Here is a 72089-nt window from a genome sequence, read left to right as displayed (position 1 = left end):
CCGAGCCCCAAATGGACTCCAGATCTGCCCTCCCGGTGAAGAATAGGAGGTAGCGGCGGCTCCGTCTCGTAAAACGCGATGAATCCTTTTCTCTAGTTTTTATCTCTCTGGATGTGAATATATGGAGTTGGAGTTAGGATCAGAGGAGGTCCAGGGGGCCCAAAAGCTACCAGGGCGCACCCTAGGGGTAGCCCCCAGGCTTGTGGCCAATGGGTGGACCACCTCTGGTTGATTCTTTCGCAAGTATTTTTTATATATTCCAAAAATATTCTTCGTAAATTTTCATGTCATTTCGAGAACTTTTATTTCTGCACAAAAATAACACCAAGGCAATTCTGCTGAAAACAGCGTCAGTCCGGGTTAGTTCCATTCAAATCATGCAAATTAGAGCCCAAAACAAGGGCAAAAGAGTTTGGAGAAGTAGATACAATGGAGACGTATCAAGGACCTTAACAATGCAGTCAGTCTCAGCTTGCTTTATTTTGAAATCCCCAAATATTTAATGGTTTTTTTGAGTACTACTTCTGATTGTGTTGTTTGCTTCCTCAACATGTCAACTTCATCTCTAAGTGCAGAAGCGGAATCTCTTTCTACCAATAGTTTAGCCTCTAGAGCATCAGCAATTGGCAATTCATGATGCACAATTGGGTCGGTGCCACTGCTGTGGGATGATACAACGTCCACGGGGACCTTGCTCTTTGATCTTGGGCTAATCTGTTTTGCCATTAAAGTTCCAATTGGACTCCGAAAATTTGAAGTTAGCAAAACATCTCAACTGGGAGTTAGAACAGCAAACTAGTTAAACAAACAAGGAATTAAAGAGTTTTAATTGGATGATGAAAAGTAGTTATTAACATCATTCTAACCGGTTGCAGCAGCAAAGCAGTTAAACAAGCAAGTCTTGCAAACGGTACCTGTTGTGGCATTGGAGTTCCTCTTGGATCCTGAAAAGTTGAGTAGCCAAGTAACGTGATTAGAGCAACCGGTTGCAGTAGCAAAGCAGTTAAACAAAGAAGTTTTGCAAAAGGAATGTAACACCCGTAGTGTCATGTTACCATAATCCCCTGTTAATGGTGCCATGTCACGAAGTTACTGTTGCTAATCTTACTTGATCCAAATCACTGTTCATTTTCAAACTCAAATTTAAAGTCAAAATTCAAATTTTCCAAACATGCAAACTAAAATGTTCAAAGGGTGGAAAATAATCCTTGGATATTTTTCATGTTGGAACCAACTTCTTTTGAATTCCCAAGGTGCCCCTGGAAATTATTTAGTGGTCCAACAGCTTTTAAAATTGGTCTTTGTAATTTTAAAATTGGTTAGACAACTTCCTTTGGCCTCAAACTTTTTGCCACTGAAAGAATTAATGTGCTTGTTTTATGAGGTAAGTCTCATATCTAACAAGGCTTGTTTAGATTTGCAGTTTAATAGAAACACTAGCAAAATTTAAACAGAAAATAAAATGCAAAAGAGACCCCCCGGACAACTGAGCCAACAGGCCCAGCTGGCCAACCATGCGGCCCAACCGACCCACCCCTGCTGCCCCCTTCGCCTATTAGGCCACCCCACTCCCCATCCTCCACTCACTCCCCGCACGCCTCTCTCCCCTTTCCCCGCCTGGATCGGGGCAGAGGGCCCCGACCCCTTCGCCACTCCACCGCCGCTCGGCGCCTCCGGCCACCCCCTCGTCAGCGCCTACCTCCCATCTCCCCCCCCCCCGCATGGCACCCGCCCCACGACCCCGCTGCGCCCCGACGACCGCGCCTCGCCTCCCGGTGCTGCTCAACGCCATTGTCCTGGACGGCGCCATCGCTAGACCCCGCCGGACCGCCTCCTCGACCCCACCCCGCCTCTCCATCGATGGCCTGCATCGAGCCTCGCCGACCCCCTTCCCTACAACGGGGGTGAGCAAGCCCCTTGCCTTCCCTTCCGAATCCCCCGCCGTAGACGTCGCCACCCGTACGTGCTCGCCCCCGCTTGGCCGCGACCCTGCCTCGCCTGGCCACACCCGGCCGTGACCCACGCCGTCCGTGTGCGCGCCCCGCCATGCTCGTGGCTCGCCTGCTCCCGTCGCCGCTGCTGCTTCCTATTGCTGTTGCCGCCGTTTTCTCACAGCCGCTCGCCATTGTCGCTCTCCCCTGCCTCAGCTCCCTGCTGCGGCAACCTTCTAAGACACCCGCCTAGCTGCTGCTCGCCACTCCGCCACCCCTGTTCTCCCCCTTCCTCGCGCCCGTCCTGGCCTTCGCTCGCCGACAGCCGAGGCTGGCCTGAGCCAGTACCGGTCGACGACCGGCGCCTGCGCATTTGTCCGCCCACCCCGTTTGGCCTATGGGCCAATGACAGATGGGGCCCAGCCCCTAAAACAGAAATAGAAATGTTTAAGAAATAGTCATGTAAATAAATAAACAATTTAATTAATTAATTAGTGAATTAATTAACTTAATTATTTTGGTTTAATTAAACTATTTAAAACTTAATCGCCCTAATTACTTTTAGACTAATCTAACTGTTAGTTTAGCTCTTCTGAGAATGACATGCGGGCCCTTCTTACACTGTTCACCTTTTGACCAGTCAACGGTTGAGTCAAGCCTTGACTGGAATAGTTGACCAGGGCCCCACTAGTCAGCCTCTGTGCTGCTCTGTTGGGTACCTTTTTGGGTACACCTAGCTTTTTTCTTTTAAAATGCTTCGAATTAATTAATTAAAACAATTTTGAAGATATTAATAAAACTTTAGAAATTCATAGTAAATAAACCGTAGCTCGGATCGAAAAACTTTACACATGAAAGTTGCTCAGAATGACGAGACGAATCCAAATACGCCCTCTGTTCGTCTATCACACATCCCTAGCATATCAAACATTGAACTTTTCCCCTCCGGTTCATCTGTCTGACAGGCGTTCGGAACCGGGAAAAGTTTCCCGGATATTATCCTCCTTCGTCAGTATCGCCTAGCGCTACGTTAGAACACCTCTAGCACCGCTTATTGTCTTGGTATGCTTATGTTTGCGTGTATTTACTGTTTCTTCCCCCTCTTCTTCTTCGGTAGACCTCGAGACCACTTCTGATGCCTGTGTGTTCGACTACGTCGACAACGACCCCTCCTTGCCAGAGCAACCAGGCAAGCAAACCCCCCTTGAGCATTCTGATATCACCCATTTCTTTCCCTCTCATGCTTGCATTAGAACTTCTACTGCTTTCTGTATGATCCTACTCTGATGCATAGCCTGTTGTTGTTACCTGCTTTCATACCTTACCTGCTTATCCTAAACTGCCTAGTATAGGTTGGTTAGAGATCCATCAGTGACCCCAGCTTGTCCCAGTTGCCCCTCTTTATGTTCGATGACTCGATCAATGTGATCGACGTCCAGGTCCCGACACCGTACATCACCCCCCCAGTTGTACGACTCTGCAGGGTTACTATCAAGTGCCGAGGGTGGAACCTCTTACATCACTCCTGATGAGATCTCTATAGTGTAGCTATACGGTCGAGGTCATCGAGGGTGATTTCCTCCTTAACCACTTCCGTTACGGCTCTGTTGTGTAACTCATCAAATGTGAACCTCGAGGGTGGATCCTCTTACGTTCACCTTGATGATAACATCGAGTGGAATTCACCGGGGGTGATTCCTCGGGTTTTCCCCTTGGTGTTAGACACACAGTTACTATGGTTACTATGACTTTGCATTGAGCCATGTTACTAAAGACGGGTCGGCCCTAAGAGGTAGCCGCGCGAGCTTAATAGCGAGTGATGTGGAGTCGGGTTGACCTGGAAGGTGCCCGCGAGATACTTACGAGGCGTGGCTGGGCATTCTTAGCCATTGTCGCAAGTACTTGAGATGGGGCAACGGGGTCACATCGATCATGAGTCTCTGCTCGTTATCGCGTGCTCCTAATCCACTACGGTTTGGATATTTGATCCAAGGGGCATCTGGCCTGATAGCACTAACCATCACGTGGGCATAGTATGGGCGTTCTGCATCGTATACATCAGCCGAAGTTTAATAGATGTCAACGACTGAGCGGTGCGCGCCGGGTTGTACTGCGTAAGCTCCTGCCTTGTTGAAGGAGGTAGCTAGGTCTGCTCACCGGCTACGTACGCAACATGCAGGAGTTCCCGGGGAGATGGCCCATGACCCCTAGGGGCATAGGTTTAGACCGGTGTGCTGGCCTCTCTATTAAGCCTAGGTTGGGTTGCGGCATATTGTTTGGCCGAGGCCGGGCATGACCCAGGAAAGTGTGTCCGGCAGGAGTTAATTGAGCGTGGTGGCTAAGTTGGTGCACCCCTGCAGGGAAGAAAACATCTATCGATAGCCTGTCCTATAGTAACGGACACTTGGAGTTGTATCCCGATTGATACAACTAGAACTGGATTGTGATGATAAATGGGTAGTATGGCTCTGTGATTGCTTTCTCGCAGGGAGTCGAGAAAGGATCTCTGGCCGAGGTTGATAACACTTCTACTATTTTACTTTATGCTACTCTACCCCCTCCTGTTGCTGCAAGATGGAGGTTTCCAGAAGATGCTAGTCTTCGATAGGCTAGGCTTTCCCCTTCCCTTCTGGCATTCTACAGTTTAATCCACTAATACAACCCATTCCTTTGATACAGATGCATACTTAGTTAGATCTGATGTAAGTCTTGCGAGTACTTTGGATGAGTACTCATGGTTGCTTTGCTACTTCTTTTCCCCCCATACCCGATTGTTGCGACCAGATGACGGATCCCAGGAGCCAGACGATGCCACTGATGACTACTACTACCCGGAGGATGCCTACTACTATGTGAAGACCGCATAGGACTAGGAGTAGTTAGGAGGCTCCCAGGCAGGAGGCCTTGCCTTTTCGATCATTGTTGCTTTTGTGCTAGCCTTCTTAAGGCAAACATGTCTAACTCATGTCTATACTCCGATATTGTTGCTTTCGCTGACTCTTGTGTATTGGAGCTTATGTATTCGAGCTCTCGAGGCCCCTGGCTTGTAATATAAAGCTTATATTATTTTAATTTGTGTCTAGAGTTGTGTTGTGATATCTTCCCGTGAGTCCTTGATCTTGATCGTACACATTTGCGTGTATGATTAGTGTATGATGGAATCGAGGGCGTCACAAGGAACCTATTTTGGTATTGGAGTTTCTCTTGGATCTTGAAAAGTTGAGTAGTCAGTAACTTGATTAGAGCAACAAGTTATAGCCGCAAACCTGTTACACAAATATATTTTTGAAAATGTACGTGTTGTGCAATTGGACTTCCAATTGGATCCTGAAAACTTGAAGTTGGTAAGATGATTACAGCAACAAGTTACAGCAACAAACCGGATAAACAAGGAAATTTTTGAAAACATATCTATTGTGCCAACGGAGTTCCAGTTGGATCCTGCAAACTTGAATGTTAGCAATCATAAATAAAGTGTTGCAGGAGACATAAGAAACTAACATCAAACTAGAGAAACTAACCAGTTTTGATAACGTATTTAATTAAACATGAACTAGTAAAACTAACAAGTTCTTGGCAACGTATTAAAGTAACAAGTCGGTACCATTTACCAGCAATACAAACATATGTAAATTTCTTTGATATAAGCAAAATGATTCTGACACATGTGTATATAAGTTAAAAAGATGTTGTCCCTCATATAAACCTAACAATTGTCTGTCTATGAACATGCAAACATTACTAGTTCTACAAGTGATAATAGCAAACCATTTAAACAAATAGGGTATCAGAACGTAAAATACACATGAATTTTGATGCACCATAGAAGTACATATGACCAGCTATTTATGTGCTTTAATAGCTATTTAAGTTCAGGCAAACAGGTAATTCTTAACAGCAAGTATCAAACACATAGATAGGCGCAACCTATAATAGGATTAACAGGTTATGGCATTATGTAATCAGTAGCAAACTAAATTAAGCCAAGCAACATAATTGAACAATTTTGCAATCAGTGGCTAACTAAAATTCTGAGAAGTAGGTAAATGAACTTACACTAGATCTTTGTACAGGCACACTGCAACTTCATTTTTGCTTACAAGGTTCTACGGAGGAGTCCATGGCATCAATTGCTTGGATACACAGTCCTTGTACTTATTTCTTCCCACACTGCATTGGTAAGTCGAATAGTTAATCTAATAAGATGGTGTGTCCTTTATATGTTATATGAGGACAGGTTCTTAGACTAGTTGTAGCAACACACATCACACTCGATTTTACTATATATTTCATGTGATTACATTTGGAATATCGAGATCTAAGCAATCTACAATAGGATGAAAAGACAGGCATCCTTCACATTATTGGCGAACTCAGTTCATAGAAACAAGCAATTCAACCATTCTATGGGTAAATCAAAAGCGCCACTAGAATATTTTTCACTACCCCAATCATACATGCAAAAAGGGTCGACGCCACCGTAGGGGCTGGTTGTAACACCCCGGATGTAACTTTCCCTATTTGTACTCCAACTCTTGCCGTTTCCGGTGTTAAGTTATATTTATTTCCTCGGGTTCGGTTTCTTTGTCTCCGTGTGTTGTTATCATTGTCATGCATCTCATATCATGTCATCATGTGCATTGCATTTGCATACGTGTTCATCTCATGCATTCGAGCATTTTCCCCGTTGTCCGTTTTGCATTCCGGCGCTTCGTTCTCCCCCAGTGGTCATTTCTAGCTTTCTTTCATGTGTGGGGATTAAACATTTCCGGATTGGACCGAGACTTGCCAAGCGGCCTCGGTTTACTACCGGTAGACCGCCTGTCAAGTTTCGTATCATTTGGATTTCGTTTGATACTCCAACGGTTAACCGAGGGACCGAAAAGGCCTCGTGTGTGTTGCAGCCCAACACCCCTCCAATTTGGCCCAAAGCCACCTAACTCAGATCCATCATCTAGAGCGTTCGATCACGATCGCGTGGCCGAAAACCGCACCTTATTTGGACTCTCCTAGCTCCCTCTATGCCTATTTAAAGGCCCCCCGATTTTTTGGATCTCCTCCTACCTCTGAAACCCTAAAAATCATCTCCGCGCGCCGGACATTGTCTGCACCGCGCTGGACGTCGCTGCTGCCCACTCCCGTCGCGCCACGTGGCAACGCCACCGCCTCCACCGCCGCGGCCCGCCAGGCCCAGGGAGGGCCCCCGCGAGCCCGCGCCGGCCGCCGCCCTCCTCCCACGTCGCGCCCGCGCCCGGCTCCTCTTCCCCGAGCGCCGCCCTTCGCCAGCCGGCGACGCCGCGCCCCATCGCCGGCGCCGTCCTCCGCGCTGCCGCCCGAGCGGGCCGCCCGCTGCCGCGCGCCGGTCGCCGCCCCGCCGCCTCGGCTTCCGCACTGCCGCCTCCGCCCCGGCCCCGACCAGATTTGGCCGCCACCTCCTCGCGCCGGCCGCTGCCTCTTCATCCCGGCGAACTCCGGCGTGAACAGTACCTCGCCGGCCATCCTCGATCCACGTGCAAATCTCAGATCTGGAAATTCGGAGGTTGTCTTTTCTCAAAAACCCTAGCTCATGTTGCATACTTTGACCTGCCGTAACTTTGCATCTGTAGCTCCGATTCATGCATATAGCATATCAAAATGTTCATCTCAGAGAGTACATCATTTCATTCCATTGCGTCATTTTCATTTGAGTTCACCTTGATGTCCGAAAAGTTGTTAGAAGAGGGCTACTTGAGTTATTTGTCAGATCTGCTACTCCGTTTAGCACTTTTGTCATTTTTGCCATGATTAATGTGTGCATGATATGCCCTGATGCTCTACATGTGTTTTGTTAAGGGTTTTGTCATCTCTCCAGAGGTGCAACCCATGTATTTTTAGGATGTGTGTGGTGACTTGTGCAAGCGTGCAAAGTGGTGCACTTGCTAATTCTGTTTTCAGGGACTTAGTAATTTCACCAAGTCCTGGAGCTGTTTATCTCATGATGCCATATGTTCATGTTGTTTCCTAGTGATCCGTACCTCTTTTGAGGATGATCAGTAAGGGAGTTTTGTTAATATTGTACTGCTCTATCCATCCATGCCTTGGTTTGCATTTATGGAGCACCCTAGTTTGAGTCAATCGAGCTCTACTTTTGCTACTTTGTGAATCTGGGCAGATTGTCAACTTGTTTGCAATTTTGCCGGTGATGTTGTAGTTGATCCGTGCATGCTATGCCATTGTTATTGCCATATCTAGCTTGAATTTTGTGCCTTCTTGATGGAGGTATGCTTGTCTTGCCATGACTTGCACCGTAGTGAGTGCATCGAGCTCGTAAACATGCCTACTTGAGTTATATTTCAGCTTGTGCCAGTTTTCACTAAGTCTGAAAACTGATTATGTTTTTGCTATGTTCACTTGCTTGCAATTGTATTTTCTGATCCCTTTTGGCTCAAGGTCACTAAGGGACTTTTGTTAAGCTCTTTGAGTAGCTCCATGCCATGCTTTACTTTGTCATGTTCAGGTCCTGTAGCATGTAGTTTTGTTGCTCCGAAGAGGGCTACCTGATCTGAAATTCCAGACAAGTGTTAATTTCACTAAGTCTGAGATCTGTTTGCCATTTGCATTTTTGCCATGCTTGTTTGAACCTGTTAATGGATGAATTGGCCGTAGCTCAGTGCTAGACTTTTGTTAAGCATCTTGTAAGAATCCCTGCCATGTATTTTTTTGTCATGTTTGGGTGCTGTAGCATGTTCATCTCATTGCATTTAGTTGGCTACTTGCTGTAAATCGCAGACCGGTGTCATTTTTGAATCGCTTGCCATTTCCAAACCGTAACTCCGATTCCGGCGTTCTTTATATCGTTTTCAAGCGATTTCATCTCATCTTTCCATTGGCACACTTGGATTTCCAAGTTGAGGCCAGGTTCATGCATTTCCTGTCATATCTTGCATTTTGCATCCCGCATCGCATCCCGCATAGCATATCATCTTTGCATTGTGTTGTTTGAGTTTGCACGTGGTTGATTGTATCCTTGTTGCTTGTTTGTCTTATTTGGGTAGATCCGGGAGACGAGTTCGCTAACGAGGAGCCCGTTGAGTTTGCTTTTGAGGATCCAGTCAACTCTGACAACTGTGCAGGCAAGATGATCATACCCTCGAAATCACTACTATCTTTGCTATGCTAGTTTGCTCGCTCTTTTGTTATGCCATTGCTATGATGCCTACCATTTTCTTGCAAGCCTCCCAAACTGCCATGTCAAACCTCTAATCCACCATTGTCCTAGCAAACCGTTGATTGGCTATGTTACCGCTTTGCTCAGCCCCTCTTATAGCGTTGCTAGTTGCAGGTGAAGATTGAAGGCCGTTCCTTGTTGGAACATTTATTTACTTGTTGGGATATCATTATATTATCTTGTTATCTTAATGCATCTATATACTTGGTAAAGGGTGGAAGGCTCGGCCTCTCGCCTAGTGTTTTGTTCCACTCTTGCCGCCCTAGTTTCCGTCATATCGGTGTTATGTTCCCGGATTTTGCGTTCCTTACGCGGTTGGGTTATAATGGGAACCCCTTGATAGTTCGCCTTGATTAAAGCTTTTCCAGCAATGCCCAACCTTGGTTTTACCATTCGCCACCTAGACTCTTTTTCCCTTGGGTTACCGGAGCCCAAGGGTCATCTTATTTTAACCCCCCGGGCCAGTGCTCCCTCTGAGTGTTGGTCCGAACCGGGCAGCCTGCGGGGCCACCTCGGGGAAACTTGAGGGTTGGTTTTACTCGTAGCTTGACCTATCTGAGTGTGCCCTGAGAACGAGATATGTGCAGCTCCTATCGGGATTTGTCGGCACATTCGGGCGGTGTTGTTGGTCTTGTTTTAACCTGTCGAAGTGTCTTGAATTACCGAGATACCGAGTCTGATCGGAACATCTTCGGAGGAGGTCTATTCCTTTGTTGACCGTGAGAGCTTGTCATGGGCTAAGTTGGGACTCCCCTGCAGGGATTGAACTTTCGAAAGCCGTGCCCACGGTTATGGGCAGATGGGAATTTGTTAATGTCCGGTTGTAGATAACTTGAACCTTAATTAATTAAAATGAATCAACTGAGTGTGTTACCGTGATGGCCTCTTCTCGGCGGAGTCCGGGAAGTGGACACGGTGTTGGAGTAATGTTTGCGCAGGTTGCTCTCTAGTTTCTCGCTCGTGCTTTGCCTCCTCTTCTCGCTCTCTTTGCGAATAAGTTAGCCACCATATTGCTAGTCGCTTGCTGCAGCTCCACTATATTTACCTTGCCTTACCTATAAGCTTAAATAGTCTTGATCGCGAGGGTGCGAGATTGCTGAGTCCCTGTGGCTCACAGATTACTATTACACCAGATGCAGGGCCTGATGATTCCGCTCCAGGAGACGCGTATGAGCTCAAGTGGGAGTTCGACGAAGACTCTCAACGTTACTATGTTTCCTTTCCCGATGATCAGTAGTGGTGCCCAGTTGGGGGTGAACGGGACCGTGTCGCATGTTGGGTTCTCTTTTATTTTGGCGCCGTAGTCGGGCCATGAGTGTTTGGATGATGTAATGTTATTTATGTACTTGATTGACGTGGCGAGTGTAAGCCAACTATGTTATCTCCCCTTTATTATTTATATTACATGGGATGTTGTGAAGATTGCCTAACTTGCGACATATGCCTTCAATGCGATTATGCCTCTAAGTCGTGCCTCGACACGTGGGAGATATAGTCGCATCGAGGGTGTTACAAGTTGGTATCAGAGCCTTCCCCGACCTTAGGAGCCCCATTGCTTGATCGTTTTTAGCGGCCGAGTTGTGTCTAGAAAAATGTTTTGAGTCATTTAGGAATTATATATCGGAGAGTTTAGGAATTCTTTTTACTTCCCAGTCTCCTCATCGCTCTGGTAAGGCATCCTGACGTAGAGTTTTGACTCTTCTCTTCTCAAATTTCACTAAAAAAATTTTAGGATCACGCGGGTATCTTGGAATCGTTCCGATGGTTTTATGATGAGAACATTGTCTTGGTGCCTCCTGTCAGGGGTTTAGTGGAAGTGTCCCGGGGAGTTGAGCTCTGAGGTGTTGTCATCATAATTTTATCGTTGCAGTTCTGGAATACCTGAGTTTAGTACGCCGACATCGAAAATCTCTTTTATGCAGTTCGTTGGTGAGATAACCTCGACGCCACCCAGTATTGGGGCGGGAGTTCGGGAGTATCGCCATAACTTGTATAACGGATGCTTTTCGAAGGTTGAGGTAGATGGTTTCCGAAGTTTTCTTGGTTATGTGTTGAAGGATGGATACAGCTGGATGTAGGATTTGCTAGTTTGGGTGAGATATTATGCTTCCCCTGTATCCCCAACACCTGATTGCATAACCGGAAAGGTTCGGGAGTTTCATAGGTGGGAATTCTAGTAGCTCTAGTTCTTCTTCCACGGATATTGGTTTGAGATTGGGATTTCTTACCGATTATTCGTTCTTGATCCGTACCTTGTTGATTTATTTCTCTACCTTAATTCTACGTGGCTTCTCAATTTATGGATAGGTGACCATTTCAAGAGGAATGCATTCGTTCATTTTGTTCGGATGTGAATACTATATGTTGCAATTTTCATTCCGTTGGATTCGGCTTCAATATTTATCTGTCAATGTGCTAATGGTGGTCAACCTCTTCAGGATGGCTCCTCCAACACGCACGACTCCGAATCCTGATCCGCCACCACCTCCACCTCCTCCGGAGGCATGGCAAGCTGTGATGGCCGCAACCAATGCAAACACACAGCTGATCATGCAAATTCTTCAAGAGTGCAATCAAGGCAACCAAGGGAATCAAGGCAGCAATCAGAGTCACTTTGCTACACTCAACCATTTCCTTGCTAACGGGCCAAAGACTTTCAGCAATTGTGTTGAGGCAACCGATGCTGACGATTGGCTTGTGGATCTGTGCAAGCATTTCGAGTGTAGTAACGTCAGACCTGAGGACTTTGTTAAGTTCGCTTCCTTCCTACTCAAAGATCAAGCTGCAGAATGGTTCCAGCAGTACAAGGACTCCAGGGGTGGACGTGTTATCACTTGGGATGATTTCCGTCGAGATTTCCGAGCTCATCATATTCCCCAGAGCGTGGTTGAAAGCAAGCGTGAGGAATTCCGCAATCTGAAGCGAGGCTCTTTGTCTGTCTATGACTACAACAAGTTGTTCCAGAAGCTCGCCTGCTTTGCCAACCAGGACGTCCCTGATGAGAAGAGCATGATATATCAGTTTAGGGGTGGTCTCGGAGAAGAAATTCAGCTAGCTCTTGTTCTCTTTGAGCCCTTGAGATACGATGAGTTCTACAACATGGCACTGAAGCAAGAGGCTGCTCAGTTGAGGTGTGATGCTTCCAAGAAGCGAGTCAGAGATGTTACTCCTTCTTCCTCTACTCAAGTGGCCAAGCAGCAGAAGTATTGGCTTCCTCCCCCTCCGTTCCATCAGCCGTATCAGCAGAAGAGCAAAGGTGGCAGTGGTTTTTTCCACCCACCCAACCCTGGCTTTTAGAACAAGACTTCGTCTCAAGCTCCAAGATCGAGTGCTCCGTACCACCGTCCGCTTTCAGAGGTCACGTGCAACAAGTGCCAACAGAAGGGTCACTATGCCAACAAGTGTTTCAACCAGAGGCGTCTTCCTCCTCCTCCTCCTGTCAGATCGGCAAGTACAGCTGTGGTCAACCATAACCCCAAGTTCGCCAAGGTCAATTTGATGAATGCAGCTCAGGCAGAGGACTCGTCAGATGTGATCATGGGTAACCTTCCTGTTAATGATATTCCAGCTAAAGTTCTTTTTGACACGGGTGCATCGCATTGTTTCATGTCAAAGCCATTTTTTACCAAGCATGAGTTCGTTTCTTCTCATTTGGGTAAACAAATGGATATCGTTTCTCCTGGCAAACGTTTGAGTGCTAGTCTGGAGGTGCCAGATGTTACTATCACCTTGGGCGACTACAAGTTCCTTTCTTCCCCAATGGTTCTTGGTAACTCGGATATTGATCTTATTCTCGGAATGGATTGGCTTTCTAAGCACAAGGCTCAACTTGATTGTGCAGCCAGGCAGATTCAATTGACTCATTCGTCTGAGGATGTAATTGTCTTTGCCGCTCGGGATAATACCATCCATCTATTTTCTCTCAATGAGAGGGGTGAATTGGATGCCATCTCTCAAATTCCAGTCGTTTGCGAATATCAAGACGTCTTCCCAGAAGAGCTTCCAGGAATGCCTCTGCACCGGCCAGTTGAATTCGTTATTGATCTTGAGCCTGGCATGGAACCTGTGTGCAAGCGTCCTTACAAGCTCGGACCTGAAGAGTTGAAGGAGCTGAAGAAGCAACTCGATATTCAAGAGAAAATGGGTCTCATCCGGCCTAGTTCTTCTCCGTGGGGTTGTGGTGTTCTTTTTGTGAAGAAGAAGGATGGAACGGACCGACTTTGTGTTGATTACCGTCCAGTGAACAAGAAGACCATCAAGAACAAATACCCACTTCCCAACATCAATGAGCTGTTCGAACAACTCAAAGGTGCCCAAGTATTTTCCAAGCTTGATCTTCGTATGGGTTATCACCAGATTCACATTCGTGAGCAAGAAATTCCCAAGACGGCTTTCAGGACAAGCTTTGGTTCATATGAATACACTGTCATGTCTTTTGGTCTCGCCAACGCTCCTCCGACGTTCTCTCACATGATGAACTTCATCTTCAACGCCTACACCAATGACTTCGTTTTGGTCTACCTCGACGACATTCTGGTTTTCTCGAAGAACAAGGAAGATCATGCCAAACACTTGCGTTTGGTGCTCAATAAGCTCAGGGAACATCAGTTCTACGCCAAGTTCTTAAAGTGTGAATTTTGGCTTGATGAGGTTCTTTATCTTGGTCATATCATCTCTGCCAAGGGCATTGCCATGAATCCTGAGAAGGTGTCCGCAATTGTGAATTGGGAACCTCCTCAGAACGTGAAGCAAGTCCGCAGTTTTCTCGGTCTCGCAAGCTATTGCCGAAGATTCGTTGAAAACTTTTCTAAGATCGCGAAGCCTCTCTCAAATCTTCTTCAAAAGCACGTCAAGTACGTTTGGTCTCGTGCTTTCAACACTTTGAAAGAGAAATTGATCACTGCTCCAGTTCTGACTCCGCCTGATGAATCCAAGCCGTACGAGGTCTTTTGTGATGCCTCTCTCCAAGGTCTTGGCGCAATATTGATGCAAGAGAAGAAAGTTGTTTCTTATACCTCTCGCCAATTGAAGCCAAATGAGAAGAACTACCCCACTCATGATCTCGAGTTGGCGGCAGTTGTGCATGCTCTTTTGACTTGGAGACATCTTCTATTGGGAAGAAAAGTGGACATTTTCACTAATCACAAGAGTCTCAAGTACATCTTCACTTAGCCTAATCTCAACCTCAGGCAAACTCGATGGGTCGAAATGATTCAAGAGTATAATCCGAGTATTGAGTATACTCCAGGCAAGGCCAATGTGATTGCTGACGCTTTGAGCAGGAAAGCCTACTGCAACAGTCTGATTCTTAAGCCTTATCAACCCGAGCTTTGTGAAGCTTTCCGCAAACTTAATCTGCAAGTTGTTCCCCAAGGTTTCCTTGCCAACCTTCAAGTCTCTCCTACCTTAGAAGACCAGATTCGCCAAGCCCAGCTTCTTGATGCTATGGTGAAAAAGGTGAAGATTGGGATTGCCAAGAGCCAGTCCAAGTACAAGTGCTACCGCCTTGATGACAAGGACACTCTTTTCTTCGAGGATCGTATTGTTGTACCCAAAGGTGACCTCCATAAAGTGATCTTGAACGAGGCTCACAATTCTCTCCTCTCCATCCACCCTGGGAGCACGGAGATGTATCAGGACCTCAAGCAAGCTTATTGGTGGACTCGAATGAAGCGCGAGATTGCTCAATTCGTGAAAGAATGTGATGTCTGCAGAAGAGTGAAGGCAGAACACCAAAGGCCAGCAGGTCTCCTCAAACCTCTTGCCATTCCAGAATGGAAGTTTGACCACATTGAAATGGACTTCGTGACTGGGTTTTCAAAGTCCAAGCGTGGCAATGATGCTATATTCGTTGTCATCGACAAACTCACCAAAGTGGCTCATTTTCTGCCTATCAAAGAGTCGATCACTGCAGCTCAATTGGCGGAACTCTATACCTCTCGTATTGTCTCTCTGCACGGTATTCCACAAGTGATCTCTTCAGACCGTGGCAGCATTTTTACCTCGAAGTTTTGGGATTCTTTTCAGAAGGCCATGGGCACCAACATCCGCTTCAGCATAGCTTTCCATCCTCAAACTAGCGGTCAAGTCGAGCGTGTCAACCAGATTCTTGAAGATATGCTCAGGGCTTGTGTGATCTCCTTCGGCATGAAGTGGGAGGATTGTCTTACTTATGCTGAATTCTCCTACAACAACAGTTTTCAAGCAAGTTCGGGCAAGGCCCCATTTGAAATTCTGTATGGCAGGAAGTGCCGTACCCCTCTCAACTGGTCTGAATCGGTGAACGTCAGCTTTTGGGTAATGACTTAATCACAGAAGCAGAAGAAATATGCAAAGTCATTCGTGATAACCTCAAAGCAGCCCAATCCCGCCAGAAAAGCTACTATGATAGTAAGCACCGTGATTTGGCTTTCGAGATCGGAGATCATGTTTACCTCCATGTCTCTCCTATGAAAGGTACTCGTCGCTTCGGTATCAAAGGGAAGCTTGCCCCTAGATACGTGGGACCTTTCAAGAATGTCAGCAAGAGAGGCGACCTCGCCTATCAACTCGAGCTTCCTTCAAACTTTGCAAATGTTCATGACGTGTTCCATGTCTCTCAACTTCGAAAGTGCTTCAAGACTCCTGACCGCACCGTCAACTTCGAGGACATTGAGCTCCAAGAAGATCTCTCCTATCGTGAGCACCCAGTTGCTATTCTTGAAGAGACTGAACGCATGACTCGCAACAAGTCGATCAAATTTCTCAAAGTCAAGTGGTCACACCATTCCGATCGTGAAGCTACCTGGGAACGCGAGGATCACCTGCGCTAAGTACCCAGCGTTCTTTCAGTCCTAGATCTCGGGACGAGATACTTTCGTAGTGGTGGAGTGTTGTAACACGCTGGATGTAACTTTCCCTATTTGTACTCCAACTCTTGCCGTTTCCGGCGTTAAGTTATATTTATTTCCTCGGGTTCGGTTTCTTTGTCTCCGTGTGTTGTTATCGTTGTCATGCATCTCATATCATGTCATCATGTGCATTGCATTTGCATACATGTTCATCTCATGCATTCGAGCATTTTCCCCATTGTTTGTTTTCATTCCGGCGCTTCGTTCTCCCCCGGTGGTCATTTCTAGCTTTCTTTCATGTGTGGGGATTAAACATTTCCGGATTGGACCGAGACTTGCCAAGCGGCCTTGGTTTACTACCGGTAGACCGCCTGTCAAGTTTCGTATCATTTGGACTTCGTTTGATACTCCAACGGTTAACCGAGGGACCGAAAAGGCCTCGTGTGTGTTGCAGCCCAACACCCCTCCAATTTGGCCCAAAACCCACCTAACTCTGCTCCATCATCTAGTGCATTCGATCACGATCGCGTGGCCGAAAACCGCACCTCATTTGGACTCTCCTAGCTCCCTCTATGCCTATTTAAAGGCCCCCCGATTTTTCGGATCTCCTCCTACCTCCGAAACCCTAAAAATCATCTCCGCGCGCCGGACATTGTCCGCACCGCGCCGGACGTCGCTGCCGCCCACTCCGTCGCGCCATGTGGCAACGCCACCGCCTCCACCGCCGTGGCCCGCCAAGCCCAGGGAGGGCCCCCGCGAGCCCGCGCCGGCCGCCGCCCTCCTCCCACGTCGCGCCCGCGCCCGGCTCCTCTTCCCCGAGCGCCACCCTTCGCCGGCCGGCAACGCCGCGCCCCATCGCCGGCGCCGTCCTCCGGGCCGCCGCCTGAGCGGGCCGCCCGCTGCCGCGCGCCGGTCGTCACCCTGCCACCTCGGCTTCCGCACCGCCGCCTCCGCCCTGGCCCCGACCGGATCCGGCCGCCACCTCCTCTCGTCGGCCGCTGCCTCTACGTCCCGGCGAACTCCAGCGTGAACAGTACCTCGTCGGCCGTCCTCGATCCGCGTGCAAATCTCAGATCTGGAAATTCGGAGGTTGACTTTTCTCAAAAACCCTAGCTCATGTTGCATACTTTGACCTGCCGTAACTTTGCATACGTAGCTCCGATTCATGCATATAGCATATCAAAATGTTCATCTCAGAGAGTACATCATTTCATTCCATTGAATCATTTTCATTTGAGTTCATCTTGATGTCAGAAAAGCTGTTAGAAGAGGGCTACTTGAGTTATTTGTCAGATCTGCTACTCCGTTTAGCACTTTTGTCATTTTTGCCATGATTAATGTGTGCATGATATGCCCTGATGCTCTACATGTCTTTTGTTATGGGTTTTGTCATCTCTCCAGAGGTGCAACCCATGTATTTTTAGGATGTGTGTGGTGACTTGTGCAAGCTTGCAAAGTGGTGCACTTGCTAATTCTGTTTTCAGGGACTTAGTAATTTCACTAAGTCCTGGAGCTGTTTATCTCATGATGCCATATGTTCATATTGTTTCCTAGTGATCCATACCTCTTTTGAAGATGATCAGTAAGGGAGTTTTGTTAATATTGTAGTGCTCTATCCATACAAGCCTTTGTTTGCATTTATGGAGCACCCTAGTTTGAGTCAATCGAGCTCTACTTTTGCTACTTTGTGAATCTGGGCAGATTGTCAACTTGTTTGCAATTTTGTCGGTGATGTTGTAGTTGATCCGTGCATGCTATGCCATTGTTCTTGCCATATCTAGCTTGCATTTTGTGCCTTCTTGATGGAGGTATGCTTGTCTTGCCATGACTTGCACCGTAGTGAGTGCATCGAGCTCGTAAACATGCCTACTTGAGTTATATTTCAGCCTGTGCCAGTTTTCACTAAGTCTGAAAACTGATTATGTTTTTGCTATGTTCACTTGCTTGCAATTGTATTTTCTGATCCCTTTTGGCTCAAGGTCACTAAGGGACTTTCGTTAAGCTCTTTGAGTAGCTCCATGCAATGGTTTACTTTGTCATGTTCAGGTCCTGTAGCATGTAGTTTTGTTGCTCCGAAGAGGGCTACCTGATCTGAATTTCCAGACAAGTGTTAATTTCACTAAGTCTGAGATCTGTTTGCCATTTGCATTTTTGCCATGCTTGTTTGAACCTGTTAATGGATGAATTGGCCGTAGCTCAGTGCTAGACTTTTTTTAAGCATCTTGTAAGCATCCCTGCCATGTATTTTGTTGTTATGTTTGGGTGATTTAGCATGTTCATCTCATTGCATTTAGTTGGCTACTTGCTGTAAATCGCAGACCGGTGCCATTTTTGAATCGCTTGCCATTTCCAAACCGTAACTCCGATTCCGGTGTTCTTTATATCATTTTCAAGCGATTTCATCTCATCTTTCCAGTGGCACACTTGGATTTCCATGTTGAGGCCAAGTTCATGCATTTCCTGTCATATCTTGCATTTTGCATCCCGCATCGCATCCCGCATAGCATATCATCTTTGCATTGTGTTGTTTGAGTTTGCACGTGGTTGATTATATCCTTGTTGCTTGTTTGTATTGTTTGGGTAGAGCCAGGAGACGAGTTCGCTAACGAGGAGCCCGTTGAGTTTGCTTTTGAGGATCCAGTCAACTCTGACAATTGTGCAGGCAAGATGATCATACCCTCGAAATCACTACTATCTTTGCTATGCTAGTTTGCTCGCTCTTTTGCTATGCCATTGCTATGATGCCTACCATTTGCTTGCAAGCCTCCCAAATTTCCATGTCAAACCTCTAATCCACCATTGTCCTAGCAAACCATTGATGGCTATGTTACCGCTTTGCTCAGCCCCTCTTATAGCGTTGCTAGTTGCAGGTGAAGATTGAAGGCCGTTCCTTGCTGGAAAATTTATTTACTTGTTGGGATATCATTATATTATCTTGTTATCTTAATGCATCTATATACTTGGTAAAGGGTGGAAGGCTCGGCCTCTCGCCTAGTGTTTTGTTCCACTCTTGCCGCCCTAGTTTCCGTCATATCGGTGTTATGTTCCCGGATTTTGCGTTCCTTACGCGGTTGGGTTATAATGGGAACCACTTGATAGTTCGCCTTGATTAAAGCTTTTCCAGCAATGCCCAACCTTGGTTTTACCATTCGCCACCTAGCCTCTTTTTCCCTTGGGTTACCAGAGCTCAAGGGTCATCTTATTTTAACCCCCCCGGGCCAGTGCTCCCTCTGAGTATTGGTCCGAACCGGGCAGCCTGCGGGGCCACCTCGGGGAAACTTGAGGGTTGGTGTTACTCGTAGCTTGACCTATCTGAGTGTGCCCTGAGAACGAGATATGTGTTGGAAATATGCCCTAGAGGCAATAATAAAAGTATTATTATATTTCAATGTTCATGATAAATGTCTTTTATTCATGCTATAACTGTATTATCCAGAAATCGTAATACACGTGTGAATACTTAGACCACAATATGTCCCTGGTGAGCCTCTAGTTGACTAGCTCGTTGTGATCAACAGATAGTCATGGTTTCCTGACTATGGACATTGGATGTCATTGATAACGGGATCACATCATTAGGAGAATGATGTGATGGACAAGACCCAATCCTAAGCATAGCATAAAAGATCGTGTAGTTTGTTTTGCTAGAGCTTTGCCAATGTCAAGTATCTCTTCCTTAGACCATGAGATCGTGTAACTCCCGGATACCGTAGGAGTGCCTTGGGTGTATCAAACGTCACAACGTAACTGGGTGACTATAAAGGTGCATTACAGGTATCTCTGAAAGTATCTGTTGGGTTGACACGGATCGAGACTGGGATTTGTCACTCCGTATGACGGAGAGGTATCTCTGGGCCCACTCGGTAATGCATCATCATAATGAGCTCAATGTGACCAAGGTGTTGGACACGGGATCATGCATTACGGTACGAGTAAAGTGACTTGCCGGTAACGAGACTGAACAAGGTATTGGGATACCGACGATCGAGTCTCGGGCAAGTAACGTACCGATTGACAAAGGGAATTGCATACAGGGTTTGATTGAATCCTCGACATCGTGGTTCATCCGATGACAACATCGAGGAGCATGTGGGAGCCATCATGGGTATCCAGATCCCGCTGTTGGTTATTGACTGAGAGCGTCTCGGTCATGTCTGCATGTCTCCCGAACCCGTAGGGTCTACACACTTAAGGTTCGGTGACGCTAGGGTTATTAGGAAGACTAGTATGTGACTACCGAATGTTGTTCGGAGTCCCGGATGGGATCCTGGACGTCACGAGGAGCTCCGGAAGGATCCGGAGGTAAAGATTTATATATGGGAAGTTGTCAAACGGACACCGGGAAGTTTCGGGGTCATACCGGTATTGTACCGGGGCCACCGGAAGGGTTCCGGGGGTCCACCGGGAGGGGCCACCCCTCCCGGGGGGCCACATGGGCTGCGTGGGGCAGGGAGCCAGCCCCTGGTGGGCTGGCCGCACCCCCTCTCTTGGGCCCATGCGCCTAGGGTTGAGGGGGGAACCCTAGAGGGGGCGCCCCCCTTGGCTTGGGGGGCAAGCCACCCTCTCCCCCTCTCCCCTTGGCCGCCGCACCCCCCCTAGATGGGTTCTAGGGGGCCGGCCCCCTTCTCCCTTCCCCCTATAAATAGAGGGGTGAGGGGAGGGCAGCCGCACCACCCTCCAAGGCGCAGCCCTCCCCTCCCCAACACCTCTCCTCCTCCGTTGTGTGCTTGGCGAAGCCCTGTCGGAGTACTGCCTCTTCACCATCACCACGCCGTCGTGCTGCCGGTGGAGCTATCTTCCTCAACCTCTCCTTCCCCCTTGCTGGATCAAGAAGGAGGAGACGTCTCCCGTCCCGTACGTGTGTTGAACGCGGAGGTGCTGTCCGTTCAGCACTTGGTCATCGGTGATTCGAATCACGTCGAGTACGACTACATCATCACCTTGCAAGCTTCCGCACGCGATCTACAAGTGGTATGTAGATGCAAACTCTCTCCCTTGACTCGTTGCTTAGATGAACTCATAGATGGATCTTGGTGAAACCGTAGGAAAAATTTTAATTTTCTGCAACGTTCCCCAACAATATGTGCAGCTCCTATTGGGATTTGTCGGCACATTCGGGCGGTGTTGCTGGTCTTGTTTTAACCTGTCGAAGTGTCTTGAATTACCGAGATACCGAGTCTGATCGGAACATCTTGGGAGGAAGTCTATTCCTTCGTTGACCGTGAGAGCTTGTCATGGGCTAAGTTGGGACTCCCCTGCAGGGATTGAACTTTCGAAAGCCGTGCCCACGATTTTGGGCAGATGGGAATTTGTTAATGTCCGGTTGTAGATAACTTGAACCTTAATTTAATTAAAATGAATCAACTGAGTGTGTTACCGTGATGGCCTCTTCTCGGTGGAGTCCGGGAAGTGGACACGGTGTTGGAGTAATGTTTGCGCAGGTTGCTCTCTAGTTTCTCGCTCGTGCTTTGCCTCCTCTTCCCGCTCTCTTTGTGAATAAGTTAGCCACCATATTTGCTAGTCGCTTGCTGCAGCTCCACCTATATTTACCTTGCCTTACCTATAAGCTTAAATAGTCTTGATCGCGAGGGTGCAGATTGCTGAGTCCCTGTGGCTCACAGATTACTATTACACCAGATGCAGGGCCTGATGATTCCGCTCCAGGAGACGCGTATGATCTCAAGTGGGAGTTCGACGAAGACTCTCAATGTTACTATGTTTCCTTTCCCGATGATCAGTAGCGGTGCCCAGTTGGGGGTGAACAGGACCGTGTCGCATGTTGGGTTCTATTTTATTTTGGCGCCGTGGTCGGGCCATGAGTGTTTGGATGATGTAATGTTATTTATGTACTTGATTGACGTGGCGAGTGTAAGCCAACTATTGCTATCTCCCCTTTATTATTTATATTACATGGGATGTTGTGAATATTGCCTAACTTGCGACATATGCCTTCAATGCGATTATGCCTCTAAGTCGTGCCTCGACACGTGGGAGATATAGTCGCATCGAGGGTGTTACACTGGTATGGGTGGTTGGAAAGTGCGCACCTAGTTTGAGTCATCCAGGTCGGCACAGGCTAGTTTTGTTCGTCCCAGCGCATGAGTGGGCAATATAAAAAATGAAGAAAAATGTTTCAATTTGGATGGACCAATAATATAAATGCAAGGCAGGCACTATAGCAGGCTCGCGGCCCAAACGAGCGCCTCCCATATCGATCGACAACATGAAAAATTCCCAATTCGTTCGCTCCAGCCTCTAGTCTGGTTCGCTACTAGCCTAGCTGCCACTGGATAGACCGACACAACACTTCCTCACGCCGGTCACCAGGCTTCAAGTGAATGGAAGGACAAGAAGATGAAGATACAACCCTGGGTGTAGCCTACGTGGGAGGCAGCGGCGGTAGCACGAGCATGGCATCGAGCTTGCGCAAACGGACAGTCGTAGCTTGCAAGAGCAGCATGCGCAACGAGCAAGTACATCACATCCCTAATTATATCTAAATCATCTATTCAATTTCTGGCCAATAGTTAAACCTGATGGTGTTGTAAAACTGCTTGTATGTAGGGAATCTATAAGAAAATGAAACCAATTTCTGCTCATTTTATAACTCCCCCAATCAATACTGAACTGACTGAACCTGATGTGCCTAATCAAGTTTTTGGTGCAAACATACAAGCTCATGTTGTTCTTGAGCCTGAAGTGTCTAATGAACAAACTGCTAATGAAGGATTTGATGCAAAAAATTTACATGCTCCTGGTGATGAACATATAGTGTCTAATGAGGGATCTAGTGCAAGCATTTTGCAAGCTCCCATTGAAGGATTTAGTATCTGATGATGCTCTGCTATATTGAGAAAGATAGAGATTTGCAGGAATTGATAACAAGCAAATTATAGTACATTTTCATTGCTTGATACATCAACGCCATCTACCATAAAGTCCCCGTATCATGACAACCTAGCATAAATACTTTTCTAATATGTTGCTTAAAACTATTGGCATACATGTGCAGGATAGATATATTGATATGCAGTTTGTGCACTGGTTATTGGTGCAATTACACTTGGATATTTCCGGCCAAAGAACGAATAATTTAAGCAGGTATAGTCCATGTTAGTAGTCCTTGTACACCATGTTGCATTTTGTGTTTTTGGTGCTTACATCATTTAGTGTTTTATAATCTGGAACTACTTTGGATCATTAGCTGGTTTTCAAAGTACATGTCACTGGTGCCTGTCGATGCTAAGCAAACGGTTTTAACCCCTTTCCGCGACGGCATTTCGAACCGTCCCCAAGTGAGTGTGGGCGATAGGGGGGTCCTTCCCACACGACCCAGAAACCGTCGGGGATAGGGACCCTACAGTACTCCTACTCGTTTCTGCTCGCATTGCCATCACAGTCGGTATTCTGTGGTGCTACGTTTACGATGTGCGGCCCATCACAAATGGCTCACTATTATAGAACGTGTATGATGCGTGGCCCATCACAAATGGTTCACTGTTAAGAAGATTAGCTAATCATCGTACGAGTGTCGGACATGGTTACGAAACGTCAGACTGTTGTAACATCGTCATACATGACAACTATCACACACGCTATTCTGTGGTGCAATGTTTATGATGCATACTTCATCAGAAACAGTTCATGGTTGCGAATCTTGTATGATAAGGCAAATAACACAAACATTTAGTTTTCCCGCACCGTTTGTGATATTGTATGACATCGCACATGCTTTGGAAACGGCAACTATGTGCATGCTTGCACACGTTTCCTCTTTGTGAACAATGTCGGATTATGGTGTATACCGCAAATGTTTGTGGTTTACCAATTGTGTGTGCCGTAACAACCTGGAGAGCATAATTTCATCATAATTTAATTGCTGCTATTTCAAATTGTACCGGATTTCAATTTGAATTTGAATGTATTCTACGGCTTTATTCATATCAATCAGGTTCAAACAACCAATGCATTATTCAATTCATAGGTACATATGTTCAAGAATTACATAAGAACCAAATAAAGAATGATGAACCACAGTTGTATACTTGTACTATTAAACACGGTAAAGAAAGAGGCAAAATGTATTATGGTTGTTGAACAAGGTGAAGTGGAATGCCCATATTGTGTCCTCCTCCATGCAGAAGGCACGCACGACTCCAGTCCAACCCCTTGTGATGGCCGACCGCCCATCCTTCACGGTCTTCATGAGAACATCTCGATAATCATCATGTTCTGGTAGAAATACTTTAACCTTTGCATGCCCACCAATCATGTAGTTTGAGAGGTAATCTTTTGTAACCTGTTTTGGCAACCACTTCAAAGGAAAAAGATTCAGACATTGTCATCTAACACAACTCATTATGGGCAGTAAAAAGAAGGCTGCAGAGTTCTTACTTACCATCCTGCAGTTTGTTGTTCTCTTGGATAAGTGTAAACAAATAGTTTAATTGCCATCTTTGGACCCATTTTACTAACAATCTTTATCAGCTTCCTCACTTGATGTTGGTTCATCGATATCTCATTGCCCCATATGCAGAAAGGGTCGAAGCGCGGATCCTTACCAATGACATATGTACATAAAAGCACCAAGTTAATATCAGAAGCTAAACAACAATTGCACAATGATGTAGTACAACACTCTTTTATAATATGTCTATATACATCTGTATGTGGTAGTCCATTTGAAATCTATAAAAAGACAAATATTGAGGAACGGATGGAGTATCTTATAACATCCAATATACTCACATATTAGATGAATTAACATCTTATATTATGGGCCGGAAGGAGTTTAGTGCATTCTTACAAATTATAGGCTGATTAACTGCTGCTGTATCCAGGGGTTGCAGTTAGTTTGAGCTAGTTCAGGCTCAAATAGCCCTAAAGTATATCTAAACACGAGGGCTAGTTTGAGCTAGTCGCATCTATAACCCATCCAAAAAAACTATCCAACCCAGGTGGTGCTAATTAGAGCTAGTTCTCCTAGTGCATTTATTGTCAATCTAACATTGCCATCCAAACAACTCTTTGGATGGAGTTAGTTCAGGGTTAATAATGAGCTAGAAACTAACTCTAACCTCTAGCTAAGTTGAGTATCCAAACATGGCTGTGTTGTTGTTGTTGTTGTTGCTGCTGCTGCTGCTCTTCTACGTATATCTAAACATCATTAGAACATTAATGTAAAAAATGTTCCTTATTGCTATGTAGCCTAGGATTGAATATTTAGACATTAAGTATAGTGCATGTTGCTATGTAGCCTCAGATATATTACATATGGCCCTAGTTAACCTAACGATAAATGGGTTGCAGATATATTCAGTTAAAAGTCCGATTCACCGATTAGTCCCTTATCAGCCACCGGCCTATATGGTACCAGCTACCGATATCCTGAACAGTGAGCAGATATAAGCCATGGGATGAAACTAACCTCGATGGAGAACAACAGTCATTCCAAAAATTGTCCTGTGTAGGTACATCGAGAAGCATGTTAAGCACAATAGGCTAAACATCAAACAAAATTATACATCGCAGACAAAATAATCTCCAAAAGAGAGCTTCAGTGTGCAGGTTTAAGCATGCTAGTAAAGCAAAACAAGTGGAAAGGTGTGCTAACTGCAATAGGCCTAACATTTAACAACAAGCAAACATAGTATTTCAAACTGGTATTGTGCCGGTCTAAGTACACTTGTTATTGTTAAATAAAAATGGAAAGGCGTGTTAACTACAAGATGCAGCAACCAAATGTAGTCATTCATAGTGGTATTTTTGAAACTCGTAGGGATGAAATTGAACTGCACAGTTCATACTTGCACATATAGAACATCACATTGTGAATAACTGGAATAAACAAGCCATACTACGAACTACCAAAGATAGCATTTGAAACTGGACATATGCTAACTACAAACAGCCGAACAATCAAAAAAACTATAAAAGAGGCTTATGCTAGCTATAACAGGCTTAATAGCAAGCAAATATATGCATTCCTGTCGGTATGTTTAAAACTGGATTGATGAAATGTACTGCACAGTAAATAATTGCATATATAGAGCATCACATTGTGAACAACTAAAATAAACAAGGCATACTGCACACAACCAGATATAGCAATTAAAACTGGACATATTCTCACTACACTACAAAAGGGACTTGACAAAAAAAATCATGGGTTCCCCCCTGTGGAGAGGCACGGCAAAACAAATCATGGGTTTCCTCACTTTTCACAGACGGGCTCGCTCTTGTGGGAAGAGCACGGACCCTAGATGCGATCCATGTTGTTGCAGATGGGCTCCTTCCCCTTGGAAGAGCACGACTGTAGGGTGCCCTCCCTCAGGTCACAGATGGGCGCTTTCCCCTTGGAAGAGCAGATGGGCTCTTTCCCCTTGGAAGAGTCGGAGAGGGTGCCCTCCTCGTGGTCATCATCGATGAGGTATGACTTGGAAGCTGTGGATCCCAAGCCAGCATCATAGAACGTGTCCTTCAGAAATGAGAAAAGGAGCTCAATGGCGATGTAGAATGGCAAATTGTTGACAGCTAGCCAGAGGAGATCAGCGGCGGGGACATGGATGAGATCGACGGCGGTTGAACCCGACAGGTTGGGGGTGGGCCACTTAACCTGTGACATAGCCCGCCTCAGGCCGTCGCTGTCGATGACCCCGTTGTCGTAACCGGCGGCCAAGACATGCCCGCATACTCTAGTTCGCTGCTTGAGTGTCTGCCGCCAGTAATGGTCGGCAGCTTCCTTGCCGACGTCGGGCGAAGAGACCGCTATACACCTCTTTTGGGCCAGTCGCTCCTCGAGCTCCACAGGAAGCGTAGCCAGGATTAGGCTGCGATACTCTGGAGTGGGCGATGGGGATCTGTGGGAAAGTGGGCGTTTGGTAGGTGTCATCTAAGAAACTCAGGGCGGGCTGGGTATGGAGATCAGTGGGTAAGCTGCACGGGCAAACCGGCAGATGTTGACAATGGAGGCCTTGCGGCGGAGGCGGCGGCAGCATCGGCGGGAACCTTGCTAGGGTTTCGAGCAAGGGAGGGGGGGTGTGTGCGCGCACATGCCCGAGGAGGTTTTGCTGTGTGCGTGGTGTGTGTGTGTGCGTGTGTGGAGGGGGCGCGGGGTGTTTGAGGAAATGACGCGGGTACTGAAAATTTTACTACGCGGGAGTCAAACGAAGGAGTGAAATGTTGGGCTATTGAAAATTTTGATGATAGTGCATCGCACACGGTCCGGAGATAACAACCGTGTGTTATGAAACAGAAAAACCCTCGAGGCGGGCAAATATTTTCTAAGGATGCAGGCGGGATTGGGAAGAAGAAACCTCGCACATGGTCCGGAGATAACAACCGTGTGTTATGAAACAGAAAAACCCTCAAGGCGGGTAGATATTTTCTAGGGATGCAGGTGGGATTGGGAACAAGAAACATCGCACACCGTCTGGAGATAACAACCGTGTGTTATAAAACAGAAAAACCCTCGAGGCGGGCAGATATTTTTTAGAGGGGGAGCCTCGTGGATCCCAATGTACTACGCGGATGTGTGGGTGACAGGGGCACCGGCATGGCACACGGTTAGTTTGAGTGAACCGTGTTTGTTGCGTCATCCGACTTGTATAATGTTCATAAATTTGGTGAAAAATGATGCGGGAGAGGGTCAGAGCATGAACACACTTGCATGTGGACCAAATTTATGTATCAAAAGGGTGGTTTGATTTTTAAATACCAAATACAACTTCGATGTGTCACCTCTCTCGCAAAGTGCACAGTATTGCTTGCCCCCACCCCCCTCGTGTTGGCATGAATTGGGAATCCTAAGCTATGAATGCATGCCCCCTCCCCCCAACTGAGGTTCACCTAGAAAAGTGTGAAGTAGCTAGCAGCCCCCTCCTCCCTCGTGTCGGCATGAAGGGAATCCTAAGCTATGAATGCATGCCCCCCCAACCGAGGTTCACCCTAGCAAAGTGCGAAGTAGCTAGCAGCCCCCTCCTTCGTTTCAGCACGAAGGGGATCCTAAGCTATGAATTCATGCCCCCCAACCAAGGTTGACCTAGAAAAGTGTGAAGTAGCTAGCAGCCCCCCTCCCTCGTGTCGGCACGAAGGGAATCCTAATCTATGAATGCATGCCCCCCAACCGAGGTTCACCTAGGAATGTGTGAAGTAGCTAGAATCCCCCCCCCTTATGTCGGCACGAAGGGAATCCTAAGCTATGAATGCATGCCCCCCCCCCAACCGAAGTTCACCTAGAAAAGTGCGAAGTAGCTAGCTGCCACCACCCCCACCCCTCGTGTCGCCACGAAGGGAATCCTAAGCGATGAGTGCATGACCCCAACAGAGGTTCACCTAGCAAAGTGGGAAGTAGCAACCCTCCCCCCCCCCACTTTCAGTCGGCGGGCCAGAGGGGCATATCTCACCAAGATGGATCGTAAAACAGACCAAGAATAATCAACCTTGGCTGTACAACCTTTCTCTTGTTGTTGGTCAAAGTGATGGCCGTCCATGTGATCCTAGAGAAAGGCTAGCTTGCCAATAATCACGCAAGTAGCTAGTCCCTGAAGACAACCACTGCATGCGTGTGGCCCAAACATATGTATGCAGAGGTGTGTTTTTTAGTAACAATGGAACAACTTTGATGTGGCACCGTGATTTTGAACTAGAAATCCCCACACTGGGTGAGGGTTAGGTTGATGATGTAATATGTATGTTACACCACACTTCAAGCCAATGACAGGGATTCATGCATGCATGCATGCATAGTATATGCGCTCAAACTTAAGGTCTGAATCTCACCATGACCTATACTACGATAACACGAACCAAATGAAGAATCCGCCATGGTAACCTCTCTTGTTGTTGGTCAAGGTGATCATGGATGTCCAAGCGGGCCCACGAATATATAGGCTTGTCGCCGATAACCACGCGAGGGAGTGTACCGTTCGAAGGCAACCACTACATGCATATGTATGGAGGTGATGCATGCATGCATGTTTGAATACACAACATTGATGTGGTGCGTGCGTCAACAATCTTACACTAGCTCCCCACACAGAGCGAGATCGGTTCATTATGTGTCGTTGTACTAGCCACTTTGACTCAATGGGACAGATTCATGCATGCACATGCATGTGTGTGTGCTCAAACTGTATCATGCATGTCATCCCAGAGCCAAAATAATAATCCCCTCCTAAGTCAAATTAACCTTTCTTGTTGTCAGGCAAAAAGTAGTGACGGACCAAGCGGGCCCACAGATGGAAAGCATCGATATCGCTAATAACCGCTTAAGTGGGTGCGAGAGGACAACCACCACCACTTTGCATGTGGGCCAAACATATATATGTTGAATACCCAAAATGCACAACTTTGATGTGCGACATGCCTCATAAACCGTAAACCATGCACCCACACAGAGCGAGGTTCATCAAGCGTACTACATATGATGGTCCCCTTACCCCTTTTTCACCGCATACTATATGCTCTTGTCGTAATATATGTACAACCCAAAAGAATCCTCATCGATGGTGAAATTAATTAACCTCTCCCGATGTAGGTCAAAGTGATGCATGCATGCATCGATGATGGCCTCGTGGGCCCACAAATGGAAGCGTCACATGGGAGTGTCCTAGCTAGGATATGCATGTGGCCCAAAAAGGTGTTGTGTGATGTTTGAATAGCCAATTTCACAATTTTGATGTGGCACGTGCCTCGGAAACCAAAAAGTCTCGACACTGAGTGAGGTGTACTTGTTCATGTATGCGTACGTATAGTATATATGCTAGTCCCCTCCCACCTCTTCGACGCGTACTATATACCACCATAACACAAACAAAAAAGATTCTACCTTGCTGGTCAAATTAACCTCACTGCCGGTTGTTCGTCAAAGTGATGGACGACAACCTCGCGGGCCTACAGAAAGTGTCACACGCGAGTATCGAGTGTCGTGTAGGACAACCATCGACTGCATGTGGCCAAAACATATATGTATGAAAGGGTTGTGTAATGTTTTAAATAACGATTTCATGACTCTGATGTGGCATCGGCCTACCTAACAAAACAGCCAACCCACACGGTGGCTCGAAACTCTTAGTGTACTGCGAGCCACCCGCCACCCCCATACGCACACACCCACACACACACCGCGAATACACCGCAACTACGATGCATGTTAAATTAATTATCCCGCAGTGAGCATATATGTTACCAAAGGAGGGACGTTTTAATTTCAAAACAATCACAGAGATCATTAAGACGTTTTAGTACATTGATTGATTGATTTTCTACGGGTATCATGTGCAAAAATCAAATTTGAGCTACATGCACACGTGACAGTGCACCTAACTGGATTGCAAAAACACATGTGTCTCACTGGGTGCATGTTTACTCCCCATGCAACAAATTTCAAACATTGAGAATCTTGATTTTTAAATTCTACTACATCCAAAACTCGTTGGAAGTTCATGAAACTTATCATGTTGTCATATGGACACCAATACAAAGTGGCATTGTACTTTTTCGTCAAATTTGAGACCAGTTTTGATGTAATCCTTATCTAATTACAGATGGGAGATTATTAATAATTGGGAACCAATATCCCAAATGGATTATTTATTCAAACCGTGAGCGTTAGACCAACAATGGTTACATGCCATGCTTCAGTTAAGCAATAAAGCAGCAGCATTAATCATCCAAATGGAAAAACATTATATGTGCCGCCGCGCGACCCGTGTGCCATGCGAGCAGGCGTGAGTTGACGGGACACATGCGAGTAGTCCGCCGCACAGGCAGACAGGGAGGCGTGCATGCAGGTGTGTGAATTGACGGAGGAGTGCTCGCTGCGCAGTGTCATCGGGAGGCATGCGAGTAGTTGTGTGAAACTTTGGTAGGCATGCCAGCAGTCCGGTGCGCAGGCTCACTGGGAGGCAAGCCATCGGCTTGACTGTTGTCGGTGTCAAAACCGGCGGATCTCGGGTAGGGGGTCCAGAACTGTGCGTCTAAGGTCGATGGTAACAGGAGACAAGGGACACGATGTTTACCCAGGTTCGGGCCCTCTCTATGGAGGTAATACCCTACGTCCTGCTTGATTGATATTAATGAATATGAGGGTTATAAGAGTTGATCTACCTCGAGATCGTGATTACTAAACCCTAGAGGTCTAGCTTGTATGGCTATGATAATGAGTGTCCTATCCGTACTAAGTCCTCCGGTTTATATAGACACCGGGATGATCTAGGGTTACACAAGGTCGGTTACAAGGAAGGGAATGTACATATCCGGTCGTCAAGCTTGCCTTCCACGCCAAGGAGAGTCCCATCCGGACTCAGGTGCAGTCTTCGGTCTTCGTATCTTCACAGCCCATCAGTCCGGCCCATGGCTAACAGGCCAGACGCCCGAGGACCCCTTAGTCCAGGACTCCCTCAGTAGCCCCTGAACCTGGCTTGAATGACAAGGTATTCGGCGCATAGTGTTGTCTTCGGCATTGCAAGATGGGTTCCTCCTTCCGAACTCTAGAATAGTCTTTGGACGAATTGATCGTGTCCGGACATGTAACACACACCACACGCAACCGTAGAGAGAGTATAATAATACACAAGTCCAATCCGCTGACAACTTTGACAACATGACATCACGTCCATCCGGTCATAATTTCAAACCATTTTTTTGTCTGCCGCTCCATGTTTCGAGACGCGGTTGCCATTGGCACGTCTTATCGAAGCAGAGATCGTGTCCCCTTGTTACAGGATTCTCATCAATACGAGCATGGGTAACCCAACCATGCCGTTTACACAGCCCTCAGGAGCAGGCGAATTTTGAGGCGAGTGGGGTGGCATTCAATATTCATTGCCCTTATAAGGAGATAAGATTCCCCTTTCTTCTCCCACTCCTTCTCTCTTCTTATGCCTTTCCACTCTTGAGCTCCAGCGCCCAAGTTCTCATATGTTTCCCACTCGAGAAAGCACTCAACCATGTCTGGGTCCGGAGGTCAAGGCAAGTGGATGGCCACCTCCGTCAAGGAGGAGGACATCGCCGAGCTTCGGGTGGCCGGGTACCTGGCGAAGGTAATCGCCCACCGTCTTACAGCCCAAGGGAAAATCATTCCCATGCCGAAGCCCGACGAGAGGGTATTGTCCCTCCCTCATTTCCTCCGCGGGCTAGGGTTTCCACTCCACCCCTTCGTCCGTGGGATAATGTTCTATTAAGGGATAGACTTCCACGATCTATCACGAAACTCCTTCCTCAACATCTTGGCGTTTATCGTCGTGTGCGAGGCCTTCCTCCGGATCCATACCCACATCGGGCTATGGCTCAAAACCTTTAACGTGAAGCCCAAGGTGGTGGACGGACAACAAGTAGAGTGCGGGGGCGCCATGGTGAGCAAGTTCAATGTCTCTTGGCCGAAAGGCACATTCGTGGAGTCTGTCAAGGAATGGCAGAAACAATGCTTCTACATCACCGAACCCTGTGGCGCCACATGGGCCGCGGCTGCCGCATTCAACTCCGGCACTCCTGTGCGACTTACCTCCTGGGTCGAGAAGAGCCCGAACTGGTGTTCATCAGACGAGCTGATTGCGCTACAAACGCGCATTCAAAGCATCATCGATAGGGACATCAAGCTCCCCGACATAACTAAGTGATGCTGGTGCGCCGGATCCTCCCCTGCCAGAGCCAAAGCCACCCTCTATGGGATTTGAACCCGAAAAAGCACCACACCTTGGAAAGGCTCTTCGAAACAGCTCACGAAGATGCCTGGAAGTTGCTCTTCAAGGGCAACGAGATACTGCCGGCCACAGATTCAGACCATGACCACGACATAAATCACCTCCCCAATGAGGTATGTTATTTTCAACACATCCCCTACTTTCTTGTTTCAAGGGTGACATCTAAGATTTTATTATCATTGCTTTTTCAGTACTGGTTGAAGAAGGCGAAGCAGATCCGGTGTCCGGCTCGCCTGCCTGAAGAACCAGTCATCCCACGCTTAGCGAAGATGCTGGAGCCAGCGCCTTATAAGGCACCAGAGAAGAAGGCCATAGGAAACGCCAAGGGGGCCTGAAGTGGCCCCCGCCGTAAGGGCACTTCGGACGCGAAGGCCGGAGACAAGGACCATTCCCCTGCCGCCGAAGACGATGAGGATGAGGAGGAGGAGAAAAACGACTCTCCTCCTGATGAGGGGAGGAAGAAGAGGGCAGCCTCCACAACTCTGGAGGCGAAGGCGCTCAAGAAGGGGAAGGGCTCCATCGCGGATAACTCCGCCTGGGACGTAGACAATAGTCCGGAGAAACGCCCCCGCGCTAAGCCTCGGGCCGCATCGTAAGTACTAAGAATTGTATTCACCCTAAAGTTTCTCCTCTTTGCTGCAATTAAATGATTGTTCATGTTTTATTGTAGTCCGGCCCACAAAAGCTCCCCGCGATCCTCGTCAGGAGGGTCACTGGATTCCAAGGCGATGGCCAACGATTCGCCCCCAGCCGCTCACTCTCTCAAAGCCAAGGATGATGCAGAGGTGATGTCCCGAAGGACTGTTCAAGGCAGGGGAGAGGCTCGGGAGGCGCCAAAAGGTGAAAATCCCATCACCAGACACCAAGGGGAATTAATCGCCATGGAGACTGGTGGGGAGGAGTTCGGCCCTCAGCCGGACTCAATTCCGGAGAACGACACTATTCTAGAACCCGGCATGCGACCTCCTTCGGAAGAAGGGAGGATGCCCGTACCCTCGGTGACCCCTGTCCAACCAGGGGCACCGGATAATCTGCTGGAAGCGCTGCGAGGCGCTTCCATTGTGGATGAGCACCGTGTCCTTATGGGCATGGTAATTGAAAGGGTTCAGTCCACCAAGAGTGGACTAACCGAAGCCTGCAGCAGCCTGTTAACAGGTTTTGAGGTAAGTGGCGCAAAAAAGGAGAAAATCCGAATATAGATAGTAGCCCCTGAGACATGTCCGGTTTTTGAAAAGAAAAACTAGACCGAGGATCAATCTCCTATTAAAGGAAACTTACTAGATCTGTCTGAAATGTGTGCACAGGCGTCGCTGTTGGCCGCGGCCTCGCATACTGCCAAAGTCTTTGGACTAAAGTAGAAACTAGCGGAGGCCGAGGAGGAGCTGGGCCAGGTGAAGAGGCAGCTCCACGAAAGACAAGGTAAGTAATAACCTACTATGGATTTGAAAAAAAGAAAAGGGGAAAATATATGCAATGATCGAAATACCATGATGTGAACAGAGGCGACGACCGAGGTCGAGGCACTGAAAGCGGCCCTGGTTGAAGCCGAGGGGAGGGCTGTCAAGGAGCAGGCTGCCCGTAAGAGGCTCAAGTCTCGGGCCAACGAAGTCCAACAGGAGCTCCAGGACACGGTGAAAAAGTGCGAGACCTTGGAGCACAATGCGTCGGATTAAGAGGTCGAGCTTGTTGAGGCTTGTAAGAGTGCGGAGGTGGCCCGGATTGAAGCCCAAGGCACCCTCCATGAGATCCAGGAGGCTAGGAAGATCGCGGCGGGTAAGGCATTCAGTATGCAGAGTAGGAGTGTGAAGAGGAAATTTCTTTTACTAACCCGGCTTCGGAGTTCTCCAAGGGCCTTTGCTGATCTGCCCTGCAATGCGACTGACGCTGTTGAGTTCTTCCGAGCTGAAGAAGGGAGCTCCGCGAAGAAGCTGTTCTGGTTGCAATATTGCGAGCCGGAACATCCGGTGCCCTTTAGCAATCAGCTGAAACAGCTGGTCGAGCTGCACAGGGTGGCTGAACTGGCCATGAAGGATATAATAGTCCGATTGTGGCCAGCCAAAGCTATTCCCAGCAGCTACTTCGGCCTCGTGAAGAATCTGGTAGATGCCTGTCCCCGGCTGGATGTCATCAAGCGGTCTGTCTGCATCGAGGGTGCGCGTCTGGCCTTCTCTTATTGCAAGGTCTGGTGGGCGAAGCTGGACGCTGTCAAGGTGGCGACCTGATGGCCGCCGGAGGGCAAGGAGTATCGCACACCTGAGCGATACTTCAATGATGTCTTAGAGGGGTCCCGCATTGTACCGGATAATTGTGGGAAGGACACCATCTTTGAATGAATGTATTTCGAGCTCCCTCTGCCTTGTATGATGAAACAAAATGTTTATGCAATATATTGCTTGTTATGTTTTTAAATTTTTACTTCATGTGCGGCCGTGTTGTATACAATCTGAGGGTTAACCAGTCATCGGCGTCTGCCCCCACATAGGTAGTACGGGGGTGTTCGGGATGGAATCTAAAAAATCTTGATCCAATTGGATGGTCCTTGAAGGTGTTGTTTAGCGCAACGAACCAGGCAACCAGACTATGCAGTTGTAACGCCCTCACTTAGCCATAGAAGTGCGCCAATAAAAACATGGGCGCAGCCCCTAGTATCCGAACTAGAGTGCTATAAGCGTCTGATCGGGAAGTACCAATCCTTCGTGTAATGCAGAAGTAATCTCTAACGATTTGCAACCTCCGAACAGCTGACCGACTCTCGCTGCATCATGATAGTCAGTTTGCGGCTTTCTCTACTAAGGTGCTCCTTTGGATAATCCAAGGCACAATCGCAGTAGTTCTCCCTTTACTACCTTATCCGATGTAGCGGAATGTAAGGTAGCAAGCACAGGAGCTGGGCAACCCAACTATTGACCAAAGACATGATTCAGAGCCAATGCATATAAAGCTAAATTGGGGTGCCGAACTATACTTATAAAAAGTGTTCGGACTTTTGTTGTCATAATGTGGGGTGCTATGAAGCCCCTGGAAAGCATCGAGCGTACCAAAGTGTACTAGTGCTACCTGATAGGATTATCCACAGGGGAGCTGAAAAAAGAGAAAGAAGAAAGAAAACAGAGAAGATACAAAAAAGCTGGAGTCCTACAACTCTAGCCGCAAAATGTTCTCATTGTAATTTAATTAGTATGTCAAGGCGCATTGATACAGGTAGTGCGATAAGCAATAGGCTATTTGACATGCCAAAACCAAGGGAGAGCTGCATGTGGGTCCTGAAAAACAGGTAAGGTTATCATTAACGAAATCACCTAAAAAGTCTCCCATACGTCTATGTTTCTCGCCATCTTGGTGTGTTTATCCTTCAAGAGGACCGAGGATCAGGCCATCAGATGGTGCCTGTGGGATTGAGACCTGAAAGAAAACAAATAAAAATGAAAGTATATGTGTATCCGACGTTGTTTGAGCCGTACCATGGACCACAAGCTAGCTATGCCTCCATCGATGCCCATGGGATTTTGAGCACGTAGTTATGTACGCGTGGCACAAATGCCACCACTTGATCGGAACTGCGACGGAGGCCGAATTGCTAGTCGAGCTCCTGACGAGCCGTGTTCTCCTGCTGTAGGGTAGTTCGGAACCTCTTAATGGTGTCTGTGGGCTCGGCGGCCGAGTTAAGGTTCTGCTTGAGAAGGCCGCTCTGTACTTCTGCTGCTAAGGCAGCTGTGTGCTCTTCTATACGGAGGGAGCGTTCTGTATTTCCGTTGACTGTTATGACACCGCGTGGACTGGGCATCTTGAGCTTGAGATAAGCGTAGTGTGGTACTGCGTTGAATCGAGCCAATGCAATTCGTCCGAGTAGTGTGTGATATGCGTTGCAGAATGGAACGATATCGAAGAATTAACTCCTCGCTTCGGAAGCTGTCTGGAGATCCGAAGACAACCTCATGTGTGATCGAGCCTGTACAGTGGGCCTCTACGCCTGGTATGACTCCTTTAAAGGTAGTCCTTATAGGCTTGATCCTTGATGGGTTAATGCCCATTTTTCGTGTTGTATCCTGATAGAGCAGATTAAGACTGCTACCTCCGTCCATAAGGACGTGAGTCAGGTCGAACCCATCAATTATTGGGTCTAAAACCAGTGCGGCTGAGCCACCGTGCCGGATACTGGTCGGATGGTCCCGGCGATCAAAAGTGATCGGGCATGACAACCATGGATTAAATTTTGGGGCGACTAGCTCTATCACGTAGACGTCCATGAGCGCACGCTTGCGCTCCCTCTTGAAGATGTGGGTAGCATATATCATGTTCACCATTTTGACTTGAGGGGGAAACTTCTTCTGTCCCCCTGTGTTTGGTTGCTGGGGCTCTTCGTCATCATCCTTGCTTTGCGATCCCTTTTCCCTATTCTCGGCGTTTAATTTGCCAGCCTGTTTAAAACCCCAGCAATCTCTATTTGTATGATTGGGTGGCTTGTTTGGCGTGCCATGAGTCTAGCATGGACGATCGAGTATGCGGTCCAAGCTGGATGGGCCTGAATTGTTCTTTTGGAATAACTTCTTCCACTGACCGGACTTAGGGCCTCTGAATCCGGCATTAACTGTCGTGTCCTCGATGTTATCACTGTTGTTTTGGCGCTTGTATCTGTTGCGTCGAGATTTTTTTTGCTATTTTTAGCTTCAGGGGTGCCGGCGTCGCTTGCATTGTTTTTACTACGGGCCAACCAACTGTCCTCTCCCACATAAAAGCGGGTCATGAGTGTCGTGAGGGCTGCCATGGATTTTGGCTTTCCTTGGCCGAGGTGGCGAGCGAGCCATTCGTGGCGGATGCTGTGTTTGAAGGCTGCTAGGGCTTCGGCATTCGGACAGTCAACGATTTGGTTGTTTTTAGTTAAGAACCTAGTCCAGAATTTCCTGGCTTAAGTCATCAGCGTCCGGAGGTCGAACATATGTACCTTGGAAGTTATCGAGGAAAGCCTCTTCCAAGCCCATAGAATTTCCAGGCAGACTATTGAGCCAGTGCCGAGCTGGCCCTTTGAGTTTTGAAGGGAGGTAATTGATGGCGTGGAGGTCGTCGCCATGGGCCATATTAATGTGGAGGATGAAGTCTTCGATCCACACCGCAGGGTCCGTGGTTTCATCGTATGATTCTATATTCACACGTTTGAACCCTTCTGGGAATTCATGATCCAGGACCTCATCAGTGAAGCAATGAGGGTGTGCGGCGCCTCTATATCGCGTTGTATTGCGACGTAGCTCGGATGGAGTCCGTCTGCGGTTTTCGGCCCATGCGTGACTAATTTTGTCACGTCCAAATAGGTGGCCATCGTCGCATTCCGAGGCACGCCCTCGCGATCCGTAGATTGATCTAGTTTGTCCTGGTTTATTGTTCAGGGTTTGCCGGAGGTCATATGTATGCCCCTGGGCTGTTTTACCTCTGCCTGTGCGCTGGGGCGGGGCTGGCTACTGTTCGACATGAGTTGCCGTTTTGTCTCGACCATGTGGTGGTCGGTCAGCCGCATTGTATGATGGAGGTATGTACTTTGGCGCCTCCTCGTCAAACTGAGGTAGCAGTTTGCACTTTGGGTAGCTTCTGGTTGGGCGCTTGAGGCCGTACTCTTCGGCTGCTAGGACATCGGTCCATTTATCATTTAGCAGATCTTGGTCAGCTTGAAGCTGCTGCTGCTTCTTTTTCAGGCTCCATGCAGTGGCAATTAGCTGGCGCTTGAAGCGCTCCTGCTCAAGGGGTTCCTCAGGCATGATGAAATCCTTGGCGCTGAGCCTCACCTCATCCTCGGAGAGCAGAAGGTAATTATCGTCCTCTGAAACTTCGTGCGTGGCCTGTTTACCGGGGCTAACCTGCCCGCCTTCCCGTTCGTCTTGTTCATTAGTTGTATCGACAGGGTCTTCGTTGTCTTTGGCACCTTCTGGAGTGTTGTCTTCTCCTGTGCCGGTACTGCTATCTTTGTTGCGGCGTGACTTAGAACGGCACCGCTGACGCCGGTGCTTGGACTGTATTTCAGAAAGTTTATCCTCAGCTGGATCTTCCTTGTCCTCGCCGTTGTTTTCCTTTGGTGCATCCACCATGTATACATCATACGAGGAAGTGGTCGTCCAGCGTCTAGTGAACGACGAGTTCTGGACCTTTTCTTCTCCGGCATCGTTGTCCATACCATCAATGTCCTCGGAGTCGTAGTCAAGCTCGTCGGTCAAATCCTCGACCATGGCTATGAAGTGGGTGGCGGGTGGGAAACAAAATTCTCGCCTGTCAGCCCCTAGTTCGAGCCGGATATAGTTCGGTTGTGAGTCCTCTGTCGAGGACAGGTTTTTTAACGAGTTTAGCACATCGCCGAAAGGCGAGTGCTGCAAGATGTCCGCGATGCTGAATTCGAAGATCGATAAACAATCAAGCTCGGCGTCTGTGGGCTCACGTGGTTCAGAACTTACGGCCGGATAAGAGTCCGGAGTTCCGCTGACAGAGATGTCATGAGAGGTTAAGTCTGTATGCGGCTCCAACGTCATGGGATCTGTTGCCTCCATGGTGGGGTTGATCCTCCCGGCCTTGGGTGGTGCAGCTTGCTCCGGATCTAGGGCCAGAGCGGTTACAGGAGCGGTCACCTAGACGCAGCCTGATGATAGATTTAGGTCATGATCATCGGGGTGGCTGGTAGCGGCTACCATAGTCTCGAATCTGGCAAAGATAAAGTCTCCACAGATGTCTGCAACGTAGTTCAAGCTCCCAAATCTGACCTGATGGCCAGGAGCGTAGCTTTCGATCTGCTCCAGATGGCGAAGCGAATTAGCCCGCAGTGTGAAGCCACCGAATATGAAGATCTGTCCGGGTAGGAAAGTTTCTCCTTGGACGGCGTCATTATGGACGATTGAAGGGGCCATCAAACCTTTTGGCCACAGCGCAGTGGAACTCTCAATGAAAGCACCAATGTCGGTGTCAAAACCGGCGGATCTCAGGTAGGGGATCCCGAACTGTGCGTCTAAGGTCGATGGTAACAGGAGACAAGGGACACGATGTTTACCCAGGTTCGGGCCCTCTCTATGGAGGTAATACCCTACGTCCTGCTTGATTGATATTAATGAATATGAGTGTTACAAGAGTTGATCTACCTCGAGATCGTGATGACTAAACCCTAGAGGTCCAGCTTGTATGGCTATGATAATGAGTGTCCTATCCGGACTAAGTCCTACGGTTTATATAGACACCGGGAGGATCTAGGGTTACACAGGATCGGTTACAAGGAAGGGAATCTACATATCTGTTCGTCAAGATTGCCTTCCAAGCCAAGGAGAGTCCCATCCGGACTCAGGTGCAGTCTTCGGTCTTCATATGTTCACAGCCCATCAGTCCAGCGCATGGCTAACAGGCCGGACGCCCGAGGACCCCTTAGTACAGGACTCCCTCAAATGTCGCCCGCTTCTCTCCCACAACTCCAACAACTCCATATTAATGGTGCGCCGGAGCAGCCGCACCCTCCATCCTGGCTACACACACACAATCCTCTCTCTCCGCTTGCATCCTTGATGCCACTCTCTGTCCTCAAAGCCGTCAGTGTATGAGGATGCCACCGAAGCGCCCCATCAAAGGGAGTGGCGACGACGGGGCTGCTAAAGCACCGGAGCACGGCGTGGATATGGAGACAGAGGTTGCCGTCACTGCCGGCGAGTTATTGCTGCACCCTGACATTGTCGACGGTGTCAAGCTTCCACAGCTGGAGGCGGAGTTCCACACCGACTCTGACGACCACTCTGGTGACGACTCCGGCAACGACGGACAGCTGATTAGTCATCTATACCCATTTATGTGTCAAATATATCATAGGGTTTCTCTGGTTACTCCTGCCTCCCCCTTTTTGGAATAGAAATCATATGGTTATGTTCTCCCAATCCATGAAATCTGAGTAAGTTTCATTAGATCCATGTAGTGTATTGACTGTTTGAATGGTACATGTGATAAGTGATTAGTTGTTTCATCTCTGCAAATGATTTCTGCTAGTAATCCGACTAGGGTTAGTGTTCATGCTAATAATTCCTAGCCAGGGCTTGACAATTGATTTTGAATGACCTACATATGTTTGTGCCATTATTTTCTTCAAGATTGGTCTGTACATAGACGACTGTGCTTAAAATCGAACTATAATCTCTGGATATGTATAAATAAATAGCCATAAATTCCTAATCGTGCTTCACGACATGTAATCATTGATTTGATGCCAAATTTGTTTTACTATTTGTATAGCTTCATGACGCGTATCTAAGTGTTCTGGCGCATGCAAGAGGACGGGCCGTTGGCTCCTTCAAAGAGAAGTATTCTCGCAGGGTGGCGCATGGCGCGTACGACGAGTACCTGGAGAAGCTTCAAGATCGTGTCGGCCGCATGTGAGATGAGATGTGGGGTGGATCAAATTATGTACGCTTGAGTATGCTTAATGCAGTTGAACTATGTACTTATGGTTGAACTATGCTTATGTACGTGTACGCTTATTATCTATGTCTGGTTATGTTAAATATTTGGTCAAAATTTGGTAAAAATTACAAAGTGGGAACAATAAACCAGGACGGAGGTACTACGTCAATCACACACGGTTCCCAAAATTTGGACCATGTGCAATGACTTTCCTTTTGCCTGTTGCGTCAATCACACATGGTTCGCTCTAGCAAACCGTCGCCCCCAAAATTCTATGTGGGACAGAAAACCCTCACCACCCAATTCAAGAAAGAAAAAAGAAAACCCTCACCATCCCCACGTCACAAAACCCTCACCCAGCCCGCCACCCCCTCGGCCCCTCCGGTACGTTCCCCATTCGCACCTGCACAAGCTCCTCCGCATCTATGCCATGGCACAGCCTATCACGGCGGTAAACACTTAGCTCGACGCCTGTCGCCGCCACCAGGCTGCCGCAAAGCCCACCGCATTTCGCCACTTCTGCTTGTCACTACCTATTGCCATCGACTTTCTCGATGCTGCTCGTGGTCGACCCAAATCCGCTCGTTTGGGGAATCTACCGTACTAAGGGTTCTTTCTCATGGAAGACAAGGTAACTAATTTAATGAGATATTATCTCATCTCTTATCCCAGTTCATCTGCCTCCTTTAATCATCCGGCTGAAATCGCTGTGAATTCATTTTCATTCGAGCTGATTTGAGGGTTTTCTTTCATTCATAGAATGTATAGTGCGTCGACACTTCAGACCTTTGCGACCTCTGCCAGAGATTCCATCTCACTGTACCAGATAACTTGAGGACGCGCGCGGTATGTTCAATCCCACCCTAAATCGGTTGGCATGGCCTACTTTCCTAAACATATTCTAAATATTGCTACATTTGGATAAATTAAAGGTGCCACATGCACCATATACGTCAAAGGGAATTTTTCCCCTCTTCTTTCTATATTAGGAAAATTAATGATGCATTGTTCTTTCAATTAATCTCATATTTCGATGAAATCATCTTTACCCTATCTGTTTAATTATGGATTTTTGTCCTTCGATTTCAACTGTTGTACAGTTCTTTCAATTTGGGCCCATATTTGCATGTTACCATATTTTCTTTAACAATCCTACCATTTTCTGTAGAACATCCCTTGCTATACAACAGATTATGTAGTGCACATTCTTCCCTTTACATAGATGAAGGCTCCACGGATGTCATACTGCACACAAACCATGGATTTACAATCGTTGCTACTGTAAGACTTGATGAACATGGTGACTCCTATTTTGGCACTGGCTTTTGTAAAGAAATTGCAAAGTTTTATGTACTGAAAGCTTGCACTAAAATTGCACTACAAAAAAAGGGCATAGTCATGAGATATATGCTAACTTCCCCTACAAAATCATCCGTCCAGACTTTGTTCGAAGTAATTTTTCTTTTCAACTATCTGCATGTTGACTTACCCAGCAATGTCAAATGAATTGTGTGGTGTTATTCCCTTTTCTTACTATATTCCTACCTAATAACTTCTAGTTGCCAATACACTTTTCTATTGCCCTGTTTTAACTAAGTATTCCATGTACTCCCATTTCTATCAGAAAGCACCGCTCACAAGGAGACTCCAGAGGTGGAGAACGGGGCTGCCAACAATCGGAGACAGGGCGCGCTAGAACCGCAAGCAACTCCAGTGGTTCTAAACTTCATCAGCAACCTCCCTGATGATATATTGAGAGTCATCATCTCCCTCCTCCCAATCAAATATGGGGCACGGATAACCGTCCTTTCCCAGCGGTGGCGCCCCCTATGGAACTCCAGCCCTCTCGACCTCATCGACACCCACGAGCTCTGCCATGGCTATCGCAAAAGCTTGGATGCATTCTCCAAGATCCTCGACATTCACCTTGACCCAACCAAAGGCCTTAGAATGGGCAAGTTTCGTTCCAACAGCAAGGACCGAGCCAAGCTTGACGACTGGTTCCGATCCCCCGCCCTAGATTAGCTTGAGGAGCTCACTTTTGATGATGGGCATATGCGGTCGCTGCCAACGTCCGCACTCTGCCTCGCGCCCACGCTGCGCAGCACCAAGTTCAGGAACTGCCATTCCCTCCCCCCTCTTAATGATGCGCCCGCTCTTATTCTACCATGACTGAAGCACCTCGAGCACATCGCCATCCGCCTCTCAAATGGTGACATGGAGCGCCTGTTCCATGGCTGTGCTGCAGTCGAGTACCTTCGTCTTCAGGCGATCAATGGGTTGAGTACCTTCCACATCACCTCCATGACTCTCCGGACTATTTATGTGTGTTGCTGGTGCGGTAGGAAGACAACACAAGATGTGTACCACGGTATGGTCATTGAGGACACACCTACACTTGAGAGATTACTTGTAGTTGATCAAGAAGGTCCAACAAGAATCAATATCATTTCTGCGCTGAAATTGACAGTGGTGGGCTACTCGTCTCACAAATACTTCGAACTTGTTATTGGTTCCACACCCGTTCAGGTACAACAGCCGCCTTCTACCTCTCAGATTAACATTATTTCTAATTTGGAAGATGTTTGTTCGTCTGTCATTCAGAAAATGATTCCGACAAGCTTGACCCCGAAACTGCGCACAGTGAAGAACTTGGCACTAGAATCTATCTGCCCCAACCTGGTGCAAGTTGTAAGTTTCCTGAGATGCTTTCCATGCCTGTAGAAGCTATATATTGAGGTGATGTTCCTTTCCTATTAAATGTTAACCATAAGGGAGTTCAAGTTTTCTTAGTGAACTTCTCATACACTCCAACCTATTGTGAAGAAGGCTACATTTTTCTAGAATGTAATCAAATGCCCATGTTAATCATGTCAGATCGAAGATGGCATGTTAGTGCATTTTACAAATCCTGCAAACCAAATAGGCATGTAGTAATGTTCAAAACTGCATGTAGGCACTAATACGTTTTCTTCTTTTGTAGATAAGATTAGGCCCAGTGGTTGATAATGTGATACAATATAACAATCGCGTCGAATGCCTAGGTCTGCATCTCTCAGAAATTACTTTGAACTCCTACCGAGGGACCATACCGGAGATTATATTTGCCAGGTTCTTTGTTTTTAGAGCAAGGGTGCTGAAGGAAATGAGTTTTTCCCTAAATTTATTTCACAAAAATGAATGGTTTGTTGATCAGCGCCGGCGCCTTCGGCAGAATGGAGTAGGCTCCAAAAATGCTGAATTTCATTTTGTAACTTCAGATGACAGAGTAATCGGAAGTCATCGTGTCAACCACATACATGACTTCTCAGTGGCTGAACCCTTTGCAAAAATTGTGAGGTTTTGAAACCAGACTTAGAAGCGGTGATATTAATTCGAACCTGTCTGATATCCATGTTCATCGGATCAACGCGAGCGTTTGCAGCTGATGAGCTGAATTTCATTTCTAATATCAGTTTGATCCTTTTAATCTTTGAATTTGATCCATATAACTCTGGAATTTGAACCTTGTAACATTTTGAGATTTTGTGGTACAATCGTTGAGATGGCGTCGTATGAGACTCGTATATTGCCAACACTATTTTGACTTAATATGCAATGGTCTTAGATTTTATTAACCATTCTCGAATCAGTTTACCTTGTCGATCTCACAGCTCACGATCTGTATAGCTAACTCGACCGCGATCTTCGACATTATTGCACACAGTTGGTTTCTTCCACCATGTGCACTATAGAGCGTAGAATTAATTATTGCACTTGAGTATCCATCATCACCCTTCTGTGTAACTTTGACCTCATCACCCACGGGTAAACTTATAATTGATGTCATTCCACACACTTCGTTTTTACAAAGCTTTTTGCCAATAAACGCCCATGATTTCTCCCTCTTCTAGCCGACGCATGGCCAAACTAGCTGGGCGGGAAGCTTGCGCGGTAAACAACATGGTAGCGCGGGAACAGGCTCACCGACGATACATTTGGCGCCTCTACGATCCCACACGTGCGGTGCGGTGTTGTCAAGCATGCACTGGAATACTTCGATATGAACGACGTGACAAGACGTGACGATTATAGGCCGACCGGCCCCCATTTATTACAGCGGCCATTTAACCCTTGTGTCTCTTCAACCTTTTGATCACGCCCCACCATTGCAAGAAGCACACTCACCACACGAAATTCTTAGAGGTATCATGCATCGCTCCAATAGCGCTCCGAGCAGCTGCCGACAACGAGCAGCAGTTCACCATGCGTGCCGTGGTGGACACCCACAGAAGGTTCATGGACCTCTCAGTGGTGTAGACCAACGACACGGTTTGGGTGGAGCACTCCATCCACATCATGGAGTTGTTGCTTGCCTCGGAGAAGTACAAGGTGGTCGGGTTCGACCTCGAGTACACCCGCGCTCATGTCGGGTCTTGTCCCAAGGTCGTTGTCGCCCAGATGTGCGTGCGCCACCACGTCCTCGTCTACCACTACTGCCTGGCCACAAGGCCTTGCGAGCGTTTTGCCAGGCTTGTCAATAGCCCCCACTACATGTTCGCTACGATGGACATCACCAACGATGTAAAGGGCTTGAGAATTTGGGCATTGCCTGCCAGAATCTTATCGACATCCAGGACCAATACAAGATCTGGGGCTGCAAGGAGCATGAGAAGGACTCACTGGTTCACCTTGTCGAGGACATCATCGACCCTACTACAGAGACATAAAGGATTCGTGCAACAAGGACAAGCGTGCCTGGAGCCACTACAACAGGAACCCCCCTTCGACAACATATCAATGTGTTGCCGTATGTCCATATATGCATTGCTAAGGCCTACACCAACGGATTTGTATGTGTTGCCATAGGTGGCGTTGGAAGGATCTACAACAACGTATATGCTTACGTTGGTAAACGGCGTGTAGAAGCGTTGTTAGGTAACAACATATAAAGCTATAGCCCAACAACACTTGATATGCGTTGGTGGCAACCCTGTACAAAAGGATTTTCTAATGGACATTAAAAATAATTGGAACTACTAAAAGCTTTGATAGATAGCATGAACAATTGATTATATTTTATATATTGCTGTCCATAATTATTAGGTCAATGCCAGTACTGCATAGGAGCCAGAATATAACAAACAGAAAGATATCATATATTATATCACTATGTTGCATTACAAAAAACATGATCCAAAGATTACAGTAGGTTAAACTATATCTTGTAGTGGCCCAATTCTTGACCTTGCAATCAACTATAATGTTTGAAACATTAATCCTAAAATTGGAATTCTAATTATCTTGTAGTAGCTCCAATTCTTAACCTTGCAATCAACATCTGAGCCATGCATCATCATTTTATCTTGGTGACCTACAACAACAACAATATGAGATGAGTAACTTATAATAGAGAAAATCCGGCTAATAGAGAAGTAAAATTTAAATGAGCACCATAGAAATGTCTGCACATGTTTTGAATATCCATGGCTCATTGAGATAAAAATCTGCATAGAAAAATAGACACCTTTGATGAATCAGATCTGGCTGTTCATTATGAATAACTATCAGCTTGTATTTACTACTAAAAAATATCCAAACAATATATTATAATAACTACGAGATGACTTCAGCAACTGAATAATGACAACCAATAGTATCAACTATTACAAAATGGAACATCTCCATTGTCAAGAGGTCTGCACATTACTCCCGTACTACTCATCTTGGGATGATTCATTAGCCATTCTTTCTATGGTGTATAAGAAGAAATCTCATTGCCAACAACTTGAAAATCTTTAAATAATCTGCATCATGCAAAATTTCGTAATTACCTGAAAATTACAAAGTCACAAATTATAATTTCCTGATCCATGAATAAAATTCTCAAAACCCGCAGAAGCAACAACACAAAAAAAGCATCACCATATTCGGGATAATTTGAGTTATCAACTGATGGCTACATGTTCTCTCCAATAAGACATGGCAAGATGCAACCAAACTGAAATCCTGAACAGAAAGAAAAGTAGATCACCACCCTATCTAATCTAGTGCAGACAACTCTGTATACTATGTTATCTCATAGCTAGGAGATTTCATCTCAACTCTAGCCAAATTTAAGCAAACGATGATACATCTAAACTATTTTCGATAACCAAGGCAATGCCTATGTAATACTGAATGCTTAAACCAAGCCATGTGACACACATAGTGCCCAAATAGCATGCAACATCAAGGGTATTGTTACATACCGGCTTATTACCCCGCACTAGAAAGTAGCACATGGCTCCATGGACACAACCATGTAGTCATTTCAAACAAATATTAGGCATACCTGGTTTATAGAATGGTCTGGAGTGCGCGTACAATTAGACGTCTAATATCCAATTGTCGGAAGTGGACAATCTAGCTACCAAATATGTAGTTACTCACTAAAACAAAAATTGTGAAAAGCATTAGTGTATTATACAACACATTTCCAAAAAAATACCACGTGTACAATCAAAGGTAGGTGAGCTGTGAGCCAAACATAGATACCATGATTTATTTGTTACAATGCAAGAGGGACAATATCTCCCTATTACAAATATCAATGCAATGAGGCGTGCACATACTGGTCCACATGTGGTTCAAGTTCAACGAGGAAATAAAAGGAGATATAGAATAAAGAAATAAATTAGAGGTAAGACGAAAACAATTGAAAGAACAAAAACTGAAATATCACATATACCTCATTCTATATCCTCTTGTTATAATTTTAAAGAGCGCCTGAAATCAATGAGCTGAGGTAAAGTTATCACATAGGAAAATGAAGAAGCAAAACTGTACGTACAAACTGTAATTAATGGCACTTACGAATTGTTCCATTCCCAATTTAAGTTGCTAGCTCCACATGAATTAGCGTGAGTAGGAGGCAAAACAGGGACGTAAATTTTGTGAGGAATCAATTGCTGGGGGCAAAACATTAGAAGATTAGCCCACCAATTATGAAAAAGATGGAAGAGAATCGTTGGTTGGCACTTTGAACCTTCATGAGGACAAGATGGGAGGAAGTACATGTTGGTGAGAGGTTTCAGGGGCTGGGGGCAAGGACATGATTGCGTAGTTGCTGCCGGTGATGCTAGCTTGGGCAAGCGCTCGTAGAGGCTAGAGGGTCTTCTCCTTGTGTTAGACATTCATGCATGGAAATAAGATGTGGATTGGATAGGAACATAGTGCTGTGAGGCTGCACTGCAAGGCAGATGCGATAGGGATGGGGCGGCTATCTCTCTGGCGGTAGCGACGGCGACGCAGTGGCCATTTGCTTCTTCTCTCTGGTTCGTCTCCCTTATCTTGCTTCTTCTCTTCTTAAGTTGTAGGCGAGGGTTAGATTGAGACAGTTCCTGATCCCTGTTTCCTGCTACATCCTATCTAGGGCTGTATTGTGAAATTCTCCTCACCGATTAATAGTTGCTCTGGGCATCGATTTGGTTTTTCTGTTTTTCAGATTTCTGAAATCGACTTAGTATTGATCAGAGTTGATTACCACACATACTTATTAAGAGTATACTCTGCTTATTAGTAACTGTGTAATGCCTTTCCAGTGAAGATTTAAATAGGGAAGCAACAAGCAAATAAGCTTTTGCTTTATTATTAAAATAGTCATGGCAAACAAACATGTAGTTGTCTAGTAAAAGCAATGTGATGATGCATTATTGGGATCTAGACGTACACTGGTGCTTGAAAACTGTTGATGATAGGAGACCTGCTTGAAATCTCTGTGTTTTGTTATCTACAATCATGATATAATAATCAATCCCTCTCAAACCTTATATATAACCGACAATATTTATATCAAGGGGAATAGTTGATGCAAGGGATTCAATACCAAAACGGATCTGAGTGAGATGCAGGAATCCACTCAATCCCTGTGTTAATTGGTTCCCTTTGGGGAATAAATCAAACTGAACAAAGCCTTAAGGGATACCAGTAAAGAATTGCAGATGCGGGAGGACAGAATAAACCTGTTGAACTGCTACAGTTTAGGATGACGGGTGCGTTAGTACGTGCTTCATTCCTAGCTGTGCGGACGAACAACGACAGCGGTTGCATCTCTGGTCACGCGAAGGAACGGCGGCTGCGACGCCTTCTCCGATGCAGGAGGATGGGCGGCGGCAGCGCCTTCCCCGGCGTGGGAGGATGGGCGGCCGCGACGCCTTCCCTGGCGCGGGAGGATGGGCAGCCGCGACGCCTTCCCCAGCGCAGGAGGATGGGCGGCGACGCAGTCTATTTCACCAGCGAGCGGAGAAAGTGGCGACGGAGGAGGCCGAGGGCGAGGGGGCGGCGGTGGTGGTGGGAACCCTGGCTGCTGGGTGTGTCACCTGATTTTTTCAGAGAGATGTGTCAAGGAAAAAAATGAAGGAATGGATATTTTAGATGTGCGAGATAGAGGGAGGAGGTGGTACAGGGAGGTTAGCGCTAAGTGGAGAGGGTGCGTTCAACCAAACAACACATTGTGTTAACATCGTTGCAAGACATCTATTATTGTAGGGGGGTTTTGTTGTAGTGGGCATTCGGTCTGGATGGAGAAACTCAATAAAGCTCACATCGTGTACGCGGCCAAGGAGGCGTACACGTGCTACGACATGTACATGCGGATCATTGACATGAGGAAGTGCCTGCTTCCCCAAAACGACCAGGGATCCAGCCGGAAGCAAAGCAATGGCAAGCGTCGTTGCAACAATAAGTAGATGATTAGATCCTCATTTCTCCTACTTTTGTATGCATGTAATTGCTTACTTTGGTGTGTGAAAATGTTATGTGTGTAGTCACTTGTGTAATTGTATGCTTAATCTGGTTATGAAATGCTGTCTTTTTAAGTATGTATGTTGATGCTCTGTAGAGAGAGCATAGATGTTGTGCGGACAAAGAAAATCACATCGCACACGGACTAAACAATGGAACCCGTCGGTGATGTTTTCATCAATCACTCACAGTTGTATACCAACAATCATTTTCTCACGACACACACGGCTTGTTAGCAGTAATCGTCTGTGCTGTTATCGGTCTTCGCACACATTTCCGATTACAGACCTGTTTGCCTCGTATCACACACATCTTGTTCATTTAAACTATTTCTGCTCTCATGTCTCAATGCAAAACGTTTATCCGAGTGAACCGCATGCCGTATATCACACACACATTTGATCTGGCTGACTGTTTCTTTTGTGTTGCCTAATCACAAACAGTTCATTCGAGTGAACTGTATGCTGTACATCGCACACACCTTCACCTGGTTGCCCGTTTCTTTTGTTCCTCCTCATCGCAAACAGTTAATTGAGCTAAACCGTATGCCCTGCATCGCACACGCAAATAAAATCTGAACCGTGTTTGATGCATCCTCCATCGCAAATGTTTTCCACCTTTTTTGACGGTTTTTTACACCACTGTTTGCGATTATGGCATTGCACACAGTTTCCTCGAAGGGTCTCTGATTGTAGTGTCGCGTTAGCAGCAACCTGCAGTAGTGTGTAGCTTCACATTTCTCAAGTTATGTTGATTTCTGGAGTGCAAGTGCCTTCGTATTTTTTAAGTTAAATTTCGCCCCGGGTAACTTGAATTCGTGGATCTGCCACTACACACAAATCATACACGTAGGTCAGTACTAATTAAATGAAATGCAGGGACTTACGCTAGCTTGCGTACAGGCTCACTACAGCTCTGCTTGCACTTGGGATGTTCCATGTACAAGTCCATGTTACCACTTTCTTAGATGTGCAGGCATTGTGCTCCTTGCATCCCCCTCTACATTTTTTACATAACGAATGGTTGATCAAATGAGAGGAATCTACCTTGCTGTTGTATCGGAGGGAAAGTAGTTACAAGGTTATACCGGTGTGCAGGATGTGTACCAGATCCCGTAGCACCATCATGCTTCGCTAAAAACTGGTTTTGCTTGTTCTAGATGATATCTCCAGAAGAAATAAGAGTTAAAGTCGGAGTTGCATAGCCTGTAGGCTAAGATAGCAGTAGAAGGATATCCAAACATCGTCGGAACAGTGCACAAGGGAGTGATATGTCGATACCTAGTTTGGGTCGGCGTTTGGGCATGCTCGCCTAGCTAGAGTGCGGGTCACTTCAGAGCTATTGAGGGTGATGCGCTGGCATTTGTTGTCCATGTACAAATGCAGATCTCGAGCGGCAGCGGAGCACTATGATGTGGTGGACGAGGCCATTGGTGAAGCACCAACGGCGTTAGGGGGTGGAGGTGCAATGATGTTCTCAGTGAAGTAGCCCCGGTAAGGTGGGAGACGAAGTGCACCTAATGTGGTGGCAGTCGGTGTTCGTGAGGCACGTCGGTTGTGGCGGCCGACATTGTGGGTGGACCACCCAGTGTGGTGGACGAGGGGGTAGATGAGGTAGCTCCGGTGTAGTGGTGAAGCACGACAATGGTCTTCGTCGTCGTCGTCCGACACAGAGGTGGGGAAAGAGACAATATGAAGGGCGATTCAAATTTTGCTTGGGTTGGTGGCGAATTAGGGATTTGAGAGCTCTAGGCGCGGAAGGGGACGTGGGAGAAAGGAGATTTTGCAGGGCTGTAATTAGGGCTGCCAAATATTTCAATCCCAAACGTCGAAGCGTGAATTTTTTTGTCGTCGTTATTTTTTGCGGGGAGGGGGTGGGTGCTAGCGTCTGTACGACACACGCGACCACCACGACATGACCCTGGTCTCTACATTTGAGAATGCAAACGAATCTTCTTTCATTGGCAAACAAATCTTGTACTATGTATTACCATGCCCGTGTTTTCCTTACAAATAATTGGTCCTTCGAAACGAGATACTATGAATTAATTAATGAGGAGTTCTTTGAATTAGATTGTGTTTGTCACATAGCGATCTCCCATTCTAACATGGATTTCGCATTTCACGGTATCCGTGCTACTTTTTTAATAAAAATTCATATATGTATAAGATGAACACCATGGTAGTGAGAAAACTTTGGATGGATTCAAGCATATGACCACATACATACAAAATACCACAACAATCAAGTCAATATCAACTTTTCCAAACCTAGTATGGCACGAATTCGAAATAAATACGGAAGCCATATGCATGGTCCTCAATTCAAATCTTACAATGTACACTAAATTGAAATGTCAATATTAAGTCTAGTACTATCTACATTCAAATGTTGTTTTTAGGCCCCCCCCTTGGCACACACACTACATACTTCCTCTATTGATAATCCTCCTCTCCTAACCACCTTACAAAGCTATTGGTTTCCGCATGTTCATTCTTTCTCTCCATGTTTTGATCTCTAACTCTCACACACCCGCCATTGCACTCCATGCCGAGCTCTCTCTCTCTCTCCCCCTCCCACCCTCTCTCGGTAGATACATGCATTGCCTATCTAGACCCCCTCCCTCTCGTGCGCACGCACACACATTATCTATCTAGGTCACTCTCAAGAGACCGTCTCACTCTTTCTTCTGCACAGCGGCCCACACTCTCTTAATCTCTCTCCCTCTTTTTCTAAGTCTTGATTAACCTTGCTTTATCTCACACACAAACGATATATCACCCTATTCGGGCCTTGATCGGCACACTCTATACTCTCTCATGCAGATTGTCTAACTAGATCAGTCTTTGCAAGCCGTTCCACTCTTTCGACCTCATGGCGGCCCACGCTTGCTCAATCTCTCTCTCTATGCATGTCTCGATTGACCTCGGTCTTGCTCACGCACAAACGATATATCTCCATGTTTGGGCCTAATTCAACATATTCATAGTGTACACTCTCTCACGCACATTGTCTATCTAGGTCACTCTCTCCAACCTATTTCACTCTTTCGATCGCATGACAACCCACACTCGCTCAATCGCTATCTCTCTTTATCTATGTATCGATTGACCTTGCTTCCTACCACGCAGAAATGATATCTGTACCTATCTGTGACTGGATCATCTCTCAAGCTCTCTCTTACGGCCCTCACCCTTCCCAAAAGCTCAATCGGACAATATCTATCCACAACATATATAGCTTTTCAACGAATGTCGGGGCACACTCACTTTGTCTCTCTATCTATGTCTTGGTTGACCTCGCTTTCTCAAACCGTCTCTTCCACACATTGAAGCTACCTCTCCATCCCTTGCAGAGCTGGAGCTATTTACATTGCAAGGGGGACTCCAACCTTCGATTAATTTGTGAAGGCATTTATTTCGGTGGATTTAGATTATATTTTTGTAGCATTCGCTCCACAACTACTCCAAACACCATTACAACCCCTGCCCCTCCCCCAATTCTTTTCCCTCTGGTTCGGTTACCTCTCTCTTGTATGCCCTTTCTAACCTTCCACGTCGCACCATGGTATTTTTGCAAAAAAAAACTTTGGTGTTCTCTTTAATTATTACAAACAAGTGACAAACTACACACCCGGAGTCCACCTGTGATGGAACAAATTTTGACCAAGAAATTAAAGTGCTACAAACTACACACCGAGGGGGGGGAACTGTCATGGAGCAAATTTGGACCCATATCTACACCCCTATATAGTGTGCAAATAATTTTGAAAGATGGTCGTTGGATGAAGCCAATCCGATGGTGAAGAGATGGCAAATCTAAGCACCACTGGCCGTTGGATATCTTGTACATTCCACCATATTCTGCCACATGTACAATCTAGAAGACTGCATGGTTGAACTTAAGCATAATGCACAGACCTCAGAACACAAGCACTTCTCCTTTATTCTAGAATCTTCTTTATCATAATTGCCCAATTTTTTTCTAAATGAATTGTCATTATTTGTTTTTACTTTATGCTCTACAATGCACAATTCCATGAATGTTAAAATAGATTAACTTTTTTTACAAAACTTATTGATTTTGAATGAGATGAAGTATAAGAATTAAACGAACATCTACATCATGCATATATGAATCAAAGCTTACATGCTATGGTGTGGTATTTATTTATAATTTGGTTGCCAAATCTCATGCGTGCAATGCACGTGTACCTTACTAGTATAAATTAAAAATGGGAAAGGACGAGGATCGAACATGCGACGAGGGCATTCAAGCCGCACGTCAATGGGCAAGATAGTAGCAACGTTTGTTGTACTCCCCTTTGTTGATATAATGTTTTTATATTAGCACATCCTATTTAACATGTTTTATATTAACTATAGTATATTAGTGGGACCGGCTCGTGAGCACGTACTATTCCACTTCACTTACTGGTGGGTTCCATGGCTGCTCTCTCTCTCCTCCCCTTCTACGTTTAGACGCACAGGCAAACACGAAGAACGCGCGGGCAGTGTGGCCGTTGACCGTATCTGGACGCGTTCACAAGTTACGGCACCTTTTTCATGTAATACTAGTACTAGTATTATATGTAACAAGTTTAGGAAGAAAAGTGACCGTGACGGACAAGTTAGGCTAGTAGTATCTACTAGCAATTAAATGTGTGGATAAATAAATGTATCGCCTAGTGCTCGAACAAGGGGACTGCTTGCGCCCTACAAGTATTTGGAACTGACTTCCCTAAAAAAATGGAATTGACATGGTATTTAATATGAAATGTTTGCGATGAGAAGGAATACATGTCGCTTGATGACGTTTTATATTTAATTTGATGTGGCTCTAGCAGAACATTCATTTGATAAAACCATAGATTTCATTCAGTATGACTATGACTTTACATTCATACCATGATTGAACTAAAATAAAAGCAAATGATAAATCCCAAACATTCGGATTTCCAGCATGGAAATACGAACATTTTTCATGGCATATTTAGATCACGTGGCGGTGGCGGAGGCGTCTTGGAGCGGGAAGTGGCTCCTCCGATGATGTAGGGTGGAACCCTAGATGGCCGATCTTTCACGAAAGGAGCGGATCCCACGAAGAACACGAGGGGAAACACGAGAGAATCACTCAAACCAACAAGAGCAATCACACATATGCTAGATCCGAGTACACATAGAGATCACGTGATCCAAAGTCAACATGGGACGATACAAAGGGTAACCGGTTCTTCTCCGTGAGGAGGTCTTCATGGGGGTCTTCTCCGCGAGGAGGTCTTGAATCCAACATGGATCTTCTCCGAAGAGGGGCCACGGTCTCTCTCAAGGAGTAGATCTGTATGGATGAGCAAAGCTCTATCTCACGTATGAGCTAAAAAAATGCTAACCCTAGAAAGAGGGAGGAGGAGTATATATAGTCTAGGTGGGCGAAGGGGTACACGGGCCTTGGCCCTTACACTGTGCGCATACAGGGGATGCCGGATGTCCAGGCATCGGGCCGGATGTCCAGGCTTTCATGAGGGGCTGGATGTCCCAGCAGGGGCGGCCGGATGTCCCGGCTGGAGGGGCTCGCCTTGATGCTCTTTGGATGGAGGGTGCCAGATTTTTGGGCTTCGGGCCAGATATCTGGGCTGGGCCGAATGTCCGGGCTGGGGCCGAATGTCCGGGGCCTGTAGGTACTTGGCGTCTGGGCGGCTATTGCTCCAGGGCCGGATGTCCGGGGTCATGGCCGGATGTCCAGGGCTTGGAAGTTGTTCTTGACTTCTTCCATTGGTTCTCTTCATCCGTGAACTTGGCGACTTGTCCGTCTTCACATGCATCTTCGGGAGGGTCCTCTTGGTACCTGATCATGCACAACATTCCAGACTTAGGTAGTAGCCGTGTCTCGAGAGGTCATATGTGATACACTAAGGAAGGGAGTCACCTCGGTCTCGAGAGCTTAGTAGGTTGCTTGCTTGAGGAGTTGGAGTTTCTTGAAGAGGTCGCGGTTGTAGTAGGTTGGCATGAAGCGTGTTCTCATGACATCCTTCATTTGCGCCCAAGTAGTGATGGGTGGTTCACCTCTTGCCACTCGGCGCTCAATGACTTGTTCCCACCAAATGAGGATGTAGTCTTGGAACTCAAGGGATGCCATAGCCATCTTCTTCTCTTCCTCATAGTTGCGCAAGCGGAAGATTTTATCAACCTTCAATTCCCATGATAGGTACTCTTCGGGACCATTGCTTCCATTGAACTTGGGCATGGTGAACTTAAGGTTGTCGCATCTTTGCTCTTCATTCTGCTGGGGTCGGGGATGGTGACGTCCTTGACGAGGAGGACCGTCTCTCTCAACTTGCTCTTGTCATGGGCGATTTCCCATGCCTTCTTGCTCTTGTGAACTTGGGGTTCTTGACGAGGAGGTCGTGGAACTTGACGATGCACTCGAGCTTGATAGTTCCTCTCTTGAACTTCTTCACAAAGCGCTTCTTGTTGTTCACGCGCTTGTCGATTGCGCATGGCTACGGCTCGACTTGATTCTCGGAGGGCTTGTTACGCCTCAAGTGCTTGAGCTTCTCGCAATTGTTGTTCTTGACGTTGTGCCTCGGCAGCTTGTGCATCTTGATGTTGTCTCGCTCGTTCTTTCTCTTCTTGATGGCGTAGGCGTTGCCGTTCTCGTGCTTGCGCGAAAGTAGCTTGGTTTTGACGATGTCGTTGTTCTTGAGAGTTGTTGTCGTGTAGAGGGTTGCGGTTTGCTTGACGATCTTGGCGCCCAGCACGTCGAAGAGTATTCGATGTCGGTGTAGTTGAGTCGGAGATGGTGTAGTCGGAGTGTCGACTTGAGCGGCTCCGTCTTGAGGAGGACGAAGTGGAAGAAGAGAGGTTGAGAAACAAAGCATGGATCTCGTCCATTCTTGCGTCTTTCTCTTGCTTGTGGTCGTCGAGCTTGTTGTCGAAATAGTCTCTTGTAAGTTTCTCAGAGAGTCGCAAGTCGGTAGCGAGGTTGTCGATGCGTTCACTCATTGCTTGTTGCTCTTGATGCAAAGCACGTTGTGCACCAAAGAGGTGGCTCTTTGTGACATAGGAGGTCATGTCATCGTCTTGCTCGATGAAGAGTGGGTTGGTAGAAGTACTTGGCCTTTCCATCATTCCAAGCAAATATGTGAGTGGGAGAAAGAGAAGAACCTATACCAAATGTACCTTGACCGATGTTGAAGATGGATCAATGATCACTCAAGTGTGGAACAAGGAAATAGCACAATTGGTACCAATTCTTGTCAGTTTCTCACACCTACACAAGTAAAAGCTTATGGCGGAGATCAGTTAGGATGGTGGCACAAAATTTGATGCAATTGTTAGTGCGCTTCAATAATGTTGGAAAAGATTCGCAAATTTGCAATGCAACAAGTAGACCAATAGCAAAATATGGTACACGGAAACACACACGCAAAGAGATAAATGGGGTCGTGCAACCAAGGAATGAGCAAAAATGTGGAATCCATGAAAATGCTCTTATTGCATAACACTAGAGAGATGCTAGCATGATTGCACAATAGGCGGATACAAAGACTTGTTCACAACCTACTAAGCAAAAATGCAATGGCTACTATCCCAAGTATGCTCTATGTATGGTATTCTGATGATATGATCCAAGATGATCTAGTATGACAATCTTAATGTAGTATGATGCTATGGTTCTTGCTTTAAAGCTCTTTGCTTATCTTTCCCTTTTGCTAAAAAGCTTGTTTGGCTCTTTCTCGTTTCAGCTCTTTTCTCATGCAATGCTTCACGAACCAACATAGCAATTGTGTATGCGATGAAAACTTTGTGACACAAAAGATGATACCAAGATATGGACCAATGATATGATATGTATGCAATGCGAAGTATGGTCACTAATGTGTAGAAGTGACATTGCGGGCAATACTCAAAGGCTAGTCTCGATGGGTAAGATACGCAAAAATTCTCAAAGTAATGGCAAGAATGATGTATCACAATACCAAGATGAGGTTATTGTTTCTTACTTACGGTATGGTGTCAAAATGGTGGAGTGGTTGTTGTTGATGATGCATCCGCGGCGTAGATGAGCGGCGGTGATGTTGATGTTGAACCGTACCTAAATAGTCAAAACAAAATAGGACACGGAACCGCAACTCAAATGCTCAAGGAAAAACGTGTCAAAATTGTCGAAATTCGTAATGTGTAAGCGATGGTGGTGTATGTGGAAAATGGTGGTGCTATGCGGAAGTGGTGGTGGTATGCGGAAGTACATGTGGGCACCGAGACAAAATTTGGCGAGATTTGGACGGAAAACGGGGCGGTGGATGGAAGTGATGTTGTTAGGGGCCGGATCTCCGAGCTTGGGGGCCGGATGTCCAGGGTGGCCAGATGTCCGAGGGGTTCAGGCCGGATGTCCGGGGTGGCCAGATGTCCGAGGGGTTCGGGCCGGATGTCCGAGCTCTGGATCCATGGATGAACTCGAGGGACTCCACGTGGAAGAGGCAAAATCGGGGCAAAATTCATGAGATTTTGTGAATGGAAATTGGGGAAAAGATGGGGGAAAGCTAGATCTACCTGCAACACATGAAATCCGCGGATGAAATCCATCAAAACTTCATCTCACTAACAAATCACAAAAAAATTGGGGGCTATTTTTGTGGGGAATTTTTGAATTAGAGACAAAATCAACAAAACAATGCTAGAAAACACAAGGGGAGGCTCCGAAATCGTGATCAATATGGCACTGATACCAAGATGATGTAGGGTGGAACCCTAGCTGGCCGACTTTCATGAAAGAAGCGGATCCCACGAAGAACACGAAGAACACGAGAGAATCACTCAAACCAACAAGAACGATCACACATATGCTAGATCCGAGTACACATAGAGATCACACGATCCAAATTCAACAACGACGATACAAAGGGTAACAAGTTCTTCTCTGTGAGGAGGTCTTGATGGGGGCCTTCTCTGCGAGGAGGTCTTGAATCCAACATGGATCTTCTCCGAAGAGGGGCCACGGTCTCTCTCAAGGAGTAGATCCATATGGATGAGCAAACCTCTATCTCAACTATGAGCTAAACCAATGCTAACCCTAGAAAGAGGGAGGAGGAGGAGTACATATAGTCTAGGTGGGCGTAGGGGTACACGGGCCTCGGCCCTTACACTGTGCGCAGACAAGGGAGGCCGGATGTCCAGGCGTCGGGTCGGATGTCTGGGCTTTTTTGAGGGGCCGGATGTCTGGGCAGGGGTGGCTGGATGTCCGGGCTGGAGGGGTTGGCCTTGATGCTCTCTGGATGGAGGGTGAAGGATTTCCGGGCTTCGGGCCGGATATCCGGGCTGGGGCCGAATGTCCGGGGCCTGTAGGTACTTGGCGGCTGGGCGGCTGCTAATCCAGGGGCCGGATGTCCGGGGCCCGTAAGACATTCTTGACTCCTTCCGTTGGTTCTCTTCATCCGTGAACTTGGGGACTTGTCCGTCTTCACATGCATCTTCGGGAGGGTCCTCTTAGTACCTGATCATGCACAACATTCCGAACTTAGGTAGTAGCCATGTCTCGACAGGATCATATGTGATATCACTAAGAAGGAAGTCACCTCGGTCTCGAGAGCTCTAGCTCTAGCTCATGTCATAGGTCCTCTTGGCACTTCGTGAGACGATGGTAGGTCCATGGGGATAACCGTAGGATGCTCTGCATCATGTGTGTTGCTCTATGTGTCGTCGGGACACTAACCGACGGCGACGGTGGCGTCTTGCGCCATTGTTGTAGTACTCCTAGACATTGGCCCTAGCTTCAAGGAAGGCCGGAATGTTATAGACTTTGGTCTCCAGGAGCTAGTCAACTGGCGGGAGGAGGCGACTAGCATTGGTGCAAGGAAGCGGTCGAAGGCGGTGATCCATGCCGCTGAGGGGGGCACTGGCACCAGGGCGGTGACAAGCGCTGGCAACGGCGTAGTGGAGACATTCGTGTGCACGGGCACCGGCACGGGCGCCCTCTTTAGTGCATGCGCAAGTGCATGCGCTGGCAGGTGCACGGGCGCGCGTGCAGTGCACGCGCAGGCGCATGCACTGGTAGGTGCAAGGGGGCGTGAAAGTCGGCGGGGACCTCATGGAACCCCGTGGCTTCAAGCTCGACGACAATGTGCAGTTCCCGGGCCATCAATACCACGGGGATGGGTGTTGGGGCTGTCGGGGCAACGGGAGATGGAACGGAGCGGGGACAGGCGCGGCGTCTTCCCGCAAGTTCAGCTCAAGCTCGTCCCAAAGTGCCTTATGTTCTTGATACTCTGGCTGGGTGTCTTCCTCAGGAAACTAGAAGACTAAGGGTAGACCATTGTGATGCGGCATGGCGTATGGTATGGTCGGGCTGGTTGGAGGTAGATGACAGGAGAATCCGAGAGGAAGAGAGAAGATTGTAGCAAGATCGGGGAGTGCGGGGGTGATTTAAACTGCGGCGCGAGCGCCGTGAAAAGTGGGGGCAGTTGGGAGGAAGGTAGGCGGGGGAGCTTGGTCAAAGGGCCCGCCTCCCAGTGAGCCTGCGCAGCGGCCTGCTCACACGCCTCCCGGTCAGCCAGTGCAGCGATCTGCTTGCATGCCTCCTGTCGACACGCACTCTTGCTCGGACGGCACCTACCGATGAGAAGCGGGACTCATGGCAGCACATAGGTCTAACACCCATGGTTTGAATAGTGAAATTCTTCATGTTAATGTGACATGTCTCTATTCCAAAATACCTTGGCTCTTCATTTGTTCGACTTTTCATAAGTAGCTTGTCTCAAATTGAACAAAAAAATACGACAACCTATTTGTGCCATATCACGTGACCATGCTTAGTTTCATGAATTTTACGTCAGATTTGAATTTTCTGGAATTTAAAATCCAGGATTCAAAACAATATCATAGCCTACATCATGAAACAAATTTTCAAGCCATACATCTTTACTGTTGTAGATGTTAATATTTCTTAAGAAAGGATTTGGTCAAACAGTTTTCGTAGTTAGACTTCAAGAAAGCTATATATGCAGAGTAAAAAGATAACCCCCCTGTACTAGTGCATTGCCTAATATAGTAACTCGAGTAGGCACGAATGACGCACGAACAAAATCAACAAATGACGCTCCATTCTATGCTCATCCTGGTGTAGTACTATTAGTATTAGGCAATGGAGTTGACGGGTGACCTTGGGTAGCGGCGACCAAGGTAATTGAACCGTTCTCGGCATGGTAGGTAATGTGGGGTAGTTACTAAAGCATCCCTTCATTGTTCATCGGTTGTCATATGGACCGGGGACATGAGGGGAATTTCCTAGGGCTAGAATTCTGGCCGCCAGATATTTCGACTTGAAACATGGAGGATCGAGTGGAAGCACGAAGTTTAATATCGTGGTCATTCTGGTTGGGTTTGGCTAATGTGCGTACCATGCATGCCACTAGTAGGACACGAGCCTGGGTCTGGCTGGTATGCCGTCGGGTGCTACCAATCAAGAATGCAAAAGGAATCTTTTTTTAATTCCCGAACGAATCTATATGTATTACAATGCTCGTATTTTCCCTGTAAATAACTAGTCATTCCAAAAGGCACGGTAATTGATTTATGACGAGTTCTTGAATTAGAGTGAGTTTGTGATATAGTGATCTCAACATGGATGTATGACCATGCATTTATGACACGAATTCAAAAATAAAATATAAGCCATGCATGGTCCTCAATTCAATATTTCAAATGCACAATAAATTGCAATGTGAATATTAAGTCTAGTACTATGTACATGCAAATATAAGCCATGCATGGTCTGGCTGGTACGCCGTTGGGTGCTACCATTCAAGAATGCGAAAGGAATCTTTTTTTAATTCCCGAACGAATCTATATGTATTACAATGCCCGTATTCTCCCTGCAAATAACTAGTCATTCCAAAAGGCACGGTAATTGATTTATGACGAGTTCTTGAATTAGAGTGAGTTTGTGATATAGTTATCTCAATGTGGATGTATGACCATGCATGTATGACACGAATTCAAAAATAAAATATAAGCCTTGCTGGTCCTCAATTCAATATTTAAAATGCACAATAAATTGTAACATGAATATTAAGTCTAGTACTATGTACATGCAAATGGTGTGTTTAGGTCTCTCCATCGACACCCCCACCATCACACATACTTCATGTATCGATCGATCTTCATTTCTTTGTTGATACGCCTAGTTGATGTGAGACTATCTCCTTCTTTTTTGTCTTCTCCACAACCACTGTCTATTCCAGCTATAGTGTTATGTCCATGGCTCACGCTCATGTATTGTGTGAAAGTTGAAAGGTTTGAGAACATCAAAAGTATGAAACAATTGCTTGGCTTGTCATCGGGGTTGTGCATGATTTGAATATTTTGTGTGATGAAGATGGAGCATAGCCAGACTATATGATTTTGTAGGGATAAGCTTTCTTTGGCCATGTTATTTTGAGAAGACATAATTATTTTGTTTGTATGCTTGAAGTATTATTGTTTTTACGTCAATATTAAACTTTTGTCTTGAATCCTATGGATCTGAACATTAATGCCACAATAAAGAGAATTACATGGATAAATATGTTAGGTAGCATTCCACAACAAAAATTCTATTTTTTATCATTTACCTACTCGAGGTCGTGCAGAAATTAAGCTTGGGGATGCTTGATACATCTCCAACGTATCTATAATTTTTGATTGTTCCATGCAATTATATTATCTGTTTTGGATGTTTTATATGCATTAATATGCTATTTTATATGATTTTTGGGACTAACCTATTAACCTAGAGCCCAGTGCCAGTTTTTTCCTTGTTTTAAAGTTTCGCGGAAAAGCAATACCAAACAGAGTCAAACGGAATAAAACTTTCGCGATGATTTTTCTTGGACCAGAAGCCACCCAGGGGACTTGGAGTGCAAGTCAGAAGAGCCGCGAGGTGGCCACAAGGGTGGAGGGTGTGCCCCCCAACCTTGTGGGGCCCTCGGTGACCCCTTGACCAAGATCGTCCTCCTATATATTTTCATATGTACCAAAAACTTCCAGGGGAGCCACGAAACCACTTTTCCACCACTTCAACCTTTTGTACCCGTGAGATCCCATCTTGGGGCCTTTTTCGGCATCCTGCTAGAGGGGGATTTGATCATGGAGGGCATCTATGTCAACACCATTGCCTCTCCGATGAAGCGTGAGTAGTTTACCACAGACCTATGGGTCCATATTTAGTAGCTAGATGGCTTCTTCTCTCTCTTTGATTCTCAATACAAAGTTCTCATCGATCTTCTTGGAGATCTATTCGATGTAATACTCTTTTCTGGTGTGTTTGCCGAGATCCGATGAGTTGTGGATTTATGATCAACTTATCTATGAATATTATTCGAATGTCCTCTGAATTCTTTTATGCATGATTTGATATCTTTGCAAGTCTCTTTGAACTATCGATTTGGTTAGGCCAACTAGATTGGTTTTTCTTGCAATGGGAGAAGTTCTTAGCTTTGGGTTCAATCTTGCGATGCTCGATCCAAGTGACAGAAAGGGAACTAACACGTATTGTATTGTTGCCATCGAGGATAAAAAGATGGGGTTTTCATCATATTGTTTGAGTTAATTCCTCTACATCATGTCATCTTGCTTAAGGCATTACTCCGTTCTTTACAAACTTAATACTCTAGATGCATGCTGGATAGCGGACAATGTGTGGAGTAATAGTAGTAGATGCAGAATCGTTTCGGTCTACTTGACACGGACGTGATGCCTATATTCATGATCATTGCCTTAGATATCATCATAACTTTGCGCTTTTCTATCAATTGCTCGGCAGTAATTTGTTCACCCACCATAATAATTTCTATCTTGAGAGAAGCCTCTAGTGAAACTTATGGACCCTGGTCTATTTTGCATCATATAATTTTCCGATCTACAATTCTAGTTTCCTATTTACTTTCTTTCGCAATCTTATAATTTCTGTTCCATAAACCAAAAATATTACTTTACTGTTTATCCATCTCTATCAGATCTCACGTTGCAAATACCCATGAAGGGACTGACAACCCCTTTTATCGTGTTGGGTGCAAGGTTGGTGTTTGTTTGTGCAGGTATTCGGTGGCTTGCGCGTTGTCTCCTACTGGATAGATACATTGGTTCTCAAAACTGAGGGAAATACTTACGCTACTTTGCTGCATCACCCTTTCCTCTTCAAGGGAAAAACCAATGCAAGCTCAAGATGTAGCATGGTGATACAAGCTCCTCTAAGCAGATGGATCTGAGATCCAATGTCTACTTGGTGGTTCAAATATTTTTGCAAAAAATCCCCCAAAGAGTTTGGGCACATCCCACAAGCACAAAAACTACTCAGATGCCATTGGATCTCAGATCGAACGACCTCGAAGCTTGTATCACTGTAGCATCCAAGATGCGATAGCACCTGATGTTTTCTCGCATAGGGGAATATGAGGTGCTCCCACACCGTAGATTCTATGGTGATACGACTTCCCGAGAGATCTAACGGCTCGCAGTAGGAGTGAGGGAGTCATGGACTAAGGGGTCCTCGGGGCGTCGGCCCATCGTATATGGGCCGAACTGGTGAGGCCGTACAGCGACAGGAGATGTATGAAGCCATGGTGTTCCCTCCAAGTCAAGGATAGATGGGATTTATTTTTTCCTTATTGTAATGTATCTCCGATAAGCCTAACCCTATAGGTGTCAATATAAACTGAGGGGTGTGGTCTTTAGGGGGATATCTATATTCCTCACCTCATCGCCTTAGGATTTAGCTCATGCTGATCTCGAGGTAGATCTACTCTATAAACCATACTATACATCCAATATAATCAAGCATGACGTATGGTATTACCACTTTGAGAGGGCCCGAACCTGGGTACACACCATGTTGATCGTCCCTTGTTCCCCATCGATCTCAGATCTATAGTTCGGATCCCCTACCCCAAGGTCTACTGGTTTTGACACAAACATTGGTGCTTTCATTGAGAGTTCCACTGCAGGGTCACCCAATGGATCGATGGCTCGCCTGATCGTAAGAGAAGGCATCAGATCCAGGGACTTCTTTGTCCTTTCTCAACTCTTCGCGTTCGGCAGCATCGTGCTGCACGCTGATTCGACTGGTCATTTGGGTCAGATCGACAACTTCACTCCTGAACACCAAATTTTATTCAGCAATATGGAATACATTACGAACACATGGGGCGATCTGGTCTTCACCGGATTCACTGCGCCTTCCCGCACCCTCACAGGCCTCGCCGCACCCACTCAGGAGTCCCCCTCCGATCCATCTACAGATTGGCACCCGCCCTCCGAACAGCTTCAAGCCAGGAAGGCTCCGCTTAAAGCGGGGGCCAGACTCCACCTTTGGACGGATCTGTCATGTCTACGGAGGGCCTATCCTCGGCCTTTGAGGCAAAAATCAGGAGGCGAAGGCCAAGAGTTAACCTCGGCCGAACCTTTCCATCACAACACCCCTCTGGCCTCGAGCCCTTACGATGAGCCGGCAACCGATTGCCAGGGGTCACCCCTAGCCCGAAATGGCTCGATCTCAAATCCCGGTGTGGAAACCACATGCAAAAACCAAAGCTCGTCCTTAGTCCCCAGTGACAATCTGGACCCCCTCAAGGATCCGCACCGTACCCCGAGTCCAGCTCGGCCTGTGGAAACCAAGGACCGGCCAGTGCACTGACTGCCCCCACCCCGCTACAACAGAGTTTGGCCTAGAGACCTCAAATTCGACGACCCTCGCTATGTTAAACAAGGCGCTACACCGAATCCAAAAAATGACCATCCAGGAGGACCTGCCCTCCGCCCAGAACCATCAATCCTTCGAGGCGTACCACGGGGAATTTTGCGACCCACCCACCACCCTCTTGGTAGCCACTATTGATGATTTAACCGATATGCTAGATTATAATTCGGAAAATGCCGAATACATGGACGAGGATAGGGGAGCCATGGCTAATACCGATGTCGCCCCCCCCCCCCTCGTCATCGGCTGCTGGTCAGCCAAGTCCACCTATGATATTTACATGGTGGACACCCCCAAGGACGGCGATGACACTACTAACCAAGACCAAGACAAGCCCGGAGATGAGTTTCCCAAGTGTCGAAGAGAGCGTCGTCAATCAAAGCCATATCGAAGCCATGCGAGCAACATGGACTTTGTAGAGAACGGTACCATGAACAATACAGATGATATCGCGGGAGCCGTAGCTAACGAACATCATCAAGATGACCCCGCGGGGTAGGAGAACCCGTTCAACTCGGCAAACCTCGATGACTCAAAGACAGCAACTACCTCCCATCTTCCGAGGAGGAGGCCAGTCTCGAGAATGACGATTTCATCGCCCCCGAAGACCCGTTGGAGTAGCAATGGTTTAAATGGAGGCTTCTATCCACCACCTGTAGTATAAAGAAACAAAAACCCAGAATCAAGGCCGAACAGGACAACCTCAATGATCGGTGGACTAAAGTCCTAGCCGCCGAAGAAGGGTACGACCATAAACAACCGATCAAAAGTTACCCCAAGCGAAGATTGCTCCCATAGTTTGACGACGAGGCCATAAGCCCACACGTCTGACATATACACGCGCCGAACAACCCGACCGCCCCCTAGAGGGCGGGACAAAGAAGCTGACAAGGCCGAGCACCCCGCCGCTCCACCTCGCCTTATGGCAAGGATCAAGTGCGGCCCACATACAAGTACGACATCCGCCATAACCTAGACGCTCGAGGAGTCTGTACTAGGTCCACCTATGGACCCAGAAAAGATCTACCCACTCAACGGGAAGGATATCACGATTGGCCAAACCAAAACGATAGTGTCCGGGAACAGGAACAGACTCAGATGTCCGAAAACCTCTGACACAATGTAGCCCAAGTTCGGGGCGCCGCACACCCCCTGTGCTTCATAGAGAGGGTAATGCAACAGCAATTCCCAGAAGGCTTCAAGCATGTGAACATCGAACCATACGATGGAACTACAGACCCAGCCGTATGGATAGTGGATTTCCTCCTCCACATTCACATGGCGTGAGGAGATGACCTCCACGCCATTAAATATTTGCCACTAAAGCTTAAGGGACTAGCTCGACACTGGTTGAATAGCCTTCCCGAAGACTCCATAGGTTGTTGGGAAGAGCTCGAGGACGCTTTTTGAGTGAACTTTCAGGGCACCTATGTCCGGCCTCTGGACGCGGACGACCTGAACCGCATCACACAACAGCCCGGAGAATCTGTCCGGCAGCTTTGGAACCAATTCCTAACCAATAAGAACCAAATTGTCGACTTCCCGGATGCTGAAGCCTTGGCCTCTTTCCAGCATAGCATCAAGGATGAATGGCTCATAAGACAGCTCGGCCAGGATAAACCAATAACTATGGCAGCCCTTACTTCTCTCATGACTGACTTTTGCGCGGGCGAAGACAGTTGGCTCGCTCAAAAATACCAACCCCGACACACCCGGTACCTCTGAGGTTCGGGACTCTAATGGAAAGCCGTGACATAGCAAGAGTAAACATCACCACAATGACGATGAAGGCAAGGATACGGCAGTAAATGTCGGGTTCAGAAACACGAAGTCCAGACCCTGAAAGGAAGCCCCTAAAGGCAATGGCGATGGCCCATCCAGACTAGATGCAATTCTGGACAGGACTTGCCAGATCCACGGCACGCCGGAGAAGCCTGCCAACCACTCCAATTGTAATTGTTCGGTGATAAAGCAGGAGGCGAAGACTCAGGAAAAAGCCCACGGAGCGAGCATGATGACAAGCCCCGCAGGCCGAATAGTGGAGGTCAGAAGCCCTTCCCTTCCGAGGTAAAGAAGGTTAACATGATCTATGCAACCCACATACCAAAGAAGGAGAAGAAGCGAGCGCTGTGAGACATATATTCTGTCGAGCCCATAGTGCCAAAGTTCAACCCGTGGTCGGCCTACCCGATCACTTTCAATCGCAGGGATCACCCGACCAACATACTCCATGGAGGATACGCAGCCTTGGTACTCAACCCCATCATTGACGGATTCCACCTCACTAGAGTCCTAATTGATGGGCACAGTAGCCTCAGCCTCATATACGAAGACACTATGAGAAAGATGGGGATCAACCCGTCAAGGATCAAACTCAGTAACACCACCTTCAAGGGGGTCATTCCGGGAGTGGAGGCCCACTGCGCAGGCACTATGACGCTTGAAGTAGTGTTCGGCTCTGCAGACAACTTCTAAAGCGAGGACTTGATCTTCGATGTTGCACCTTTTTGCAGCGGCTATCACGCCCTCCTTGGCCGTACAGCGTTCGCTAAATTCAATGTCGTCACGCATTACTCGTACCTCAAGTTTAAGATGCCTAGTCCTTCGGGCGTCATAACTATCGATGGCAATACAGAACGCTCACTTCGGACCGAAGAGTACACTACGGCCCTAGCGGCCGAAAACCAAACCGGTCCACACAGGTCCCATTACCGGCCTGCCGTACAGGCTGACAACAATAGTAAATGGGCCCGGACTTGCTCCCCGTCGTGGGAACCCGCAAATAGGGATGCGTGCCCCACGACATGCCCACATTCTTCGCGCTCCATGTGCCTCGTCAGCACAATTTTGCACTCAAAATACCATGGGCAGTCGTGAGGCATATATCAATAAATCTGAAACATGTGTTCGTCTAACCCAAACTTCGGAGTCACCTTGTCTTCGGACGACCCGGGGGCCAATTCCGCCCCCCCAATCATAAAGCTTCATCGGCAGGATCCTCGCCCCTCAAGGTTTCATTGAAGGTCCACCTCTCAGAAGCAAAAGGCGTAGACGTGTAGTAGGGCACAGTTGAGGCTTCGACTCACGCATCAAGGCCCTGCGTAAACCTTTACTCTGTAAAAAATTTCTTTCTTTTTCAATAAATGTCTTGGCAGTTCGAATTGTATGGTTAGACGTCTTGAGCCTATGAAAAAATAATAAACACCCTTTTATGGTATTTGGATATCCGCATCTTGCGATTGTCTCCTTCCTTCCCGATCCCCCTCTCGCTCTTCGAACAGCCCGACATGGTGATATAATTCAACCTCTAGGATCTTGATTCGTCATCAGCTCCTCATACCAAGTCCGACACCGCTTCCCGCGGAGTGTTCAGCATCTCAGATATTGCTCTATATGCATCAGTTCCGAACTATGTCTTGGGTCTATAGTTGGGTTGCCTGCCTCTTGTGTTTAGCCCTTATGTTTCGCACGTCCGTCTAAGAGGGTAAAGGGAGAACCCCTGCGATTGTGCTTCTGGCCAGCCCAGTAAAGCACCTCAGGAGGAGAAAGACAAAAGCTGACAATCATAGTAAGCGTGAACTGGTCAGTGATCCGGTGACAAGGTTTGACACTAAAAATCGTTAGCGATTTCACCACGTCACATGAAGGGTTCTTCTTAACACAAACCATGTGATTGGAAAGGACAAGTATTGGCCCCCAAGTACGTCACAAGCCACCGGAGGTTACTCACTAGCCCCCACAATCAAGCTCCTAATGGCTAAGTGAAAGCAATAAAATCGAATAGTCCGATTGCCTAGTTTTGCCCACACAATACCGCCTCTGGGTTCCAAGACGTTGGCTAAGGGAAACAGTGCGGAAATAAAACAACCCTCGTGATATTCACTCGCGGCACCGAAGCCGCCGACTAGTATCTTTCAGAACGAACGTACAACCACACAGGAGTCAAAATTAATCCATGCTAAAATAAAATCATACGACCGCATTGTAAAGCATAAGGTCCATATCATAAAACTCGATACAGTCACTCAATAATTACATCTTTCAAACACTGGGCCTCTATCGCCCGCGCGCCATTCATCACTTGCGCAAAATACTGCTCAGGGCGGCGATGCTCCTTTCCCTTAGGCGGAGGACTAGTGGCCATGTCCATTTGATTGTTCTTCGGCCAATGCATCATGGTCTTTGCAACCGCCAGCCTTGCTCCCTCGAGGCATGTCGACCGCTTCATGGCGTCAATCCGAAGCGGCACCTCCTACAACCTCTACACAAGGCCGAAGTAGCTCCTCGGAATTGGCTTGGCCTCCATAGATTGACACATAGATCCTTCAGCGCCAGTTCAGACATCCAATGCAGTTCCATCAGCCGCTTCATCCGGTTGCTCACGAGGGGAGGATGCTCGGAGGCCGAAAACTATGACTAGAACAACCGCTACTCGGAGTCCTCCTCATGAGCAGCATAATGCTTCATGGCGGCTGCCACATTCTTTGGGAGATCGGCGAAGATGCGTGCGGAGTGCCAGACCACGTCAGCAAGGCAAATCTGTTGCCTCCGAACACACTCTGTAGTAAGTATTTCTTACCATTTGCAATTTGCCCGACTTGGCGGAGCTCTTCCCGGACACCTCACGCTTCGGTCCTGGCCTCCCGGAGCTCCGTCTCCGCCTTGGACAGCTGGGAGGATTGCTTCTGTTGCTCCTTCTCAAGGACGTCTAGCTTCTTGGTGGCATCCTAGAGCTCCACTTGCACTTCGGCTACTCGAGCCTTGTGCTGCTCACCAGCAAGCTTGGCCTTCTTGAGCTGGGCCACCGCCTCGTCAGCGGCCATTTTCTTTGCGTCCGCCTCAGCCTCGTCTTTCTTCAGGGCCTCTCTCAAGCCCTCAACCTCGGCGGCGGCAGCTGCAAGATCATCACGATAAAGATTAGCATACAGTCTAGATCATCAATATCCAGCATCAAGAAAATACACATCTTATCAAAGAGCTTACCTTGCGCCTCGTCAAGCCATTTGTTGACAAGGTCAATCTCTTTATCAGAAAGCTTGAGCTTCTGATCCATCTCCTCTAGTGCTGCAGCAATAGCAGCCGCGGCCTCGGAAGATGCCTACGTAAGAGAAAGAAGTGTCGACATTGTTAATCGGCCTAACAAATTAGATCCTCTGTAGGCTTCTCCAAAGTCCTTGCAGAGTCTCGGGTGCTGCTATGTACACGGCCTACCCAAACTAAATATTAAAACCGCTTTAGAAGGTAAGAGCATTACTTGACTTACCTCAAAGCCTGTTAGCAGGCCTTGGACAACGTCATTCCGTCCTGAATGAATGGACCAAACAACCTATATAACCACACCCATAAGAATGCCATGTTCTGCGACGATGATAGAGTTGCTCACCAACTTCGCCAGCGCATCTGGCCAGCCCGTCGCTGCCCGAATAGAGGCATTCGGCGAGGGCATCGGGCCCTCAGCACCTTCCTCACCGGAAGGAGGAATTGGCTCCCTCGAGGCCCTTGGGGGCTCGGGAGCTGGATGTTGTAGGGGTTCGGATGATCTGAATCCCCTCCCGCATCATCCAGGAGAGATGCATGCCCCTGGTCTTCAATGATCGAGGCGTTGGCCTCGGCCATGGTGGCATCAACCTTCTCCCCTTAGTTCAGAGTTGGAGGGGTCTTTTGCGACAACACCTCCCCAACCTCTTCGTGGATGGGAGGAGGTGCGGAACATGAGCCATTGTCCGCCAGTTTGGCAGGCGGGGCCATCCCCTCCAAGATCTCTTCGGCGGGGTGGCCATGCAGACGACTGCACCACCAAGGAAAAACAATCAATCTATGTTCTACTAGGGACTTCTACAGAATACGGCAATTGGAAAGGCCATGATATATACCTGGTTGCATGGGACTTGAGCCTAGGTCCCTTTTACAGGAGCTCCTCGGACGCTTTGGACTCCTCGTCTGAGCTGTCAGAAAGGACCAGCTTGGGACAGCACCGCCTCTTCGGGGCCAGAGAAGGTTGAACCTCCTTGATGTGACTAGACGTCACCCTATTTTTAGAGTGTGAGGAGGCGCTTTCCTCCTCGTCGTCATCCTGGTTCCCATCCTATACGGATGAGGAAGCAGCGTCCTTGGACCAGTTGCCCGGCCGAGCCCTGCGGCGGAGGCCCTCCCTAGCCCCCGGTACCTCCATCTTCTTGCCCTTCTTGGCGGGCGCCTTGTAAGGCACCAAGACCAACAGCTTCTCTAGTTGTTCGAACCGGGACCCCTCTGGCAGCGGCGTCGAGCCGCTGATCTTCTCGGCCTTGGTAAGCCAGCCCTGCAAAATCCACACAAAGAGGTTCGATCAAATTGTACGATACAAATATTGGAATTCATGTTAAAGCCAAGTGCCGCTCACCTTCCTCGGAGGGTTTGCAGCATGGAGGCCGATGTCCTCCCCCTCGGCTAGCCAATCCTTCTACAGTTTGAATACCAGACTCCACATTTTGTTGTGGGTCATGCCGAAGAGGTGTTACACAGTGACCGGATCCTTAGGATC

General features: G+C 47.1%; 1 long non-coding RNA gene across 1 annotated transcript; it reads right to left on the bottom strand.

Moving 5' to 3' along the window:
* Positions 1-46192: 46192 nt before the first annotated feature.
* LOC123061160 (uncharacterized) lies at positions 46193-49525 on the bottom strand. The gene is made up of 2 exons (XR_006428582.1): positions 46511-49525; positions 46193-46430 (listed from the first exon to the last, which is right to left on the bottom strand). It is a non-coding gene; the product is annotated as an uncharacterized lncRNA (long non-coding RNA).
* Positions 49526-72089: the final 22564 nt, after the last annotated feature.

This window comes from Triticum aestivum, chromosome 3A (assembly GCF_018294505.1).
Source record: "Triticum aestivum cultivar Chinese Spring chromosome 3A, IWGSC CS RefSeq v2.1, whole genome shotgun sequence".
Taxonomy (NCBI): Eukaryota; Viridiplantae; Streptophyta; class Magnoliopsida; order Poales; family Poaceae; genus Triticum; species Triticum aestivum.
This window is presented reverse-complemented; position numbering and strand designations above follow the sequence as displayed.